The sequence below is a fragment of the Nicotiana tomentosiformis genome, chromosome 1, assembly GCF_000390325.3.
Source record: "Nicotiana tomentosiformis chromosome 1, ASM39032v3, whole genome shotgun sequence".
NCBI lineage: Eukaryota > Viridiplantae > Streptophyta > Magnoliopsida > Solanales > Solanaceae > Nicotiana > Nicotiana tomentosiformis.
This window is the reverse complement of record NC_090812.1, coordinates 14950264-15011211: the sequence shown is the minus strand read 5'-3', so window position 1 is coordinate 15011211 and position 60948 is coordinate 14950264. Positions and strand designations below refer to the sequence as shown.

General features: G+C 39.5%; 6 protein-coding genes across 6 annotated transcripts; 2 read left to right on the top strand and 4 right to left on the bottom strand.

Moving 5' to 3' along the window:
- Positions 1 to 5190: 5190 nt before the first annotated feature.
- LOC104106423 (probable protein phosphatase 2C 62) lies at positions 5191 to 11085 on the bottom strand. The gene is made up of 9 exons (XM_009614972.4): positions 10715 to 11085; positions 9325 to 10577; positions 8503 to 8630; positions 8041 to 8107; positions 7664 to 7751; positions 7297 to 7466; positions 6566 to 6709; positions 6316 to 6444; positions 5191 to 5584 (listed from the first exon to the last, which is right to left on the bottom strand). The coding sequence occupies exons 1-9, from the start codon at positions 10920 to 10922 to the stop codon at positions 5411 to 5413; spliced, it is 2361 nt and encodes a 786-aa protein (XP_009613267.1). The 5' UTR covers positions 10923 to 11085; the 3' UTR covers positions 5191 to 5410.
- A 750-nt stretch (positions 11086 to 11835) lies between these two features.
- On the top strand, positions 11836 to 13381 carry LOC104106425 (chlorophyll a-b binding protein CP24 10A, chloroplastic-like). Its single transcript, XM_009614973.4, has 2 exons — positions 11836 to 12445; positions 12659 to 13381. The coding sequence occupies exons 1-2, from the start codon at positions 12225 to 12227 to the stop codon at positions 13206 to 13208; spliced, it is 771 nt and encodes a 256-aa protein (XP_009613268.1). The 5' UTR covers positions 11836 to 12224; the 3' UTR covers positions 13209 to 13381.
- A 17444-nt stretch (positions 13382 to 30825) lies between these two features.
- LOC138901183 (uncharacterized) lies at positions 30826 to 31952 on the bottom strand. Its single transcript, XM_070188943.1, has 2 exons — positions 31791 to 31952; positions 30826 to 31329 (listed from the first exon to the last, which is right to left on the bottom strand). Exons 1-2 carry the CDS (start codon positions 31950 to 31952, stop codon positions 30826 to 30828), a joined length of 666 nt encoding a protein of 221 aa, XP_070045044.1.
- Positions 31953 to 39120: 7168 nt separating this feature from the next.
- Positions 39121 to 39642, bottom strand: LOC138901135 (uncharacterized). Its single transcript, XM_070188891.1, has 2 exons — positions 39571 to 39642; positions 39121 to 39474 (listed from the first exon to the last, which is right to left on the bottom strand). Exons 1-2 carry the CDS (start codon positions 39640 to 39642, stop codon positions 39121 to 39123), a joined length of 426 nt encoding a protein of 141 aa, XP_070044992.1.
- Positions 39643 to 51080: 11438 nt separating this feature from the next.
- On the top strand, positions 51081 to 52366 carry LOC104106426 (chlorophyll a-b binding protein CP24 10A, chloroplastic). Its single transcript, XM_009614974.4, has 2 exons — positions 51081 to 51487; positions 51690 to 52366. The coding sequence occupies exons 1-2, from the start codon at positions 51264 to 51266 to the stop codon at positions 52237 to 52239; spliced, it is 774 nt and encodes a 257-aa protein (XP_009613269.1). The 5' UTR covers positions 51081 to 51263; the 3' UTR covers positions 52240 to 52366.
- A 342-nt stretch (positions 52367 to 52708) lies between these two features.
- LOC104106427 (uncharacterized) lies at positions 52709 to 56317 on the bottom strand. The gene is made up of 4 exons (XM_009614975.4): positions 55952 to 56317; positions 55770 to 55830; positions 55401 to 55545; positions 52709 to 53159 (listed from the first exon to the last, which is right to left on the bottom strand). Exons 1-4 carry the CDS (start codon positions 56154 to 56156, stop codon positions 52908 to 52910), a joined length of 663 nt encoding a protein of 220 aa, XP_009613270.1. The 5' UTR covers positions 56157 to 56317; the 3' UTR covers positions 52709 to 52907.
- Positions 56318 to 60948: the final 4631 nt, after the last annotated feature.

The window sequence follows — 60948 nt, the reverse complement described above, 5'->3', positions numbered from 1 at the left end:
CCTCACAATCGATGTTTTAGTACATTTAAGCATCGGTCCCTGAGGGGTATCGAAGCCGCCGATGATCATGTGAATGACGTGCTGCGGTTCTTCTTGCTCGTTTTGCTTGTCGAAATCCCTATTTTTAAAATGGTTCTTCGCTCTATCACTCAGAAATTCCTGAAGGTGCCCTTTGTTAAATAAGCGGGCTACTTCCTCTCTTAGTTGCCTACAATCTTCCGTTCTGTGGCCATGGGTGCCATGATATTCGTACATTTGATTGGGATTCCTTTGGGCAGGATCGATCTGCATGGGTCGAGGCCATTTAGTGTCTTTGATGCGTCCGATAGCTGACACGATGGCGGATGCACCAACACTGAAGTTATATTCTGATAATCGAGGTGCTTCTATAGGATCGGCATATTTATCAAAGCCGCTCTTGCTCATAAGTCCCCGAGAATTTTGCCCTCGATCAATCCTTCGATTGTTCCGAATTGTATTGCGTGCTAAACAGTAGTTCATCTGATCTGCGACGTACGACTTATATCGGTTTCTGTTCGACCTTTGTTCTCTGTCGATCTCCCTTTGGTTTTTAGTAGCTGTCATATTCTGATGCACAGATTCATACGGAGCTCCCAATTGATCATCCTCGACCCTAATTTTCGATTGATATCGGTTGTGTATATCTGCCTAAGTTATTGCTGGATACTCGATCAAATTTTGTTTCAGCCGACGTGATGCTGTCGAACTTAACTCGTTCAACCCTTGGGTGAAAGCTTGTACGGCCCAATCGTCTGCGACCGGTGGAAATTCCATGCGTTCCATTTGAAATCGGGATACGAATTCCCTCAGCATTTCATTGCCTTTTTGCTTTACTTTGAAGAGGTCTGACTTTCTTGTTGCAATCTTTATGGCACCAGCATGTGCCTTTACGAACGAATCTGCTAACATGGCAAAAGAATCGATGGAATTTGGTGGTAAATTGTGATACCAGATCATTGCTCCCTTCGAGAGGATTTCCCCAAACTTTTTCAATAATACGGATTCGATCTCATCGTCCTCCAAATCGTTATCTTTGATGGCACATGTGTAAGAGGTGACATGTTCGTTAGGATCGGTCGTACCGTTATATTTGGGAATTTCGGGCATACGGAATTTTTTGGGGATTGGTTTTGGGGCCGCACTCGAGGGAAAAGGCTTTTGTATGAATTTTTTCGAATCAAGCCCTTTTATTATTGGTGGAGCCCCCGGGCTTTGATCGACCCTGGCATTGTATGTTTCCACTCTTTTGTCGTTGGCTTCGACTCGTTTTGTGAGTTCCTCGAGTAATTTAGTAATTTCGGGAGTAGTCCCCGATTCTTGCTCGTTTGATTTCACTATGGCGGGATCCATTATGGGGGTGATTTCTCGAAGCGGATTGGAATCCGGGCTGCTTTGTATATGAGTTTGGCTCTGTAACTGAGCTATCTCTACTTGTTGGGCTTGTAGCATCTCGAAGATCATACGCAAGCTAGCCTCGATTTCCCCCGCGTTATGGGTGTCTCGGGCTATGGATCGAGTACCGCCCTGAATGCTTCTTTCCGGTTCGGAACACTAATTTGCCTCCAGAGCTATTTGTGAATTGACTTCCAATGGTACTTCGGCTCGAATTTCGGGTACTTCGATTCGAGCCTCAGTGCCATTGTCAAGTGGCCTTCCGGCCCTGGGTGCCAAGTTGTTGGTTTCATCTTGAAGGCCGGCTTCGTGGTTGATAGGTAAAGCCATTGCTGATTTGAAGTTGTAAGCTGGTGTGTACTGTAGATTTATACCAAACAATCACTGTTATTCTTAGCCCCACGGTGGGCGCCAAACTATTTACCCGAAAAATCGGATAACGTTAAATTTATGTATGGTTCTAAGGATACGTAATATCCTTTGATACAAAGATAACAATACAAGTATTTTGGCTATGAGAATGAGAGTGATGAATAGAAAGAATGAATAAGATGAAGTAAAACAAGCACAAGGAGATATCTTTATATCTGAGAAAAGATCTTTTTTGTTCCAATCTATTCCGTGTCTTCTTCCATAACTTACAAGGATTCCCCCTTTTATAGTAGAGGGTCATTACAGAAAATAATAAAATAAAGCATATAGTGGAGGACCCATGATGATTTGTCTCTTCCTCAATTTCCGCCAAGATTCTCTCTCTTGGTGCGGTTGCAACGGTTCTTGTCTGTGAGCTAGATACTGGCTCGAACTCGTTACTGGGTTGAGCCCTTCGGTTTTGGCTCGAGTTCGACCTTCGGGATGGGCGTCGCGCATTTCCGACCTCGAAGCAATGCCCTGCGGATCGATTCGGTCACAGGCTCGATAAGGTTATTGAGCCGACTCCTCGAGCAGCCTTCGGACTCGAGGCTCGTTAGTATTGACTTCAGAGCTCACTTCCAAAATCCCACTCCGACTTCATACCACTTAAACTCGATCGAACGTGGGAAGGCCGAAATCTATTTCGACCGTATACAATTTTCATTTTCAAATTGGTCAGCCATGAGTATGGAGATTACTCTGAATCTTCAGAAAATGCCACACGTTAAATGTTCCATGCCAATCTTGCCTAGTGGCAGTCACTGTAATCCATACATCAGGTTTCATCTCTTTGTAAATTTAAAAGTTTGAATTTGAATGTAACATTCAAGTTTACCAAAAAATATGATATTAATAAATTTCAATCTTCATAACTTTTCAAAATCTCAAAAAGAAAAAAGAAAAACATATTGTTCGCCAAGTGTGTGTCATTTTGCTGTAGATTGTTGCTAAATCTATCAAGAATTTGCTCATATCCAGAACTGTATAGAAAAGATTAAGCCAGTTTTTGCATGTTCTTTTCTTGCGAGTCCATAAGATAAAGTGCAATAAGCACATTCGTTAGAAATAAAATGTTTTGGTTCCCCGTATGAAAATAAATAATAACAGCATTCCATTTCAAATTCTTTTTTGTCCTTTCAAACAGGGTGCTAACTTTGATTTTATTTTCAGAATTGTTAGAATAAGTATTTCTGAAGTCCACTACTCAAAATCATGAGCAATATTGCTTTTCTATCGACAGTGAGGGTTGTTTAATTGTATAACTTTTCATCTTTTTTAATTGTATATGGGAAGGCATGTGGCTCCGCCATGATTTTGATTCATTGAGCTCAGTGACTATTGCTTTGATTCAACCACCAAATAAGTAGTGCCGTGGAACCCCCAAACATATTACAGTAGATTAAATAACACCGATAATATTAGCAAGAATCTACAATTACAAATGCTAACTTAAATTTCAACACAAAGTTGAGGTGAGTTTGGAGAGAACATGAGGGGGGAACGCATTTTGAATGCAAGAACATGATTCCATGCTATGTGGTCATCGTTGTCGGGGAGCGCATCCAATGTTTAGGTAGCGGGTTCATCTCAACCCAATACTTTTGACACAGAATATAAATTTATATGTAAAATTTTATTAAAATTACTATAAACAGTAAATATGAATTAATAATTTAAAAATATAATGAATTCAATGCTAAAACTTTAAAGTTTAAAACTCTAGGCTAATTGGCATAGAATTTGTGTGTGTGTGGGGGGGAGGAGAAGTTAATATGGCGCCGAATATTGTATGATGGGGCATAAATACATCATTCCTTTGTATTGCTAAATCGCGTGATTGGTGATGGCTTCATTTGGTCCCCTCCCAAACATAAGAAAATCCAACTAAGTATGACGTTTCACTTTTGGTGGATTAATGGTCCAAATTATGTGCTTTCCACCTTTCTTCTATTCTTCATTTGGTCTTCCCTAACGAGATTCTTCTATTCTTCTTTATTTTGTTTTTGTTTTTTTAGCCTTCTTCTATTTTTTTATTTTTTTATTTTTTATCATACACCATTTCAGAATGATATTCTTCGGAGAAAATATGAACTCGTATCTAATTCTTACACCAAATTTCGATTATAAGAGTTACAAATTAAAGTGTGAATGCATATCTCTTGCGCAATATTTAGTGACAAAAATTTATAAACAAAACAAATGTTTAGAAAACACACATGTTTTAAAATTACATTCATTTACTTGTGTAAATACCGGATACATATATCTTTCTCATTTTCTTTTTTTCCCCTTCAAATTACAATTCATAACCATAATTTGAGGAGTACAAACTCAATCATGATCCCTCTAGGGTATTTGGATTGGCTTTTAAGCTGATCAAATCAGGTTTTAAGTGATTTTTAGCTTTTTTCAGTATTTAACAAAACTATAAAGTGTTTAAAATAAGTTAAAAACTGCTTAAAACGAGCCACAAGCAATAAGCTAAACCCAACTTACTTTTTGGCTTAAAAGCTAATTCTGCTGAAAAAATATATTTTTTAGCCAATCCATACGGGCTGTATGTCCTTCACAAGGAAAATGAAAATAGTAATGTTTTTTGGCCTGATCTTAGGCCCTGACTCACCCTAGAAACCTTGTTTTCATCCAATTTTTTTCCGAAGACATTGGAGAAATTGGAGTCTCACAAAGAAAAATTGGTTTCTTTTACATATATTTTTGGGTTTTGGGATTAGAGTGAAGCATAAACAAGAATTATTTTGCAGTCCCAGATAAAAGACTTCACAAGGGATCTAAAGCAGCACACTTTGTTTTGTAAGAACTTGCAAAAGCTTTTGGGGGATAGGAAATCATTTTTCAATTCCAAAAAGGATTTGGTCCACACATGTTTGGGAATAAACCAACCCCGTATACCATAGAAGATTTTCCAATATATATCAAAAGTGACTTTGAGGTTCTCGTGACCAATCCAACTCATATTCCAATCATATCACAAGCATGCTTCAGGCTTTGGCATGGCCTCTTTAATTGAGTGGTCTTTTACTAGAATTTCCAAATGCGTCTTTCAAAACCTGCAGCTTATAATCTTTGTGATGTAATTTTTGAACATGTAAACTTTACATTCATAAATGCATTTTATATGGTCGAATTAGTTTTGAAAATTAGCTAGATTGACTCTTAACGACCACACAAACACAACAACATTGAAAAAGGATGAACGTTAATCCGGAGAAGGGTAACTTCAACTAAGAAAGAATAAGAATAAGAAAGGGAAATCGAACACAACATAGAAGCACTAGGTGATTTCGGCAGTCCAATACATGTCTAGTCGTGTGCAAGCTGGCTGTGATACTAGAATTATAAATATAAACGGTAAGGGAAATCCTCGAGTGCATAGATGATTAAAATCAATCGGGAGCATTCATGGATGGTGTAGGCATAGCAATCAGATGTCATAAATGTACATTTCAAAGAAGCAAGTGAACCCCATCAAACATAGATGTTAGAGTCACTCACTTTCAGACATCAAAACTGCTTACAAAGATGAATGGTAGAATAGCGTGGAATCAGATTGCAATACAAGTTGTCATTTGACCTGATTACCTTTTTGAACTACTGATACAATGACAGCAACATCGTCGCGCTTGCCACCAGTATACCCAACATATCCGGCTGCCTGAGCTGCATCAGCAAATGGACTTCTCCCTGAAGCAGAACTACCCACTTCTTGTACCCTTATCGCCAAAACCTCCGCAATTTCCTGAAGAAGAAAAAAGAGACCAAATAAAGACAATTGCAATTACATACTAGAAATGTGGTTAAATTAGAGGGTAAATTTTGGAGTACTCCTCTGTGGCTAAGCTGAATCTGGAAGCTTGCAGGCCAGAGAGGAGCTGGGCTATTTGCACAACCTAGGTGAGGTTAGTGCTTCTCCATGTTGTGACACAAGTGTCCAAACTCGAAGCACCCGCTACACAATTTACGAGGAACTATTTCCTTGTGCTCGGCTATAGTGGGAACCCCCATATCTAGATCTTATGGTCTTAAGTTCCAACTCAAATCCAAGAATGCACTTCTTGGCCATCTAGCCAGCAAAAGAAGAGGGAGGATCTGGACAGCTTTATTATAAAATTATCGAAGCGGAACCCTCAAGCTCAGATATCCCTCGAACCTCTTAAATACCCCTTCCTATGGCACAGGAGGAAGAACCATACTCTCTCATTCACTTACGATAGGCCAAGGAGCATAGATTCATCTTACTTTTATAAATGGAAAAAGAGACACAAGTCATGCATTCGAGCTACAGCCTTGGCCTTTCTTCACTATGTAAATAGAGGGCCACTAACCAACTTTATTCTATTGATTCTGGAACTGCATGCATTATTTCTCTAGGAACAAGTTATCCCCTTTGTTTAACACCCAAAAAATAAGAAAACAACAATGCTTCACAGAAGGTAAGACAAGAAAATATAAGCAAAATAGCATAGGCACCTGAGGTCTTTTGTCAGCTGCCAATGACTTTGAGACGATTGACACTATTTCTTGATCATATAAGTTGTCAAATAGCGCATCTGTTGCAGTGACAATGATGTCACCCTCATCTAACTCGATCTTGTATTCCTGAAGAAAAGAGTGCAACACACAAGAAATGGAGTAATTTCTGAATGACGAGCTTGGACAAAAGGGGCTAAAGAAACATCTCTGAGATGAATGGCCTCATTAAACATATGCAAATACATACCTCCAGAAGTTGAGATGGATCATCACCTTTTTCAATTTGTATGGGCAAATTGAATTCATGAAGCATGGGCGATGACTTCCTATAAACACTGCCATTCCTTACTACGATAAATCCAGAGTCGCCAATATTAGCCACATGAAGATCCTGTTAACAATAAATTACATTTCGAAACAAGTTCATTTATGAGCACTCGTAAATACTTGTTAAGATTTGTGCCGACTTATAAGCACACTAACTGACCGGATGACAAGTCCAGTAACATGAAAGCAATCAATATCCTCAGCAAAGGCTTCTCACTGTATAGCACTAATAACTTCCCAGTACTCTTATCTTGCTAATAAGTGCATATATATGCAAATGATATCTTTCAGATCAAAACCATTAGGAAATTTTTGATTTAAGAGAAGAAAACCTATCAAAGTTAAAATGAGGCTGATTGTTACTGCAGAACATAAAACTGGAGTTTCCTATATGTTGTCTTCTTAAAAAGCTGGAGTTTTCTCTTTTTATGACCTATTGATGACGGAAACTAGAGATAGGAAATAACATGATACTATAAAGAGTTCAAATCAAGACTTCAGATTAATTCAGTCATATTTCAATCCATTATGAAGATACAAATACATAGGTGTGTGTGAGCTGTGGTGCATCTTTTCGTTTTCAGGAAGCTACCATAAATTGTCAGTCTTGTGTAGCAGAAGACATACAAATTAATTTCGCAATGAATATACCTTTCCATCAAAATGAGAAACCAAGGCTGTTGAAGATCCAGGGGAATCTGTTTTTGAGACGCTCAGATTAAGGACATGCTTCGGGTCATTTATTATATCCTTGTCGCACTGAGAAACAATGGACTCACTATTTTGCATGAGTTCCTTGGCATATACTCCTGGATCACTCCCTGAGAAATAAAAGGCACATTCTCTTAAAATCAACATATACTATACTAAAATGCTTCCGGAATTAATCATCATCGAGTTGGAAAATATACACTAAGTGCCTCTAAACTTTTAAAATTCCATGGAAGTTAATTCATGAATTCCAGACTGAACCTCAAGGCAATACAGTTACGGTAGAAAACAGTTAGAGAGCAATTACCTTCCAGTGACCAGGAACCAACTCCATCGGCTACACCTAGCCACTTTCCACAAGCAACAAAATATGCTTCATGTCCACCTGTCAATGCCTGGTTAATTTATTATTTTTCAAACTACTTACTCATAAAATCATGATGCTTATTGGCTAGAAAAAGAAGAATAACCAATATCTTCTGACATATATTCCAAATTCAACTTTAATGAATAAACATTAACTTCACTTGAAAATTAAAAGCTTTTTATATATTAAAAGCTGAACTACCTTTTTATGCATCTCAATAGCGTAAATACCATAAAACTAAATGCAACCTCATGACTAAATGGTCACTTTTAACTTCAAAAAGTGAAAATTTAAAGAAAGGCATATATCTGAAATACCTTGGATGGATATTCCAGTAAAGTAGCACCAGAGGACAGAATTAGTTCAGCTGGTATAGCTTCCTTTCTGTTGAAAATGAGAGATCATTGGACATTAGATGCATTACTACTCATTCAAAGTAAATGTAAGGAGATTACCTTGCTAATTTTTTATGATGTATTGACCTCTCAAGTATAAGATTCAAACGTATTAAGAGAAACGACATTTGTATTCAAAAGGGGGTTTGGGGACGGGGTGTTGCAATTTTGCCAAAATAAACTATTTGTTAGGGATTTAACATGTGAGTTCCTCTAGAAGAGCACAATAGCATAGTACTAAAGTGGCACTGGTAAAACGTACACAAAAATAAATCTCTCTCATCACCAATATTTAAAGAGTTTAGTCACATGCATACAGAGAATTTAGAATATGAATATATGTTATATCCAAGAAAAATAATATCCAATATATTGGCAAGATACCTGCTGCCTAAGACTTCTGAAGGTTTATCCTCAACCACTTCATGGCCAGACATTTCCCCGACCTCACTTTTTTCTGCATTTTCTTCTTTTTCTGCTTCCACGGATGAGTTAGGCAGATTTTCTTCCGGCTGAGAAAACCATATAATAGAATGAATAATAGCTGCAGTTTGCTGGAAGAACTAGTTCATTTTGCTCTCAAACAAAAGTGTCTAATTATATGATGAGTCGTGCAAGAAAACTTTCAAATATGAAATCTGTGTTAATCCAAATTATTGGACAGTGATCAATGTTAAAGTAGCATAAGCTTAAATCATCATTGCACTGAGGAAATTATAATTTGTGATACTTAAATCATCGTTGCACCGGGGAAATAATAAAGTTCTGAAGAGCACGTTTATTAAATGTTGCATGCCGACAAACCTGTAGTAGCATTTAAGTACAGGTTTACCATATCTAGTTGAGCTTAAACGTCAGTCTTATGGTAGTTAAAATCGGAAAGGAATCTCACAAAGGAGAATATCACATCCATAACTAGATAAACAAGAATATAAAGTATATGCTGCTTCAAATTTGGTAATAGTCACATATTGCACAATTGACAACTTTCTATAATGAATGCTTATTATCTAATAGACAATTACTACATCAGCCAAATAACATTTGATACACCTATTACTGACCATGAGTCCTAACTGATCAGTTTGGGCGATTTCATCAGATCCAAAATAAGATTACAAAGTACAGGAAGAAGGAGCAGGCATAGCACTATAATGCACACACAATTTACCACATCAAATCTTATGATAGGTGGATAGAACTCACCGGTAATGGACTTTCACCTTCATTGGACACCGATATGAGGTTGTGATTAACTTCCTCATCAAGAATTGATTCAGCCTCCAGCATAGGAGAATGAGGCATTACTTCAGTCACATTAGCATCATCACTATCTTTGAAGGTACCATTTTGGGAAGCCTGATCCTCAGTATCTGCAGAGAAAGTAGTCACCTCGGTTTGATCATCATTCTCCAAATTAAGGACTTGGGCACTCTGGTCTTCAGCATCCATAGACAAATGAATCTTTGGACTAATTTCGTCAATAACAGTTTCAGTATTCCCCAGATTAATTTCCTCACTAACACTCTCCGTGGGCTCTTCCATTATAGGATCAACATTTTCAGATATTTGTTCTATCTGTTGGACATTTTCACTATCAATGTCCACTGCCTGAACTTCAGTTGAAGCAGCGCCGTTTTCCATCAAGCCAATTGAATCAACACCGCGATCCTTGTCACCGCCATTCTCTGTCAATTGACTTGAAATTTCTCCGTCAGATTCTTTAATCTCCTCAGCGTTTACCGAGTCAGAATATTCAGGCATTACTGCAGCTGAACCTAAAAGAGGTGACACGTCATCATCCAATTCTTCAAATGATTGCTCCTCACTTGATTGAGCCTTCATTTCTTCCTCAACTTCCAAAGAAGGAAAGGAATTCTCTGGTGGTGGAATTGAAGCTTCACTATCATCTTTCTTTTGCAAAATCTCCTCAAATTCTTGAAATGATTCCTCAGTTGATTGACCCTTCATTTCTTCTTCAACTTCCAAAGAGGGAAAACTATTCTCTGTTGGTGGAATTGAAGCTTCAGTATCATCTTGCTTTTCCAAAATCTCTTCAACAAGTCCAGCATTCTCAATATGGACTTCAGCTACAGATTGATCTTGAATTCCTACAGGGGAAATTAAACCAATTTCATCCGTGGATTCTTCGACTAAATTTGTACTCAATCCAGTTTCTCTTTCTACAAAATCACTCCTTGGATTGTTAGATACTACTGATTCAGAAACTCCAGCATCAATAGCAGCAGTCACAGCCTGACTACTGGCTTCTCTCTCTACATTCTTGACAATGACTTCTCTCTCATTATCAGAATCCATAACTTTCACCACACTAAATTCCTCCTCCTCACTATCCCTTTCCACCTCTTCAACCCCCAAAAGGGGTTCCTCCAATTCATCCTCGTTTGCAAGCTCACTTGGGTCCCCGAACCGAAACAGTAGACTTCCATCCGAATGCTCTGCCAGAACAAAACATCAAAACCCCACAAGTTTGAAAAAGCAATAAACCTCAAATGTAACACAAAGAACTTATCTTTATCAAAAAATAATGTATAAGAATAAAAGGTTAGGAAGGATTATAGGTAAATAAACATACCATGGGTGGCGATGACATCAAGATTTGTAGAAGTGGGTATGGAGCAGAAAGCAATATGAAGAGGTTTTGTTCTTCTCCTTCTTCTGACTAGAGTTGGGTTGTGAAGGGAAACAAGTCGGAATGACTTTTGAGTAGAAAAGTAGGTGGCGAAGAATTGAGAACCTGTTATAGAGCGAGAGTCAAAGAACTTGCACAGAGGATCAGCCATAACTACGAGATCAAATGCTCTTACATCTAAGACTATTTTAGTTGAAGAGAGGAGTTGTTTTTTGTGGACAGAGGCTGATGTCTTTTCTTGGGACAGATGATGATCGTTATTTTCTGTTTCTGTTTTTACCCGGGAAATACCCTTGGGCTTCCTTAGAAACTCTCAAATAGATTCTCAGTTGCTATATGGGCCGCATACCCAAAGGAGACCTTTGCTATTGCTTTGTGCTAAATTGTAAAGTATCTCTTTCTTTTCTTTCATCCATTTTTGGTACAATCATCTTCATAGAATTTACTAGGAGTATATTTTAGTGAGTATGTTTAACTTACACACAGTGATAATATAAAGAATTTTTACATTATTCGGTCACTTGTAATCTGTCTTAATTTCAAGATTACAAATTCTCGTTTTATGAAGGATTACATGCCAATGTTTTTTTGGTGAAATTCTATGTTATATAAGTTAAGCTCTATTTTTGGGCGGATCCACATTTGATGTTACACATTTGATTAGTATTCACCGACATTCTTTCGGAAATATGAATATTAAGTCAAATTCAGCCAACTTGGGATTGAAGTGTTGTAGTTGTGAAATATTCTTTAAAGAAAATAATATACAAGTAAAAGTGAGGAGTATATAACCACATCCTTTTCTCTCAGAGTATTACTAGCACTTAATTGAGTTGCCCCAAGAGTTTCTAAGTGGTAAGTTCACGGGTTGCATTTTGTAAGTGTCGTCATGAGTAATGTTACTATGTGTAGAGACGCTAATTATGAAAACTATGGCTGTTATTCACAAATTTAAAGTACTAGCAATTAATAACCATATTCAACTTTCACATTAGCTAAAGAATTAAGTAGAAGCTGATGTTCAATATCTTATAATCAACACTAACTTCTGAACAACATTTGTCGCCACAAACAAGAAGGAGATTATATGTTGTCCAGGCATTTGAGAGGTTGGAAAGAGGGGCGTTGCAGACCATGTAGAGGCATATACAACAGGGAATAGCAACTAAGACAGAATCAAAACTAAAGGAGAAGAGGTGTCCACGTGGATGGTACAAAAAATGGACATAGAGATGTAACTCAAGACCTCATTGGTCAGAAATCTATCCACCAGAGATCTCTGATTTCATCTGCAGATTTCATCCATCCTACTTGGCTCCTTTCAACGTCCCCTTTTGATCTCATACTCTTATAACCAGGAATCTCACTTCTTTCTTCCAAAGTAGAAACAACCATCCACAACATTGCATTGTAGCTTACTACTGTCATTCTATTCTACACATATAAAATAAGCATGGCTACAACATCTGCTGCATTGCTGAATGGCTTGAGCTCCTCTTTCTTGACTGGTGGCAAGAAAAATCAGGCCTTGTTGGGTGCTCCAGTTGCCGCCAGAGTTGGTGGTGTTGCCACTCCCAAGAGGTTCATTGTGGTGGCTGCTGCTCCTAAGAAATCTTGGATTCCTGGTGTTAAAGGTGGTGGCAATTTCGTTGACCCCGAGTGGCTTGATGGCTCGTAAGTTCACCATATATCTCCGACCGTCAACCCCCATCCCCTAGAGACAGAATCTAGGATTTAAAATTAGTGCGTTCAGAACATGTATATATACTTTGAGTAGAAAGCTTGAACCCTGAATTTGCTCAGATTTCATCTCCGCTAATTCCTCACCCCCCCCCCCCCCTCTCCAGTTTCATTCTTTTGAAGGCTTAACCGTATTTGAACTTGCAGGCTCCCTGGTGACTATGGTTTTGACCCACTTGGTCTTGGAAAAGACCCTGCATTCTTGAAATGGTACAGAGAAGCAGAGCTCATTCACGGAAGATGGGCAATGGCTGCAGTATTGGGCATCTTTGTAGGTCAAGCCTGGAGTGGCATTCCGTGGTTCGAGGCTGGTGCTGACCCCGGTGCTATTGCACCTTTCTCTTTTGGCTCACTTCTTGGTACTCAGCTTCTCCTCATGGGGTGGGTTGAGAGCAAAAGGTGGGTGGACTTCTTCAACCCTGAGTCTCAGTCAGTAGAATGGGCCACTCCATGGTCCAAGACTGCCGAAAACTTTGCCAACTTCACTGGAGAACAGGGTTACCCTGGCGGCAAATTCTTCGATCCCTTGGGCTTAGCTGGTACACTTCAGGACGGTGTTTACATCCCTGACACAGAGAAGCTTGAGAGACTAAAGGTTGCTGAGATCAAGCATGCTAGACTTGCTATGTTAGCCATGTTAATTTTCTACTTTGAGGCCGGGCAAGGGAAGACACCCCTTGGAGCTCTTGGTTTGTAAGGGATTTCGTATTATTAAACATTTCATTGTAAAGAGTCACTGGATGTAGAAAGAAGAAACCAAAGCTTGGATTTGTCCCTCCAAGTTTTTCCCCTTAAGAAAGTTCAAATTCTTCCCTTGAAACAATTTATCATCTTACATAATTTATATACTTCAAGAAAACATTTAAGATTGCTCTGGCCCAAGTATTACAGTATAACAATTGTAACAATACAGAGGCAGAGACATGGTAGTAAAAATTCCAATCAAATGATTCAAGAATCCTGACTTAACATCTGAAGAACCTAGTTCAAGAATGAGCATAATCTGCAGTCTCAATTGGTAATTTGATCAAAATGCGGCAAAAACCTTCACAACAACATAATTCAACCAGGAAGGCAGCATTGTCAGTGAGTTGCTGCCTTCTGGGGTTACAAGAGCAATATCTCATACAACAAGAATTAGAATTGTCATAACAATGCACTGAAGGACAAAGAGACCTTTGCTCACAGATATAGGAAATTCGCATTCATCCTGAATGTAACAAACCATTTCGTTTAGCTTTGGCAAGGACAGAAACCAAAAGCTCATAGAACTACTCATCAGATGATCATTTTATTAGATTCCCTAGTTTAACATAAATGGGACAGATGGAGGGAGAAAACTGATCAAGGTGCCAGAAAGTTGCCTAGCAACGGACTTGTAGCTGCACAGCGTTACTCGCTGCTTGTAGCCATCAAGAACTCACCCTCACAAACCACATCCCCTGCTAGATATGCCTTTCCTTCCATCTTTATTATTCCAAACATTTTTGCAGCTTCATCAGTGTTATTCTCATTTTTTATAAGGTTAAGATTTTATTGCTAAGGTACCAAGATGGTACAAACTAGTACATCACTCAAACAGAAGCCAAAAAGAAGCAAACTACTACATCCTTCTTCCTAATAAATCCAGAAAATCCATATATTGATCAAGATTCACTAACAGACTGCTTTTACACCAAAAGTAAAGATTATGTAAACATCTATTTTTAGTCCTAGAAATATGTTTCTTTTCAAGATCAGTGTCATTCTCATTACCAAGCTATTTCCAGCCACCACTTATGTTGTTCGGACTCTCCGAAAATGTAGCCTGATGTGTGTCGAATCCTCCAAAAGTAGTACATTTTTGGAGGATCCGACACGGGTGCAGTAGCATATTGGAGAGTTCGCGCAACATAGGCCATCACTGGCTTCCAGAACCTTACTTTGTCTTTCCAGCTAAGAAGAAGTTCACTCTGGAGCCTGAACCTTCAGGTTACAATCATAACCGAGCCACCAGCTTGGGTAAGAGTAACTCGTGAAAATTAAGGACTTCACCTATCTGTTCGGTAACGACATGAAGCAACATGCTACATGAAAAAAGTTCAGAACTATCATCAGTTAAATTAGCATTGGCCTGAAAATCTGCAGTTGGTAATAAGACAACAAATTTATCCAATTACTTCGATTTTAAAAAGAGGAACTCTAAACATGCCACACTCAATAAGACAAGACCATTGAACCAACAGAAATGCACATTCAGTATCAGTCATGGAATGAAGAAACAAGTCATATACATACCTCAACCATGAGAACACCGTGCATGATAGCTCAGGGAAATGCCCAAGAAAGAAGTTATTATTGATAGTCATATTCATTATAGCCACAGGTGACACTCCCGGATTCTATTCAATCACTCTACCCACTAGAACAAGCAGGTAAACTGAAAATAATGCAGCCCTCATCAGTAAATCAATCACATTGCTGAAACAAATGAATCAACCAACTATGCCTTATGTCCATCTTTCCTTTTTAGTCTTGAAATATGTAGTTAGAAGAAAAAATCAACTACACCTCAATCACGAACTAGTTGGGGCAGGTATAGAAGTCCTACATATCCATTCCACTCTATTCGAGTCCATTTCATTCCAACATTAACTAATTTGTCATTTCAAGTCAATAATGAAACAAATTAAGCACATTTTTACAAACAGATAACAAATGCAAACGGATGGGGCAAAATCTCGGAATCTGATTACTTCCATCACACTAGGAAATGCTGGGTACCCTAATAAGCAAATCAAAATTCCAAACATTTGAAGGAGCTAGAGAGCATGCGTATGAAGGGGGAAAAAAGCAAATAAATGGATTAATACATTACTCAATTCAATTGGGGTTTCCGTTTTCGGCATCATATTCTTCCACTCAATTCAATTGGGGTTTCCGTTTTCGGCATCATATTCTTCCACTGGGCAAAGGAAGGGAGGCATTCTCAAAGCCCTTATGATAACTGCGAGTGGAGAAGATAGATGCGATACAGCCATAGAAGCCATTGGTGAAGGTGAATTGAGAGGTTTGTGACTTGTAAAAGGATTTGTTTAAAGAAAAAGGGTATTTGGAGAAGGAGAAGAATTGAGGTCAACAGAAACAACGTGGGTTTTAGGCTTTTAGGCGACCGTTCAAGTGGGAGTTGCGACTTGAAGAGAAGTATGGTGTGACACTTGAATAACTGAAGAAGTTGAACAATGAATATATTTCGCGGACCGTTTATTTATTTTATTTTAAATATAAACATTTTTAAGCTACATATCTTGAGATTAAGGCACAGTTATTCTTGCTACTTGTTACACATTGTTTTAAGCGAAGATACACAGATTAGAATGAGGATTACATACTCATTTCCTTTAAAGAAATACAGATGAAAATGAGGATTACATACTCCTTTCCTTTCGTTTTTCTTTTTGTTTTACGCGTTTCTGTTTCTCTCTTAGAATCAACTGTTTGCCTAAGTTAGCCCAAGACTTTTAGGTCATAAGTTCATGGGTCGCATTTTGCTACTGTTGCCATCATGAGTAATGTTTACTGCTAATTATGAAAATAGATGTTTACCCGTAATACGGTACAGTTGAATTTGTAACGTGATTTATAGATAAGCGAATCGATTTGATCCCAAAATGATAAATAAATTAAATAAAATGCAAGACTTCGCGTTGAATTCGAGATAAAAGGTAAATAGCCTGATTTCAGGAGTGGAGCTTCCGAAGGCACTAATAACAATATTAATAAGCAAGAAATGAAATGTTATTGAGCTTTTGAACAGTGTATAGCATAAGTTTGTCAGAAAATTCATGTCCTTACAATGGTTGTTGAAATCACTATTTATAGTTGCACCTAGAGAACAAGGTCCTAGGATCAAGCCCCTCTTAAATGATAATTATGGCCAGTGAAGAATGTGTAACGGCAGGCTATGAATGCCATAATTCTCTATAATGGACTATGTATTTAATATTGCAGAATATTCTTCATTGAACGCTACCGGGTGGCAAGCACTCGTTTGTCTTTATTAGCAATCTTCCCTTCGGGGGCTCTCCGGTGCTAACCGAAGTTGCTGCCCCCGGTCTTGGTTTCCACCTGTCTCACTTTCCGTCCATCCCTGGTTCCACATGTCGTTCTACTATATGAGTATTTAATATGAACCGATTTTACCCTATACAGATAGCCTCCTTGCTTTCCGGTGGCACATCCTTGCTTCATCGGGAAGTTGGTGAAGATACCTTTCTTGGCAGGAATTTTTCTGACCCCCTCTAAAAAGTTTCTGACACTTGATTAGACGCACGTCTCTCCGCATTTAATGCCCCCAACACGCGTCATCGTATGATTTAGCAATACTTTTGCCGGTTCTCGAGGTAATCATGCCACGATTTAAGCCGCCTATTCCTTTACTTATACGCTTCATCCATATTTTTTTACACTTCACAGTTTTTCAGAGCTTTCTCAACTTCTTTGCATCTAACTTTTCCTGGTTTTCACTCTTCTTTAATCTTCTTCTTCAAAGAACTCTTATTTTCATATACTAACCCTGGCCTCTTCTTCCATGAACTCAAGCTCTTCAAAGAATAAAGAAAGCATTGATGATGCTGCTCCTCCTGCAATGAGTGCCATTATCCCCAGAATGCTCAATACAACCAAGGATTTTGAGGAGAAACTTACTTCTGCAAACTCCTGCACATGGGCTGTTGGTGTATACCTTTCTTCTATCCGTCCTTCTAGTATTCATGTTGTGAAGGAAGACTGTAGTTGCCATGATTTGAACATCATCGCCCCCGATCTGGCGGAGTGAGTAACTTTCCCCAAGAAGGGTTTTACATACGTTTACATGTATCGCTTTACTTTGGGCCCATTCTCATTGAGTGGGGGACTTGACTCCGTAATCTTGGAATTTTGCTTCCGTTATCAGGTATCCTTGGCACAGGTGAGCCCTTCTGTGTGGCGGATGGTAGCTTGTCTTCGGCGTCTATGACAGGAGACGGGGGAAGAGCTCTCCCTGGCTCGAATGATGAACTTTTACTCCCCCAAGATTTTCCATGGGGGAATGATAAACTTCAGCAAACATGGTCACCATGCTTTGCTCACCAGCATGGATGATGACAGTGACTGTGGATGGATGGAGCGGTTCGTTGTAATTGCTACTAGGGATATGATCCTAGCCACAACTCCATCTTTTCCTGAATCATGGAATCGTACACGTATGTTCAATGTCCGTCTTTTTTTTTTTCTGATTAAAGGTTGTTCCATGTTATTACCGATCCTTCTCTTTTCATTATTTCAGCAACTCGGTAGACACCGCCAAGGATTGAAGGCTTGGACCAGTAGGTCTAGAAGATTTTGGACGTCACCACGCTTGAGACCTGCCGGTGGAAAGAAGTGGCCCTTAAATACGGGTGGAAGGCAAAAAATCATGGTAAGTTGATTCTCGAACTATTTTGTTTTTACCTCTCATATAAGAAAACTGGCCAACTTCTCTTTTTGTTGAATTCAAGTCTTCCACAGGGCTCTGTTACCGTCCTCGAGGAAGATGTTTTAGGTGATACTGCAGATGTGGCTGGTCCACGTCCAATCCGCACTCAATAATGAGTGGAAACGGTCGTTGGAAGAATAATACCCAACAAGAGTCGGGGTCGATTTCCATAGGGAGTTACAATGGGTGTTCGGAGTATACACTTGATGAGAGTGAATGGACTAACTAAATTTGCACTTCCACAAAAGGTTTTGATTACTAATTCTACTTTTCTACTTTTACCCTAACAATTATAACTAAGAAAAGACTAAGAAAATAAACTATAAGTGAATGATTGTTTTTGTCAAATAATTAAAAAGCCTAGGGATGTGACCATAACCTAGATATTCGCCTAATGAGTTAAATACGTTAATACTTATTTTGTTGATTGGGTGTATTATAGCTCTCAACTCTACGTTACCCACTCAATACCTCTCGGTCTGATTTTGTCCAATTTGGCTTTCTCAAGTCCAAATAGGTATCAAACAAAATAGTTGATATGAGCTCAAGTCGGGTTCTTACTATCTTTAGTTTGAACCCTTTAATTAGGCTAATCAAACTCTCAATTAATCCAATTCCTTGTTAGCCAAGTTATCCTAGACTAGGTCCCTCATTCTCAAGTAGAGACTAAGTAAAAAAGGCATGAATCAATGTTTGCAACCATTAATTCTAAAATTGAAGCATGAACTAAGCTAAATAATCAATGCCCAACCATAAACAAGCATTAAATTAAATACCCATAAGGTTTACACATTAGGGTTAGGTCACAACCATAGTAAGAATCTAGCTACTCATAATGGGAATTGAAGAAAATAAAGAAGAAGTGCTAATTAAACTCATAATCAAAGATTAAAATGATAAAATATAATGTTTAAACACTAAAATAATCACAAACTTCCTAAAATGGCAAAATGTAATGGCTACAATAGCTCAAACTTCGAAACTTGACCTAAAAATGTGAAACTCGTCTATTTATAGTGGCCCAAAATTTTCTGACAAAAATGCCCCTCGGGAGGTTCTGCGGCCGCACAATTCCATGTGCGGTCCGCAGATTTCTTCAGTTGGCAGGAGTTTGGATTCTGCAGCCGCACATTTCTGGATTGCACTGCGAAGCATCTTCTGCGGTCGCACAATTATTGTGCGGTCCGCATTTCAGCAAGGCTTTAGGTCTTGGTCTTTTGCACACTCTCTGAACTTTGAATCATTTGTCAGTGCAAACCTTGTTCTGCAGCCGCACAAATTCATGTGCAGTCCGCTCATTGACCAAAGTTCTACTGGGTCCTTTTGCTTGGTTTGCGGTCACAGATGGAATTCTGCGGTCCGCACTTTCTTCTGCGGCCGCAGAAATCCTTCTGCGGACCGCACTTCTGTGATTCTGCGCCCTTTATTGCCTTGTGATTCAGAACTCTCCTTTTTGAGTCGAATTTCATCATGTGAGACCAAACTTCTAATATTCCTGTAATTTGTACACTTTTATTAATTTTGAGAACATAAATCAATACTTTCAGACTAAAACAAAAGCAAAAAAGTGCTAATAAGTAGTCAAAATCCCCATTTATCAAGTCCTCCAAACTTAAGTCTTTCCTTGTCCTCAAGCAAATAAATTAGTTCCCACCTCCTATAGTTAATGGTCATTTCAGCGAGTCAAAAGTGATCCATCCACACATTAGTTGGGAAAAACAATTACCCACACTACTCATGAATTATTAACAAGGTGACAAGTCAAATATTCATGTACATATAATTCTAATGTGACATCTGAGCTCCAAGAATTTACTTTACTCATCAAGGACTCTTGTTCTGTCATGTAGTTCATGGTGGACTCCAACTCTTTCTCCTCTACTTTCCATTTGCCAAGCTCGCTTAAGAAATTAACATTCAATCTTAGGATTCTTGAAAGGTTCGCTCGTCTCTCACAAGAGAATGTCATAAGTACGCTTCAAGTACCATAGGCTTGCCCCTCATGTAGATCGCCACTAATGTAAGCTCACTCGGTTTGAAATCAAGTAGGACTTCTTTTGGGATGTAATGAAGGATTTTGGATTGGGGTAGGATACCATATGGGTAAGTAGTTACACCTTTTCTTAAGCACCTTCATTTCTAGGCTCACAATTGCCAATTCTTAGAGGTACTTTCTTTCCATTGGGGACTAGAGAAACTTAACATCACTCATTCTTGTTCATTTCATTCCTTTTCTTCCTTTTTTTTAATTTCAAGCTAGGGATCATTACCTCTTTTTGAATCCATTAACCCTTCCACTTATTCACGTTTTGTATTTTTCTTTTTGTTCTTTTTTTTTCTTGCTTTCTCTTTCATAGAGATCATTTCTTTTCTCTTTTTGTGCCTTGATACCTTTTTCGAATTCCTCATCTCTCCCCCAAACTTATATTTTAAGCCACTTATTTCACAAGAGTGTTAAAGAAGGTCCGTGTGCCAAGAGAGGGTCACGATAAAATGGGTAAAGGCTTATAACATGGTTGTCAAATAAGAAAGCTAGAGGCTCAAAGGGGTTGACTAGGGATAACGACATTGATTGGCAATAGAAAGCTCAAACGGGACAAGAAACGCCTACAATCACTTCTTAAATCAAGAAAAACTTAGGATTTCGCCTTGAAACACATTCGGGGCAAGTTCTAGACCATTCGCACGGGTACTTGGATTAACAATAATTCATCTCACCCTTCATGCAAATAGATTGTAAAAGAGGATAGAGTCGAGGGCCTACAACAACCACATTCAAGTTTAAAGATCACTATGGTCCAATTAAACCACTCGATGATTGCCAAAGTCAACTCAAGAGTCACAAAGTCACTAACTAGAGCAATTTCTTTCAAAATCCTTATTTCTAACCATAAGCACGTAGTTAAGTGTGTTGGTACCAATTAAAACATGGTTGACTCTTCGAGCAATGTCAGTGTCCTATGGATCTTTGGACATCTCAGTGTCCATAGCAATGTCATCGCCCTCAGGATCAGCCAACTGAATCTCATCATCATCAACTCTACGTATGGCTGGGTTGGCAAACATCTCACGCACTGCCTCAGTAGTGTTGGCAGCAAGGTCTGGCTCTTCAGACTAGCCATCTGGTGCTACCAGTGCCGATGGTGCTGAAGGATCTGAGGCAGACTGGTGCAGGTCAAGCAACATGTCAAAAGGAAGGTCGCCAGATGTAGCAAGTCTAGTCACCCCTCTGGAGCTGGTCCACTGATTTCTTGCTCATCTGGGACTTCCTCATCTTCTTTACTTCCTTTCCCAGCTCCTTAATCATTGACCCGTATTGTACCAAGGTATCCATGATTGTTTTCTGGTTCTCCAAAATCTTCTTCAATGTCCCATCAATGTCAGAAGGAGCCTGTGGTACCTGAGAGGTGGACTACAATGCAACAGTACTAGACAGGTCAAACAGCTTAGAAGTAGCCGTCTACATCCAGTTGTTGAGACTCGCCAATTCCTGGGAGACTCGCAATGCAGATAGTGGGGCAGTAGGCATGGACACTGGCTTTAGAGAAACTCTAGGGGCTGTGGATGATGGCGGAGGCATAGCTGCGACACTAGAGGAAGGCTCAACCGAGGTGGATAAAATATCAGTTGTCTCAGAGACTACCATTGTTGGCTCATCAGACTAGCCTATGGTGGTATGAGGCTGGACTTTCTTCTTTGGGTTGCTCGCATCCATCAGTGAATACTAATCAAAGGGTTTCTTCGGCTTCACTTTTGTGTCAAAATCCCTCAGCTCTACCTTTACATCCTTGAGATATTATGTAATAGTGTTGGGATAAGGTAGACCGAGCTATCCTGATGTACTATCAATGAGATGTTGACCGACATCACAACACCCACATTGATTGGCTACCCAGACATAATAGAAGCCATAAGAACTGCCCGAGGAATAGGAAGGTGAGTTTCGTTCTGGCACGGATCCAACCTGCTACAAACAAAGGTCTGCCATCCTTTTGCCTCAAAACTCAAAGTGTTTCGCTGAATGGAAACCCCAGTGGCAATCCATGGTGGTGCTAGAATCTCAGCTAACCAAGGTTGGACATCCTCCTGCAGTGCGCACTTCTCCAGATACTCCTTTGGCTCAAGATCCTCAAAGCCCAAATACGCATTTAGCGTATGCTGATCAAACCTCACCATGAGGTTGAGTACTTTGGTCACCTTTGTACCTTTATTTATATGAGCAACATTGGCATAGAATTCACGGACGAGATATTCTTTGGCATCCTATACCCTCTCAGTGAACTTCATCCACCCCTTTCGTGACCTGAACTGTCTCAGTATAGCTGGGTTATATTTGTCCAAGTCTTTCAACAGAAACTGTCGCTCAAGAGTTAGCGACCTCAATGGCCACCACATATAAAAACTGGTGAAGGCAGCTAGGCTAAGAAAAAGATCCTCCTAAACCTCTTTCTTCTTTGATCTTTCAAGTCCTGAAGCTGTAGCATCTCTCCCTCTGCCATTATCGGGGATATCATGTGTAACCTGTGCCTCAGGGATTGGTGTAGCCGATGGATGAGAATCCTAACTAGCACTCTCCGATCCGTCGGAAGTGCTGTGAGATGAAGACGACTCATCCCTGAGCTGGTATCTCCCCTGCGGCCTCAACTGTGTGGTCGACTTCTCCTCTTGAACAGAGGCTGAGTTGCCCTCTGACACTTCCCTAGACGGGACATATAAGCTAGATTCGGAGAGGTTTGCACCTATCCTTCTACCAGTTGTTGCTTTATTTCTTATTGTCTTTGGATGGCCAAGGGGCAAGGCACATTTGCCTCGACCCCCAGAAGATTCACCTCTCCCTTTATAAGTGTCTCCTCGTCCTCTTGATTGAACCATTGTCTGTATCAAGCAAATGAGATTGTTAGTTGCAATTCGATATTTAAACACATACAAGAGACATATAAGTAAAAGAGAAACCATATGACACAGTGGGTTGTACATTAAGTCATGCCTGCAGGGAAAAGGATCTGTGGTCCCCACAATTTCACTTGCGGTCGCAGATGGGGACTCGCGGTCCGCACATTTTTGTTGCGCGTCCACATAAGGGAAGTGCGGTCTGTATAATTTGACTTACGGCCACACCTCAGAGTCCCAAAAATGATAACTCTCTGATGATAGAGAAATGATCACTCTACAGCTACAAGGAAAAATTTGCGGTCCGCACAATTTCACTTGAGACCGCACTTCTGGGTCTCATAAATGAAGACTCTCTGATGACAGAGAATGTACTGATCTGCGTCCGCAAGGGGAAATCTGTCGCCTGCACAATTTGACTTGCGTTCATAGATTACTACTTCACTGATTTACCAAAAATGCGAATTTGCGGACCGCACAATTTCATGTGCGGCCGTAGATTTCAAAAGAATTACTAGCAGACAATATTTTCAACTTAGATTTTTCAATTTCTTGCACAGATAGACATGGAAACATTATAAAAATATGAAATTGTACGAACCCAAACCCACTAGAGCATGTATCATGGTTACCCAATCCAGATCTACACCATATGGACACATAATGGAATTCTAATAACAAATGTCCTAAAAAAACTAAAAATCTATAAATTAAACTAATTAAAAATATTATTATGAAATTGAAACATACTAGATAGAGTGAATGCACTGAGTGAGTAATCTAGGTGGCTGTGTGTGTGGATTGTGAAAATCTTCAAGAAAACTTAGCAGAGCAACAATGTTTATTCAAAGTGGGAAAAGAGTAAAATGAGCCCTACTGTTCAATTTATACCCTTCAAAATGACAAGTACTTAGAAACAAGTGTGACCGCACATTTTCATGTATGGTCCGTACTCTTTAACGTGGGAGTTCATTTTTGGGAACCAATCTATGGTCCGCATATTTTTGGGTGCGGCCACAGATTTCACGTGCGGTCGTAGATCGACCTCCGCACTGACAAGCTTAAACTTCAGAGAGTTGGTGTTTTTGACATTTCAATTCTGCGGTCCACAAGATAAATTTGCGGCCGCAATGCTCATCTGCTATGGCACCTAAAAATGTGCAGTTCACATAAATAAAGTGCGGTTCGTACTCTTTTGAACACTTAGCTATATTTTCGTCCACAATTCCTGTAAGTCACACTCATCCTTGTAGCACACTTCAAATCAAATTAGAATAAAAATAACACCTAACTACTAAAGAAAAAGGAAAAGAAACATAGGTTGCCTCCCAAGAAGCGCCTGATTTAGCGTCGCAACACACGCACAATACCCTCAAGTGAAATGAATGACCGCCACCACGTGGCTATCTCCAAACTTTCCCAAGTAGTGCTTCACCCAGCGACCATTGACTTGAAATTCTTCATTGTTTTTGTTCTTCACGTCTAATGCACCAAAAAGTGTCACACCCACAATTTCAAAAGGGCCACTCTATTTAGATTTTAGCTTCCCGGGAAACATACTCAACCTCGAGTTAAATAACAATACAAGAACGCCCACCTTGAACTCTTTGTTATAAATGTATTTGTCATGAAGATATTTTATCTTTTCTTTAAACAAGGACGAACTTTCATAAGCATGGTACCGGAACTCATCCAATTCATTCAAATGCTACATCCCAATCAAGATTCAACTTCTTTAAAGCCCACATGGCTTTATGCTCTAGCTCCACCGAAAGATGACAAGCTTTCCCGAACACCAACCGGTATGGCGACATTCCGATAGGTATTTTGTAAGCCGTCCAATAAGTCCATAATGCATGATCAAGTTTCTTAGACCAATCCGTCCGATTGGCATTCATCGTTTTGGACAAGATACTCTTTATCTCCCGGTTGGAGACTTTCACTTGTCCACTAGCTTGTGGGTGATAGGGAGTCGTGACTTTGTAAGTAACACCATACTTGCTAAGTAAAGTGTCGAAAATCTTGTTGCAAAAATGTGACCCCCCATCGCTTATAATTGCACGTGGAGTACCAAACCTTGTGAAAACATTCTTCTTCAAGAAAGCCACCACACTTCTCACCTCATTGTTGGGTAAAGCAACAACCTCAACCCATTTGGACACATAACCCACCGCGACCAAGATGTAGGTATTTCCACAAGAACTCACAAAAGGGCCCATGAAGTTAATAACCCACACATCAAAAATATCAATCTCCAAAATGGTTATGAGAGGCATTTCATTTTTCTTTGAGATTCCACCGGCCTGTTGACATTTTATCACATCTTTTCACTAACTCACTTGTATCCTTGTAAAGAGTGGGCCAATAGAAGCCACAAATAAGCACTTTGGTTGCCGTTCTCGCTCCACTATGATGACCACCATATGGCGAAGAATGACAAGCCCCAAGAATTTTACCTTGCTCATCTTCCAGTACACATCTTCTAATAACCCCATCCGAACAAATCCGTAAAAAGGTATAGTTCATCCCAATAAAAATCTTGACAATCTCGTTTGAGCTTTTTCCTTTGGATTGAAGAGAACTCGTCTGGAGTGATTCCACACATAAGAAAATTTGCTAGATCCGCGAACCATGGCACCTCGTTCATTGAAATTGCCAAGAGTTTCTCATCGAGGAAGGAGTCATTGATTTCTAGGCCATCATGCGGGCTGCCCTCCTCCTCCAAACGAGACAAGTGGTCCTCCCCTCGATATCAAACTCTTACAACAAGAGCACCCATCTCATCAACCGAGCTTGGGAGTCTTTTTTGCTCATAAGATAACGAAGTGCCGCATGATCCGTGTGGACAATGACTTTTTCACCCATCAAGTACGGACGGAACTTCTCAATTGCAAACACAATAGCAAAGAGCTCTTTCTCCATAATAATATAGTTGACTTGGGAACTATTCACGGTCTTACTAGCTGTGAGCATCTAATTTTTGCCCCACATAGGAAATTACTCCTAAAAATAATCCAAAAATAATTTTAATATAAATTTTAGAAGTTTTTGTTTATTTATTTTGCATTTATTCGCATTGTTTATGCATGTTAGGAATATCGTAAATCATAAAAATCATAAAAATGTTCAAATCTTAATTTCATAGCATTTTAGATTTTAAATTATATTTTAGGATTTAATTATATTGTTAAATGCATTATATAAATATCTAAAAACTAAAAAAATACATTCTTAGGTTAGTTAATTAGGTCATTGTCAATTAGTGAGTAAAATATATATAATAGTTTAGCCACACAAATTGGATTTAATTAAAATTTGAGTCCAAAGTGACTAATTTTGTAATTGTTTCAAGCACATCCCTTTAGAAGCCCAATCTACCCCATAGCCTGGTCCATACTCTTTTCTTTAAACACCCATCTCCCCCACTCTATTAGGGAAGACCCTAATTTCACCCTCTCTCTCTAAGAAGACAACCTAACCCTCCCCCCTCCCCCCCCCCCCCAAATTTGGAAAGAATCTTCTTGGCTCTCAAAAATTTAATACACACACACTCACAAATATAGAGAACACACACAGAGAGAGACGAATAGAGATGAAAGATTAGAGGAAAGGACTTTTAAACCTTTTGCTATTTTTGGTTTCATTCTAAGAAGATGAAAAGCCAAAAATAGATTTTTATCTTCTGATTTTAAGCTTTGTTAGCTTCAGATTCAACCAAAGAAAAAAAAAGGAATTCAAAAAAATCCTTAGTTCTCTTTTATTAGAGTTTATTTCAAGAGGAAGAAAAATCGAAACAAAACCGGAGTTGCAATGAGGTGCTCGTGTTTGGCCAAGAGGTTCCGATCCCGTTCGTAGTCCGATCCGCGATTCCGAGTTGATTGCTCGTCGTTTCTGTTGTTGCCGTTTCATTGATTTTCCAGTCAAGTTCTTATCATCGGTGCTCACTTGTACATCCGAACAAAGGCTAATATAAAGAAAGCTTCTTTTGAGGTCTATTTCTTCCTCCTTCTTTATGTTATTATTTTACTTATTTGTGAAGAATTGCCTTATACTTTCATGGAATATATCATGTTTACTTTGCTTTTTCGTGTTATTTGGGTTTAATTGCTCATGTTTGCTATGTCCTCACAATTTGATATTGAATTGCTTTTGGGTAACGTTGTTGGAATGATTCTGTTTGTTGGATATTTCTTGTTTGGACTGATAACAAGTTGAATGTGATAAAGCTTGATGACATAGGCCGTGAGGGGGTAATCTAATTTAGGCCTTAAAAGATTGAATTTGGAATTTTGGTTGGCAAGTACATGACTGACCAATTTAGTTCAACGCTTGTTGTTCAACATGTGGATAATTCTATAGGCACAATGTGTTTCCTCCACAAATGATCTCTTCCATAAACCTTATCTTACAAATAACCTCAAACTTAGATTAGAATATTAACTTGTGAACATTTGTAAAAATGCTTTCGGCACGATTAATAAATCATCGTGACTATAGGTACAGTTCCCGTGACATAGTCATGATGCGTAATCTCAATTCGGGTGTATATTTCATGTGACCCGACCATAACTTCAAACAATAATAAAAATTAATATGTTGTATATCGCGCGTGTGTTTCACGTGACACGATTTGTAATGTGTACAAAAACAACGAGTGCGCGACATCGCAACTTGTTCAAATAAATTTCATAAATACTAAAAGGCGATTAAATTAATTAAAAGCGGTTAGAAAGTAAAAAATACATAATAGGTTTTAAATATGTATTAAATCAGATAATTAGGCCAATTATTAATAGTTGAGCGACCGTGCTAAAACCACGGAACTCGGGAGTGCCTCACACCTTTTTCCGAGATAACAGAAATCCTTACCCAGTCTTCTGTATTCACAGACCATAAATAAGAGTTAATTTCCTCGATTTGGGATTTTAAGATAAACCGGTGACTTGGGACACCATAAATTATTCCAAGTGGCGACTCTGATTAAATAAATAATTCCATTTCGAATAATATCACTTTAATTGAAAAAACTCCCTATCCCATATCCCTCGGGAAAAAGGAGGTGTGGCAGCTCTGGCGACTCTGTTGGGGGATCTGTTGTTGCTTTCAAGGGAGCTTTACTTTCTGTATCAACCCTGATTGTTTTGCTTCCAATGCCATTTGTGTTTTGTGGCTCAATCAACCTTAAAGATTTCTTTTCTTGGATAATCTTTTTTGATATCTTGAATGGCTTTTACTTTTGGAGAAATTTGTTTGTCAAAGAGACTCCCTGATTAACCTTGAGGTTATCTTTGCTTGCTTTAGCTAAGTAGGCTGACAAGAGTTTTTTGGGGAAAGCCTTTGCATGAATCCCCAAGGCATGTTGACTGTAACACCTGAGTGTGCTGGCCAAATTTACTTTGTAACTGAAAAGCTGGTAGCAGATTTTGAAGTCTTTTCTTGCTTGTTTTGACAAGGACTGACTCAAAGCAAAGGACATCATGATGCGATGAAATAATATTAACAAGAGATGCCCTCATCAGGAAGGAAAGAAAGAAGAGGATTTTTTTTTTGACTGAGGTAACTAGCCTTATTGATCATGACATGCATTTTGGACTTAACGACCTGATCTATTAAACTAATCAAATCTTTCCTTTTACCATTCCTATGACCTTTTAAGTCGGGCTTATTCGTGCTAATTCTTTGCATCAACTTCATGACTCACTTTCGACTAGTGGTGCCCCGAGGGGTTTTCACTAACAAGTCTCTCTCATTTATTCATCTCTGCTTACCGTCGTCTTACAGTGCCCGCAAGGGCTTTCACTAGTAAAACTCTCATTTTTATCTTTTTCTTTTTCTTTCCTTTTTTTGGCTTTCTTTTGTGAGCAACTTGACAGCGTTCTATATCGTGTGACAACTGTTGCTCATTGCATGTGTTTCTTGAAATTGTTGAAGGTTGATCAAGAGGTCTTTATTTGGAAGGTTTTTGGATGGGGTTGGAAAGAAGGGACGTCATAAGGCTCAAAGTAGACTCAAAATGAGGGGGTTGTAGACTTACAACTCTTGGAATCGACTCTTTCAAAAGTGAAATAACATTTTTTGCCCCAGTTTCAGATACTGGGTATTTTTTAGATTTTTTTTTGAATTCTTATTTGGTTGGACCGAACAGTGTAAGGCTGCCTACGTATCCTTTTTTTAAAAGGAATCAGGTCAAACGTAGTTCAAATCTCTGACCTAACTATTTTTTTTTCATCTTTTTTTTTCAAAACAAGTTTTCCCGACTTTTATTTTCTGAGGGCATGGGTCTTTGACTGTTTTTTTCTTCTTTTATTTTTTACTTGAACTTTCAATGAGTTACACCAATTTGTACTCTGGGAGCATGGACTTTTCTTTTTATTTTTTTTCATTTTTTTTTTACTTTTGACTCTAAACTTGATTCCAAAAGAGGGTGGTCAAAGAAAATAATACAGGCTCAAAAGGGGTAACAAAGGGTATAAAGTGTTTGGGTAACAGAAAAAAGGGCCTCCCAGCCTCGAGAACGCCAAACATAGTATCCTTTCGTGATCACAACATTGATGAATATGTCTGCCTTCTTGGTGTGTCGTGGTCAAAAGACACTTTCCATCTATTAATGTCAAAATTTTCACCAAACTTCAATTAATTCTTCCTCAAACTCGATCTTCACAATGAGTTAAAGGTAAAGATTATTAACCTCCATGGGTATGACTATTCTAGTTCCACATGAATTTTGCTCAAGCTTAATTCCAAAGTGTTTTCGATTCTTTATTCATCCTCAAAAGTGTCTTGTTCTTAGTTATCCAATTCAAGACTAAATCAGTTTTCTAAGATCTGGCCAAAAACTCTGCATGCATGTCATGTCACTAGAACTAGCAGAAAAAGGATTAAGCACAGAATGACACAAAAGGACAAACTGTATTTCATTGAGTAAAGGATGGAAAGGTTTAACAACAAAACAAACAACCTAAAATCCGAGTTACGACCCTAAAATAACCCGGATAATAAAAATAGCAATAGAACAAATAGACAAGACTCACACAAACAAAATAAAGGGATAGAAAGGTTTGACTCAATAAAACAAATAAAATCTGGATCACAACCCTGAAATAACCCAGATAATAGAAAAAAAATCAAAACAAGCTGCCAAGATTCCTTCCTAGTGAGGGGGGAATGACTTTTCAATTGTTAAGCCTGACATTTAGCCACAAAATTGCTCATCAGAATCACCAGGGCCTTCTCCAATGTCCATATCATTAACTTCAATCAGCAAGTTCCCGAGAGGATACTTATGTTCCATGTCACCACATATCATCCCCACAAAGTGTGCATCATCATGTGCAGGTAAAGGATTGTGCGCGATATTTCGAGTGTCACTGTCTTGGATCACAATCAATTTTTCCTGGATCATCCTTTTAATTTCTCTTTTCAAATTCCGACAGCTTTCAACATTATGCCCCTGGGCATTGGTATGGTATTCACACTTTTTAGAAGGGTTAAAGCTTCTTGCATGTGGGTCCACATGATTTGGAGGAATATGTGCAATCATGTCATAATGCTTTAACTTCTCAAACATGCTTGCATAGGACTCTCCTATTGGTGTAAAATTATCTTTCAACCTTTGTTTCCCTCTATACCCCTGGCTTGGATGTGGGTTATAGGGCACTTGAAAATTTTTTGGAGGATGGTGGAGATTTTGCGGTGCTAGTGCTCGCCTTCTGGGGTGTCTTGGTGGCTGGACAACATATTGAGGTGAAACAACAAAGTATTGTGGGTTCTGGGGTAGGTAGTAGTGCTCAGGGGAATCATCGAAAACCAGAAGAGGCTGGTCATACCTTCGAGATGTTCTCCTAGGACCTCTTCTCGAACCTGTTATCATCATGGTTTCTTCACCCTTCTCATTCGTGTCACTAAAATTAACAGATTCAATCTGGACAGCCTAAGTTGCGGCTTTGAGAACTGCTTGACTTATAATTCTGCCTGTCTTAAGGCCATTCTGAACCATTTCCCCAATTTTGATTGCTTTCGAGAAGGATTTGCCAATTACGGACATCATGTTTTGAAAATAATCTGTCTCTTGAGCCTGAAGGAAGACAATGATTAGCTCGCGGTCATCCATGGCTGCTTGCTCTCTCCATTTAATGGCATATTCCCTTAAGCTTTCAGTCGGTTTCTTCTTCAGGTTGGAAAGGGAATTGCGGTCTGGGGCGATGTCGATGTTGTACTGGAACTGTCTGACAAAGGCCCAGGCCATGTCATCCCAGACATGCCAGTGAGAGGTATCTTGATCAATAAACCATTCAGAGGCTACCCCTGTCAGGCTTTCCCCAAAATAAGCCACTAGCAATTCTTCATTTCTTCCCGCACCTCTTAGCTGATTGCAATACCTTTTCAAGTGAGCTATGGGGTCACCGTGTCCATCATACTTTTCAAATTTGGGGATCTTGAAACCAAGTGGCAAACGAACATCAAGGAACAGACATAGATCCTTGAAGGCAATACTCTTCTAACCTGCCAACCCTTGCATGTTTTTCAACTGTTGTTCTAAGCTTTTCATTCTTTGGGTCATTTCTTCATGTGCCATCTTTCGGGCATGCTTCTCAATCTTTGCAGGAAGATCAAATAGGTACGAGCGGTACTCAGGAGAGTGGTATTATTCTTGCTGGGTAGTAAATTATGACTCATGACTTTTCTTTTGTACCACTGTCAATTGTGGGATGGTGAAGACAGGCATAACAGTAATAATTGTCTGATTGGTTGTCAATGACACACTTTGGGAGTGCGCAACAGAAGTTCCAGCCGTAGTCATATAGTTGGGATAAAGACTGAACCCATGTGGATAGGATTGATCATGCAATGAGACCGGAATGGTAGTAGTCGAAATGGATGTGAACTCTGGAAAACCATGAATAGAAAAAGGTGGTCCTTGGCATTGGCCCATGCTTGACACATTTCAGTCATTTGTTGCTTCAATACGCTATATTCCTCAACCACAGTAAACTCTTGTAAAACCCTCTGACCCTGAGCCTCTTGAGCACTCGTAACAACTTTGATGTCAGTTGTCATTTTTCCTTGGATCTTGTGTTGTCAGCTTACCACAAACCGACCACCTCAACCTTTCTTTACAATTCAAAACAAGAGACACGTTAGAATGGACTCAGTTGGTCCTTATTATTATCATCATTATTTTTTATTTTTTCACACTTTTTTTATGGTCGATCGAACCTGATGCGGGTTGCCTATGTATCATGTGAGAACATGAATCAGATCTTGCATAGTTCGAGAAGATCGAGAATAAAGAAAATAAACTAACTCTTTTTTTTGGATTTTGAATTTTTTTTTTTAAATTTCCGAAGGAAAGGCTTATAAAGAAGAAAGAAAATATTTTTGGATTTTGATTTGTTTGTTTTTTTTGTTTTAAGAATTTTGAAAAGAAAAACTTCTAAAGAAAAAAGAAAATATTTTTTTCCCAGGAATTTCGAAAGAAAAACTTCTAAAGAAGAAAGGAGGACTTTTATTTTGAATTTATGAAAGAAATCCTTCTAAAGAAAAAAAAATATTTTTGAATCTTGAATTTTATTTTCAATTTTCGAAAGAAGAATGAAAATATTTTTGGATTTTGAGAAGAAATTAAAAAGAAAATATTTTTGAATTTCTTTAAAAATTGGGGGGGTCTAAAAGAAAGACTTTCTAAAGAAGGAAATAAAGAAAAATATTTTTGAACTTTTTGAAAATTGTGGGCCGGAACTGATGAGGTTTGACTACGTATCTCACATCCAGTGAGAATCAGACCCGCATAGTTCGTCTAGTTTTTCAGGACCGGAGTAAAATGTCATTTTTTTTTGAAAATTTGGACTCATTTTGAAATGACTTTCCTATTTCTTCTTCTCTTTTTGTTTCAAAATTTTGGTAGAGTTTTAGGAGGTTTTTTTTTTGTTTTTGTTTTTTAAGTACCGGGATTTTCATGAACTAGGTCAATTATCTTTCTCCTACCTCACTCTTGTTTTTTTTTTTTTTGATTTTGTTTTACTCTAGAAACCGGTCAACATGCAAGCCGAAACAAACAACTGCGCAAGTAGCACGTACGAAGCATCGGGATGATCTTTTTAATTTAGGTACACCTGTCCTAGACGGACCCAACCCCTATGTTGAGTCCCCAAAATCAAAATGCATGTGATGCAAACAAACGTACCTACTTGGGATCCGGCATGAGGTTATGTTATTCTAGGTTTGAACCCTGGGGTGTATTGTTCTAGACCTGGCTTACTCGAGCGGAAAACTTGAACCCGGGGAAGGGGTGGGGAGCATACCGAGAATACAGAAGCTTCACTGGCTTTGCAACTTGTCTGATCCTTGTTCTAAAATTAGGGTACGACTCTAACAGAAAAGAAGTCACACGAAGCGTACGCTTCCCAGAAAATTTAGAAGACTCAGAGAGAAGAAGGTGTGTCGTAACAATTTTATATACAGCTCATTGCAATATCAAAGCGGTAAAGAGTGAAAATTAGCACATTAGGTCCAAACATGTAATATCATACAATCACAAGAAAGCCAAGCATAACAGTTATTCTAAGCTAGAATTCTGAACCCTGAACTAGAAGTTCTGGGTTCGATCCCCAACAGAGTCGCCAGAGTTGTCACACCTCCTTTTTCCCTAGGGATATAAGATAAGGAATTTTTTCAATTAAAGTGACATTATTTAAAATGGGATTAATGAGAGTCGCCACTAGGAATAATTTATGGTGTCCCAAGTCACCGGTTTATCTTAAAATTTCAAATCGAGGAAATTGACTCTTATTTATGGTCCACGAACATAGAAGACCGGGTAAGGAATTTCGTTAACCCGGGAGAAGGTGTGAGGCACTCCCGAGTTTCGTAGTTTTAGCACGATCGCTCAACTGTTAATAATTGGCCTAATTATCTGATTTAATACATATTTGAAACCTATTGTGCATTTTTACTTTCTAACCGCTTTCAATTAATTTAATCGCCTTTTACTGTTTATGGAATTTATTTGAACAAGTTGAGATGTCGCGCATTTGTTATTTTTGTACATATTGCAAATCGCATCACGTGAAACGCACCCGCGATCTACAACATGTTAATTTTTATTATTGTTTGAAGTTATGGTCGGGTCACATGAAATGCACACCTGAATTGGGATTATGCATCATGACTATGCCACGGGAACCGTGCCCATAGTCACGATGATTTATTAATCGCGCCTAAAGCATTTTTATGAATGTTCACAAGTTAATATTCTAAGCTAAGTTTGAGGTTGTTTGTAAGGTAGGATTTATGGAAGAGATTATTTGTGGAGGAAACACATTATGCCTATAGAATTATCCACATGTTGAACAACAAGCGTTGAACTAAATTGGTCAGTCATGTACTTGCCAACCAAAATTCTAAATTCAATCTTTTAAGGCCTAAATTAGATTATCTCCTCACGGCCTATGTCATCAAGCTTTATCACATTCAACTTGTTATCAGTCCAAACAAGAAATATCCAACAAACAGAATCATTCCAACAACGTTACCCAAAAGCAATTCAACATCAAATTGTGAGGAAATAGCAAACATGAGCAATTAAACCCAAATAACACGAAAAAGCAAAGTAAACATGATATATTCCATGAAAGTATAAAGCAGTTCTTCACAAATAATTAAAACAATTACATAAAGGAGGAGGAAGAAATAGACCTCAAAAGAAGATTTCTTTATGTTAGCCTTTGTTCGGATGTACAAGTGAGCACTGCTGATAAGAACTTGAATGGAAAATTAACGAAACGACAACAACAAAAACGGCGAGCAATCAACTCGGAATCGCGGATCGGACTACGAACGGGATCAGAACCTCTTGGCCAAACACGAGCACCTCATTGTAACTCTGGTTTTGTTTCGATTTTTCTTCCTCTTGAAATAAACTCTAATCAAAGAGAACTAAGGAGTTTTTTGAATTCCTTTTTTTTCTTTGGTTGAATCTGAAGCTAACAAAGCTTAAAATCAGAAGGTGAAAATCTATTTTTGACTTTTCATCTTTTTAGAATGAAACCTAAAACAGCAAAAGGTTTGAAAGGTCATTTTATCTAATCTTTACTCTCTATCCGTCTCTGTGTGTGTGTGTGTGTGTGTGTGTGTGTGTGTGTTCTCCATATTTGTGAGTGTGTCTGTATTTTTTAATTTTTGAGAGCCAAGAAGATTCTTTCCAAATCTGAAGGGGAGGCGTTAGGTTGTCTTCTTAGAGAGAGAGAGAGGTGAAATTAGGGTCTGACCTAAGAGAGTGGGGGAGATGAGTGTTTAAAGAGAAGAGTATGAGCGAGGCTATGGGGTGGATTGGGCTTCTAAAGGGATGGGCTTGAAATAATTATAAAATTAGTCACTTTGGACTCAAATTTTAATTAAATCCAATTTGTGTGACTAAACTATTATATATATTTTCCTCACTAATTGACTAATGGCCTAATTAACTAACCTAAGAATGTATTTTTTTGGTTTTTAGATATTTATATAATGCATTTAACAATGTAATTAAATCCTAAAATACAACTTAAAATATAAAAATGCTATGAAATTAAGATTTGAACATTTTTATGATTTTTATGATTTACGATATTCCTAACATGCATAAACAATGCGAATAAATATAAAATAAATAAAAAAATTCTAAAATTCATAAAAATAATTAAAATTATTTTTGGATTATTTTTAGGAGTAATTTCCTATGTGGGGCAAAAATTAGGTGTCACACTAGCGTAGTAGACCAGATGAAAATTTTTGTTGACGTGTTGCCCCAATATAGCCCCAACCACTATGTCACTTGCATAACACATGAGTTCAAAAGGTACACTCCAATTTGGAGCGGTGATGATAGGAGTAGTTGTCAACTTGAGCTTCAACAATTCAAAAGCTCTCATGCAATCATCATTGAAGTTAAACTTAATATCCTTCTCAAGAAGATTGCACAACGGGTTCCCCACCTTAGAGAAGTCGTTGATGAAGCGCCGGTAAAAACCCGCGTGGCCTAAGAAAGTTCGCACACCCTTCACCAAAGTTGGAGGCGAAAGTTTAGAAATCACCTCAATTTTTGCTTTATCAAATTCAATTCCATTTATTGAGATTTTGTGGCCAAGTACAATGCCTTCCTCGACCATGAAATGACATTTCTCCCAATTGAGCACCAAATTTGTTTCTTCACATCTGCCAACACTTTGTCCAAATTTGTAAGACAATCATCAAAAGAATCTCCAACCACCGAGAAGTCATCCATGAAAACTTCAAGGTAATCCTCCATCATGTCCCTGAAAATAACCACTATACACCTTTGAAAAGTCACTGGTGCATTGCACAACCCAAATGGTATCCGCTTGAAAGCGAAAATACTATAGGGACATGTAAAGGTTGTTTTCTCTTGATCTTCCAGAGCAATGAGAATTTGGTTGTAGCCCGAGTACCCATCAAGAAAGCAATAGAAAGCACGGCCGGCCAATTTATCGAGCATTTGATATATGAAAGGAAGTGGAAAGTGATCCTTCCTGGTGACTTTGTTGAGCTTGCGATAATCCATACATACCCTCCAACCGGTCACCATTCTTGTAGGAATAAACTTATTCTTGTCATTGATGACCACCGTCATGCCCCCCTTCTAGGATAAATTAAACCGGAGAAGTCCACGAACTATCGGAGATGGGGTAGACAATCCCGACATCCAACCACTTGATAATCTCCTTTTTGATAACTTTTTACATAGCCTCATTGAGTCTCCTTTGATGTTCAATGGATAGTTTTGCACCATCTTCCAACTTAATTTTATGCATGCAAAAGGTGGGCCTTATCTCCCGAATATCCGCCAAGGTCCAAGCAATAGCCTTTTTCCTCTTTTGTAGCACCGCCAATGTGGAATCTACCTGCATGTTAGTCAAACAAGAGGAAAGAATAACCGGTAAAGTAAAACAAGGACCAAGAAATTCATACCAAAGATATGGAGGCAATGGCTTCAACTCCAAGGTAGGAGGCTCTTCAATAGAAGGCTTTGTCGGAGAAGTTGTCCTATTTTCAAGATCCAAAGATAATTTTCGGGGTGCATAGTTGTACGACCTCATTTCTTGCAAAGAATTCATATTTTTCATGAAGCCATCCATCTCGTCGTCATCAAAGTTGAGCAAGACGACCTCTAACATATCACCAACATTGATTGTAGTACATGTTTCATTAACAATAATATCGGTTACTAATTCCACAAAAAAAAAATACCTCATTGCTATTTGGTTGCCTCATGGACTTACACACATGGAATATCACTTTTCATCATCAACCCGGAAAGTGAGTTCTCCGGCTTTAACATCACAAAGAGCCTTACCCGTAGCAAGGAAAGGTATCACAAAAATAATCGGTGCTTCATAATCAACTTCACAATCCAGAATGACAAAATCCGCTGGAAGAATGAATTTATCAACACGAACTAAAACAGCTTCAATTACACCCAAATGCCTCTTCATGGTACGATCGGTCATTTGCAATCTTATAGAGGTGGGTCTTGGTTTCCTGATTCCCAAAGTCTTGAAAACCGAATAGGGCATCAAATTGATACTTGCCCCAAGATCACAAAGAGATTTAGCAAACTCGACACTTTCAATTGTACAAGGAATCGTGAAAGCACCGGGATCCTCCAACTTAGGAGCCATTGAATGTACAATTGCACTCACTTGATGAGTGACTTTGATGGTCTCAAAATTCATTGACCTCTTCTTTGTTACAAGATCCTTCATAAATTATGCATAATCGGGCATTTGTTCCAAATCTTCAACTAACGGCACATTGATTGAGAGACTCTTCATCATGTGAATGAACTTCTTGAATTGATTCTCACCGTTTTTCTTGTCAATTCTTTGAGGGTATGGAGGTAGAGGTTTAGGCAATTGTGCCTTAGCCTTTTGCACTATCGGCTTCGGCATGTCAATAATATTTTCCCTAGACGGGTTCACCTCATCTTGAGTCTCTTCCATACTATCATCAATATCAATTCGAACTTCATCATTAGGTTGAACCACATTGTTCGGGATCTCCTCGTCGTGCAACACTTGATAATCATCAACAAGTTGCCTTTGACTTGAGGTGGGTGCATTTTCACCTATTCCACTTCTTATGATAACCTCCATGGCATGCCCCGTATTGTTTCCACCCTTTGGGTTTACCACGATGTCACTTGGTAGTGCCCCCTTAGGACGAGAATTTAAAGCTTGAGATATTTGCCCCATTTGAACTTTTAGGTTGCGGATTAATGTATTGTGTGAGGCAAGTTGGGCATCCGAATCGGCATTCTTTTTCATCATTTTCTTGAATAAATTCTCAATATTCCCTATCTCATTGTTTGAAGAACCCGAAGCATGGGAAGGATAAGAAGGTGGGTTGCTTGATTGTTGGTACTTTGGGGGCCTTTGAAAACCCGACCCTCGGTTTTCTTGATTGTTATTCCATTCGCCTTGATTATTACCTCCCCAATTTCCTTGATTGTTTCCACTCCAATTTTTTTGATTGTTGTTGTTATGCCAATTCCCTTGATTGTTGTCACCACTCCAATTTCCTTAATTGTTAGAATTTCAATTACCTTGATTGTTTTGAGGTCGCCATTGTTGTTGGCTTGGGCCTTGGAAATTATTTCTTTGCCCTTGAAAATTTTTCACATATTGCATTTCTTCTTCTTGTTCATTATAGGAATCATCTTTCTCAAAACTACCATATTCTTGCACATAGTTCTCCACTCGATTTTGCACTTGTGGACCCTTGGTCCTCCACTTGTTCATCATCATGTTCACTCCTTCCATAGCATTGACCTGCTTAGGATTTTGCACTTGATTTAGTTGGGCTTTTGCTATTTGAGTCATGGTAGTTGTCAGTTCGGCAATGGTTTGCCCATGGTCTTGTAATTCTTTATGAAGGTGGATCATATTGGGGTCAACTTGAGGAACATTGGCCGGGATTGCCAAGCCGACGACATTTCCTCCATCTCATCCAAAATCTCACACGCCTACGCATAAGGCGTAGTCATAAAGTTCCCACCGGCTAGTTGATTCACTACACATTGGTTGGTTGTGTTAATCCCACGATAGAAGATTTGTTGAATCATGTTTTCCGTCATATCGTTGTTGGGATATTCCTTAACCATTGTTCTATAGCACTCCCATATCTCGTGTAGTGGTTCATTCGGCTCTTGCTTGAATGCAAAAATCTCATCTCAAAGTATAGCCATGTGTCCAGGAGATAAGAGCTTAGCAATGAATTTTTCTGCCAACTCATCCCAAGTGTGAATGGAATGGTTCGGTAATCGTTCCAACCAATCTAAAGCTTTCCCCCGTAGAGTTAAGGGAAAAAGCCTTAGCCTCAGTGCATCCTCAGAGACATTTGTTTGCTTGCTCCCCCAACAGGTATCCACAAACCTCTTTAAATATTTGTAAGCATTTTGAGTTGGAGCACCAATGAAGAAACCACGTTGCTCAAGCAAGGTGAGCATCACATTGGTGATTTGGAAGTTGCCCACCCTAATACTAGGAGGGACTATTGCACTAACATATTCTTCATTGGGTAATATCTGGTGTGAAGCCGCTCGTGGTATTCGTGAGGGTGGAGCAGGCACATTGTCATGAGGCACCTAGCCTTTTCTATTGGCTTGAGGTTCAAGAGGTACCTCCTCAACTTGCTCATCCTCTCTGTCCACATCCCCCAAAGGTACATTTTTGAGATCATTGTTTGTCGCCATGGTTGTACCTAAAATTTCTCACACAAGTTAGTAACATGGAAGGAAAAGAAGATATTCCAAAAACAAATCCAAATATATAGCTAACACCATTTTAACTCTCCGGCAATAGTACCAAAAATTGGTCCACGTCCAATCCACACTCAATAGTGAGTGGAAACGGTCGTTGGAAGAATAGTATCCGGTCGATTTTCACAGGGAGTTACAATAGGTGTTAGGAGTATACACTTGATGGGAGTGAATGAACTAACTAAATTTGCACTTCCACAAAAGGTTTTGATTACTAATTCTACTTTTACTCTAACAATTATAACTAAGAAAATAGTAAGAAAAGAAACTAGAAGCGAATGATTATTTTTGGTGTTTTTCCAAATAATTAAAAAATGCTAGGGATGTGACCATAACCTAGGTGTTCACCTAATAGGTTATATACATTAATACTTGTTTTGTTGATTGGGATGTATTATAGCTCTCAACTCTACGTTAACCACTCAATACCTCACGGTCAAATAGTGATTTTGCCCAATTTGACTTTCTCAAGTCCAAATGGGTATCAAACAAAATAGTTTATATGAGCTCAAGTTGGGTTCTTACTATCTCTAGTTTGAACCCTTTAATTAGGCTAATCAAACTCTCAATTAGCCCAATTCCTAGTTAGCCAAGTTATCCTAGACTAGGTCTCTCTTTCTCAAGTAGAAACTAAGTAAAAAAAACATGAATCAATGTTTGCAACCATTAATTCTAAAATAGAAGCATGAACTAAGCTAAATAATCAACGCCCAACCATAAACAATCATTGAATTAAATACCCATAAGGTTTACCCACCAGGGTTGGGTCACAATCCTAGTAAGAATCTAGCTACTCATAATGCGAATTGAATAAAATAAAGAAGAAATGCTAATTAAACTCATAATCAAAGAATAAAATATAATGTTTAAACACTAAAATAATCACAAACTTCCTAAAATGGCAAAATATAACGGCTACAACAGCTCAAGCCTCGAAACTTGACCTAAAAATGTGAAACTCGTCTATTTATAATGGCAAAATTTGCTAATACAAATTCCCCTCAGGAGGTTCTGCGGTCTGCACAATTCCATGTGTGGTCCGCAGTTTTTTTAAGTTGGCAGGAGTTCGATTCTGCAGCTGCACGTTTCTGGATTGCGGCTGCGAAGCATCTTTTGCGGTCATACAATTATTGTGAGATCCACACTTTAGCAATGCTTTAGGTCTTGGTCTTTTGCACACTCTATAAACTTTGAATCATTTGTCAGTGCAAACCTTGTTCTGCAGCTGCACAAATTCATGTGCGGTCCGCACATTGGACAAAGTTTTGTTGGGTTCTTTTGCTTGGTCTGTGGATGCAGATGGAATTCTGTGGTCTGCACTTCCTTCTACGGACCATACTTCTTTGTTTCTGCGCCCTTTATTTCCCTGTGATTCAGAACACTCCTTTTTGAGTCGGATTTCATCATGTGAGACAAAACTTCCAACATTCATGCAATTTGCACACTTTTATTAGTTTCGGGAACATAAATCACTACTTTTAAACTAAAACAAAAGCAAAAATGTGCTAATAAGTAGTCAAAATCCCCACTTATCAACGGCAAGGTTGCTGCAGGAGGACTTTGCCTGAACGAGTATCATCGGACCTGCTTCCAGTGCAGGTGCTTCCTCTCAGAGTCCTCGACCTGAGAACAAGCAAAAAAAAAGGCGATGTTCCTCTACGGCCGAGGGTAAAAATAAAAGGGCGAAGAACGTCGTGCCCGAGCCTGCTGCAACCACTGTGGTGATCGATGATGATGGGGGAGCCAGTGATGAAGGGGATTCCCTACAGAGGAGACGATGATCTTCATCAGCTCAACAGTATGCTCAATCTGCTGAGCTAACAACACCAACCGATGACAACATCCAAGCGCTCTGGGGAGAGTGTGATATAGTGAAGGATTCCAATTCTCGCTTTCGAGCCCCAGTCGTAGTTCCCGGTACCGTGAGTCTAGGTACCGGATCTCTTCCATCTTTGATTGATGAGCAACTAACACCTAGCACTGCTTTTGCCGCAGTTGCTTCTCAACCCACAATTCCATAAGCTTCATCTTCTTCTTCGCCAATCATGCCTTCTCCGTCTTGTACCCGACCTTTGTTCCAGCTCGTTAGTACTTTCAACCTAAGGTTAGGTTTGTTACTTATTGAGTACATGTGGTCGGTTGTACTCATACTACACTTCTGCACATTGCGTATAGATGTTGGTTGCTGACATTGCTGAGACCGACAGGAGCTAGATTTGAAGATGTACCCGTGTTTCGGTTGTAGCTCCCTCTTGCTCATGGTAGCCTTAGATTACCAGCAACTGCTACATCATCTCTACCTGCCGTAGATACCCGAGAGGAGGATGTCCTTCTTCCTCATTCCCTAGTCCATGGGAATTTGGGGCATAACTATTCGCCTCTCTCCGAAGATCCTCATAGGAGGAGGATCGTTTCCCCCTCGGTCTCTATGGGTGCCATCTACTGTCTCAGCCGGTGGAACTTGTTAATTACCTAAAGCTTTTGGCTTTAGAGAAATATAAGAATAAAATACATTCTCTCTCGGGGGAGTGTATGCATAATGCAGCAGCGGTACAATGTTTGTTCCCTCTATACTGTTTCTTCTAGATTTGCTATGACAGAATTTTTGATTCAAACTTTTGCTATGCAGGCTAACTTTCTTGCTTTCGAGGGCCTTCAAAAGTTGATCCTTGATAAAGAGAAACTCACATCCGAGCGGGATCAACTGTTAGCCAAGTAGGATCAAACTGTTGCTCGCCTCCCGGTACTATAAATACAAGATGCTGAGGCCATTTAATTGGAGGCTCAGTTGCAGCAGAGAGAGCAAGAGGTAGTGACCCTTAGCCAAGAGGCCGCACTATTAAGGGTACAATTTAAAGAGGCCAAGGCAAAGTGGTCTGAGGTCCAAAATATTGTTCTTGCTGCTGCCGAGCGCGAGGCTGCCTCTACTAAAAGACTAAATAATTTGGAGGTAGCCTTGAACTCCAAAGCTGAAGAAGCTACTGTTGCTGAGGAGAAACATGCCCGGATGGAAGAGAATTATAGGAAGGTCATGAAGCACAATAAAGTTTATAACTCCACTATCCATGACCTTGACGTCAGCCTTCAGGCTGCTAGATCCGAGCAGAATAATATTTTGACCGAGGTTGACCAGCTTAAGGAAGAGCTTCAGCGCCGAGCGGCTTCCCTTATTGTTGAAAAAATATATTCCATGTATAGCATGGGAAGAAAAACCTTGGAAGAGGCCAAAGAGGACGTCAGTGACTTTGATGCCGAGATCAACAAGGCCTGTGAGCTGGAGTCAACTGTCGAAGAGGTCTCCCGGTCCAACCTAATACGACTGACTCTTCTGGTTCCAATTTCAAGTTCTCAAGAACTGAGGAAGAACTTTAAGGGGATGACGATGAAGTTCAAGATCCCGAACCGGCGGCAGATCCACCTACTTCTTTGGGGGCACAAATGCTTCTCTTCCTTCGGGTTCTGGGGATGCAGTAGTTTAGCTTTTTGCTTTCTTTCTTTTTTTGTTTTTCACTTCATACTTTGTACTTGTGCTGCTTGGCACTATGTAATATAAAAATGTTTTTTCGTTTAAGTATTGCGCAAATTTTTCTCTTTACGTCGAGTTATGCAAGGTTTCAGGTGTGTTTTTCCCCGATAGTATTTGGTTCTTGGGCATGAATTCTTCCAAAACCAACCCTTTACTATTAGGGTTTCATAAGGGAGGGCCATCTTACGTTTACGGTGCTCTTGAAGAGGACGTCTACTATTCATCCTGGCACTAGCATTTGAAGTACTCGATTAACTTTCAAATGATCAAATTAACTCATCGTTCGGACAAAAAACAAGATAAAACTAGAAGGACTTTACTTTATTCCTTCCATTTTCAAAAAGTACATAAGTATGCATTGTGTTGAAAAGAAATTCCATTACTTGTGGCTAACTTGTATAACTTGTTTCTACGCGGCTGGTCGCGCAGTCCCCGATCCCGATGATATATCTTTGTTCCCAGAATTTGTAGTCCCGGTTTATGTGGAAGTCATGTTGTCGTATTCTCATATCACTCCCCCCAGTGTTCGAATGCAAAGAATGTGAATTTGAACACTTGAAGTCTTGTTCTTTATTCTTTGAAGATCCCCTAGTGAATGGTTGGATAATCTTTGGTCCGATAGCTAGCTTCACTTCCCATTAGGAACTTTGATATAGAGCTAAATATTACCTAACCACCTCCGAGTGACTTGCACTCATGAACGGTTGGGTAACCTTTGGCCCGATAGCGAGCTTTATTTCCCCGTAAGAACTATGCTATCGAGAAAAAGACTATCTTACCGTAATGTAGTGGCTCATTGTTTTCATGCATTGTCATTTAAATGTCTTAATTGTACTAACGGTTCTTTCTCTGTAGTATGCTTTATGTTGTTGCCTCGTTCTAAACTTTGCCAGAAAAACCCAATTGGGACAAAAACTGGATGAAGAAAAAAAGAGTGCAGCGCATACTTTCAGTATAGGCGATGCTCATCAGCAATAGTATCTTTTGAGGTGTGCCACATTCCAGTTGCTAGGAAATTTTACTCCGTCTTTATTTTCCAATTCATATGATCCTCTCCCGGTGACAGCTGAAACCTAGTGGGGGCCTTTCCACGTCGGACCCAGCTTTCCTACGTTGAGATCTCAGGTATTTTTAGTCACTTTCCTTAAAACCAAGTCTTCCACTTTGAAATAACGGAGATTGGCTCTTCGATTGTAATATCTTTCCATTCTTTATTTTTGGGCCGCCATCCTTATATGCATCAAGTCCCTACGTTCGTCGAGCAACTCCAATCTGACCAATAATGCTTAGTTGTTTGCTTCTTCGTCTGCCTGGAAGTATCTCATGGTAGGTTCTCCTACTTCCACCGAGAACAGGGCTTCTACTCCGTATACGAGAGAGAAAGGTGTCTCCCCCCTGCTTGATTTGGCCGTTGTTAGGTACGCCCATAGCACTCCCGATAGCTCTTCGAGTATTTGCCTTTAGCTGCGTCCAATCTCTTTTTGTGATTTTTGAATAATCACTTTGTTTGTCAATTCCTCTTGGCCGTTTGCGCTCGGGTGGTATGGCGATGATGTGATTTGTTTTATTTCAAATCTTCAAGGAATATTGTGACCTTTGAGCCTATAAATTGTGGCTCGTTGTCGTATGCTATCTCTTTTGGTATCACGAACCTTCAAATTATTTTCTCCTACAGGAAATTGACTACTTCACGCTTGCTGATTTTTTGGTAAGGACCTACTTCAACCCACTTAGAAAAGTAGCCAGTTAAAATTAAAAGAAATCTTATCTTACCGGGAGACAGCGGCAGTGGGCCGACTATGTCCATCCCCCATTTCATGAATGGCCAGGGCGATAAAACCGAGTGTAATAGCTCTGCCGGTTGATGCACCAATAGTGCGTGGCATTGATACTTATCGCATTTCTGAACATAAGTCTTAGTGTCTTGTTCCATCTAGGGCCAATAGTATTCTGCCATAATTACCTTTAATACCAAGGATTCTGCGCCTGAGTGATTTCCACAGATTCCATTGTGAACTTCTCTCATGACGTAATTAGCTTCGGAGGCTCCTAAACATCGGGCCAGTGGGCCTTAGAAAGACTTTCTATACAATTGACCTCCCCTAAAGTAGTATCGGGCTTCTTTAGTGCGTAGCGCCCGGTATGCCTTGGGATCTTCGGGTAGTTTTCTGTGCTTGAGATTGTCAGTGATCGCATTCCTCAAGTCCCAGACCAAATTGGTCACGTTTACTTCGTAATAGCCATCCACATCTAATACCGAATGCATAAGCTGCACGACCGCACCGGAGTCTGATCCCTTCATTTTTGTGGACGATCCTAGATTGGCCAGCACGTCTGTTTCCGTGTTTTCCTCCCTCGAAATATGGGTTATTGACTATTCCCTGAACCGTGCAAGCAGAGCCTGGACTTTTACTATATATTGTTGCACGCGTTCCTCTTTGGCGTCGAAGATTCCATAGACCCGATTTATTACCAGTTGGGAATCACATTTGATTTCTATAACCACGGAGTCCAGTCCCCGGGCCAAATCAAGTCCTGTTACCAAGGCTTCATACTCAGCTTCATTGTTAGTTAAGAGAACAGTTTTTATGGCATGCCTCAGGATTTTTGCCGAGGGCGTGATTAACACTACACCTAGTCCGGACCCTTTCATATTGGAAGCATCGTTTGTGAACAAGGCCCAGACCCCCGATGTAGACTCCGACACTATCACCGCTTCTTTGGTGGACAAAGGCAGCATTCCAGGACTGAAATCAGCCACAAAGTCGGCCAAAACTTGTGACTTGATCGCAGTCCTATGTTTATAATCTATGTCAAATTCACTCATTTCGACTGCCCACTTGGCCAGTCAACCTAAAAGTTCAGGTTCGTGAAGGATATTCCGCACGTTAAAGGTTGTCACCACGACTATCAGGTGACATTGGAAATAAGGCCTAAGCTTTCGAGCGATGACTATGAGAGTTAGGGCTAGTTTTTCGAGGTGTGGGTAGCAATTCCGTTAAAATTTTACCAACATAATAAATAGGGTATTGCTTACCTTCATCTTCAAGGACTAAAACGCCACTTACTTCTACCTCCGAGACCATTAAGTAAATCAGCAATTGCTCGCCTTCCTCTGATTTCGATAATAAATGAGGGCTTGATTAATACCTTTTCAAATCTTTTAGAGCCTGCTGGCATTTCAGAGTCCATTCGAAGTTGTTCTTCTTTTTCAGAAGTGAGAAGAAGTGATGACACTTTTCTTAAGACCGGGAAATGAACCTGTTTAAAGTAGCCAGTCTTCCTGTTAACCTCTAAACCTCCTTCACATTTGACAACTGGTCGAGAATGTCTTCGATGGCTTTAATTTTACCGGGATTGACTTCGATTCCCCTTTATGACACCAGGAACTCTAAGAACTTACCGGAGCTGACTCTGAATGCATATTTTTCGGGGTTAAGCTTTATGTCGTACTTCCTTAGGATCTTAAAGGTTTCTTGTAGGTGTTTCAGATGATCACCTGCGTTCAAATACTTAACCAACATATCATCTATATAAACTTCCATTGTTTTCCCTATCATCTATATAAAATTCCATTGTTTTCTCAATTTTTTTTCAAACATTTTGTTCACAAGCCTCTAATAAGGGGCTCCGGCATTCTTAAGCCCGAATAGGAATCACATTATAGCAATATCTGCCAAAGTTTGTTTTGAACGAGGTTTTTTCCTGATCCTACGGGTTCATTTTGATTTGATTGTACCCAAAATAGACATCGAGGAAACTCATCAACTCATGCCCGGACATCGCATCAATCATTTGATCAATTTTTGGCAATGGGTACGTGTCTTTTGGGCACGCCTTATTCAGATCCTTATAATCTACACACATGTGAAATTTATTCTTCTTTTTTGGAACTACTACTACATTAGCTAGCCAGTCAGAATACTTTACCTTCCATATTGAACGGATATCAAGCAATCAAGTTACCCTTCTTTGACAAATATGTTTCTAACCTCAGCAACATGACGTTTCTTCTGCCTTACCGTAGGGATGTTAGGATCCGGGCTTAACTTATGCACGGCCACCTCTAGCGGGATACCTGTCATATTTGCATGCAACCATGTAAAATAGTCAACATTAAATTAAGAAATTCTATAAATCCTGACCCGAGCTCGGGATTTTACCTTGTCCCCAAGTGGAACATCCTCTCCAAGAATTTTTCGAACAATGCGACTTGCTCGAGTTCTTCTGCTGTGGATTTGGTTGTGCCCGTTTCTACTGGTACTTGGAAGTATCTTGGTACCTGATAGGATTCCGATGACTCTTCTCACTTGCTGTCTTCGTTCGGTTCTGGAGCAGGTGTCGGTTTCTGTAATTGCTATGATGCATGCTCCTTTCCTTTGCTACTGGAAAGTGAGATTGCTTTCATCTCCCTTGCCGCCAGTTGATCTCCTCTTATTTGCTTAATTCTCTCAGGAGTTGGGAATTTCAGAAATTGATGATATGTTTACGGCAAAACCTTCATCTCGTGTAGCCACAGTCTTCCAAGAATAATATTGTAGCCCATAACGCCGTCTACTACTTCAAAAATGGCCTCTTCATTACCCCTTCGGCATTTGTGGGAAGCTCCTCGGGTTGTCAGACTTGCTAAATTAAACCCGGCGAGGAGCTTTGTAGCCGGAGTAATACTTCTAGTTAGCTTGGCTTGTTCCAGCACTCTCCATTGGATAATATTGGCTGAACTTCCTGGGTCAACCAAAACATATTTAATTTTAAAATCTAAAATATTAAGAGAAATTACCAGGGCATCATTGTACGGTAGTAGGAGTCCATCTGCGTCCTCTTCCGTAAAGGTAATGTCGTCCCTGACGCTTCCCAGAGTGTCTTGCTATGGGTTACTGATACCTTAGTCTTTTTCACTACCGAAAAGGTTACACCATTAATCTTGTTCCCCCCAAAAATCACGTTGATTGTTGGACGAGGGGGATATTCTCATGCTTTTGAGGGTTTCACGTTATTTCGATTGCAGCCGTAGTGATTCTTAGCCTAGTCGCTTAAAAATTCTTTGATATGGCCGTTTTGCAGCAATGTCGCCACCTCCTCATGCAAATGATGACAATCCCATGTCCGATGGTCGTTAGTCCCATAATACTCGCACTATAGATTGGGATCCCTCTGATTAGGGTCGGATCTCATCGGCCTACGGAATCGAGCTTCTTTAATGTTTCTCATTGCCGATACTAGTTCCACCATGTTGATATTGAAATTGTATTCGGACAACCTGTGTAGGTGGAGTCCTGGGAGCCTGACACCTATTTGTCCTGCAACGATCTGTTATTATGGCTGCGATCAGCTCTCCTATCGGTAGCGAATCTATCCGCCGACCAGAAACCTTTGCCACGTCTTTAGTCCCTTTCGTAGGGCAAAAACCGACCTCTAGAAGATCGTCGATCTGCATTGAAATCAACCTTCAACTTCTCCTTATTCTTTTCTCGAGCCCGGCCCTTGGTTGATGCTGGAAAACCAAGCTGGTCATCCTCTATTCTTATCTTCGACTCGTAGCGGTTGTGGACATCCACCCATACTGTTGCCTGGAACTCGAGCAAACTTTATTTTAATTTTCGGGAAGCATCAAAACTCCTCGGATTCAGCCCTTTAGTAAATGCCTCAGGTGCCCATTCGTTCGGCACGGCCGGTAGCAATATCCATTCCTTCTGAAATCGTGTCACGAACCCCCGCAGCAATTCAGACTCTCCTTGCACAATTCTGAATATCTCGGCCTTTTGGGCATGTACCTTCCTAGCCCTGTCATAGGCCTTGATAAAAGAATCTGCAAGCATCTCGAGAGAATCTATTGAGTGCTCGGGCAAAAGTGAATACCGTGATAGGGCCCTTTTGTGAGGGTCTTCCCGAAGTTCTTCAACAACAGTGATTCAATCTCATGTTGAGCTAAGTCATTTCCTATCACCGCCATTGTATAGGTGGTGATGTGCTCCCGAGGATCCGAAGACCCATCATATTTTAGCACGTCTAGCATTTTGAACCTCTTTGGGATCAACTCCGATGCCGCGCTTGGTTTGAACGGCAACTGGGTGTACTTCTTTGAGTCTGGTTCTTTCAACATCGGCGGTGCGCCCGAGATTTGATCCATTCGAGAGTTTATCTCCCTTATAAACTGTATGAGTTTAAAGGTATCACTTTCGTTGTTATTATCGGATCCGCCGTCGTTCCCCCTGGCCCTGTCGAAATCGACCTCACCCCTCGGGGTGTTGTTATCAACCCTCTGTGTTGTTTGGTTTATGGGAGCACCGGGAGAAACTGGACCTCTACCATTCGCGTTGTTGGAGGCAACCGACAACGCTTGCTTCAACTCTGTCATGACCTGATCTTGTCGCAAGAGATGTCCCATAATAGCCTTTTATTGCTCCCTTAATATTCTCACCGTTTTCACAACGTGCTCGTCTTCAGCATCATCAAGAGTTGCCCCTCGAACGTGTTGTGGATATTTTCTGTCATGGACTGGAGTGGCTACACCCTCCTCGTTGTGGGTATCGCTGATCGAATCTTCATGCTAAGGCTGATTTCCTTGGACCTCAACAGTGTGCGTGATGTTGACAATGTCAATAGCCATTTTTAATGATTTTTTGCTAAGAAACAAAGAATTAAACAAGTTAGTAATAGATGCAATGATCAACCCAATTACGCAACTGTCTAACCCCACGGTGGGCGCCGAACTGTTTACCCGTAAAACAGTACAGTTGAATAGTTCGGCCGGTTATTTTATAAAATTTATACCACACCAAATTTTCGGTTATTCCATTTTGTATAACTAAAATTAGACTTTTCAAAGCCGTCCTAATCATCTAGTTTTTTTTTTGTATTTTCTAAAAATGTCACGCAAGAGTTGCTAGTTAAAGTTAGAATGCAATAATGTGTAATTGCATTACTTTGGCAAAACTCTCTAGATATTTTTACTATTTTAAAAGCGATGATCAAAGGAACATGAAAGATATCCAGAATAGAGATTCATCCCACTATTCTATGGTAGCGTAAAACAAATTAAGCAAAGACGTGAGAAATATAACTCATATGAGTGAAAAGATACTAATCGAGTTGGGACTCAAGAATAAAACTTATTAAAAGATTAGTATCTAGCAAGAGAAATCTAAATTATACGAGAGGAAAAATACCCAATGCCTTGTGGCTTGCCACTGAAGATTGCTGGATTACCTAGTGGCTTGCTAATCAATATGTTAGAACTAATTTAGTTTCGATATGAGTAGTAGAATAGGTTTTGAAGTTGGGACCTTGAATATTAATTTTTTGGTCACTTGTAGTCATTTTCATAATCCCAAGACTCAAGAAAAGGAGCTTCTTTGTTAGTTTTAAACTTAGTAGTATATAAAATATATTTTTCATATATAAATTTATTCGGTACGGTTTAGTATTTTTTCGATTTATTTTTATAAAATAAAAAATCTATCCGATTATTCGGTACAATTATAAGTTTGTATAAAAATCTATGATTTTATTAAGATAAACCTTGGTTCGATACGATTCGGTTGGATCAGTTTAATCGGTTTTTAAAGATCTATTAACCCTATTCACAAATTTCAAAGTAGTGGTACTACATAAACATTAGCAACCGCATGATAGCTTCAAAGAACTAAGTAGAAGCTATGTGATACACAAGAATTTCTTATCAAGAGAATCTGGTTGTTCAAGCATTTGAGAGGTTGGAGAGTGGGGCATTACAGACATGCAGAGGCATATACTATAGGGGAAGGAAGTGTACACGTGGATGGCACAAATTAAATAAGGGAGATAGAGATGGAGCTGAACATCTTATTGGTCCGAAATCTATCCACTAGAGATCATAGATTTCATCTGCAGATTTCATTTATCCTACTTGGCTCCTTACAATCTGCCCTTTTGATCTCATACCCCATATAACCAGGAACCTCACTTCTACCTTCAAACAAGAAACAACCATCCACAACTTTGCAGCTTATTCTACACATACAAACCCCATAAGTGTGTAGATAGAAACATGGCCACCACATCTGCCGCAGTGCTTAATGGCTTGAGCTCCTCTTTCTTGACTGGTGGCAAGAACAGTCAGGCCTTTTTGGGTGCTCCAGTTGCCGCCAGAGTTGGTGGTGTTGCCACTCCCAAGAGGTTCATTGTGGCGGCAGCGGCTGCTCCCAAGAAATCTTGGATTCCTGCTGTTAAAGGTGGTGGAAATTTGCTTGACCCTGAGTGGCTTGATGGCTCGTAAGTTCACTTTATATCTCCTACCCTCAACCTCCATCCCCCGGAGATGAATCTAGGATTTAAAATTAGTGTATTCAGAACATGTATATATGGTTCAAGCAGAAAGCTTGAACCCTGAACATGCTCTAGATTCGTCTCTGGTCCTCCCCCCTCTCCTCATGTTTCATTTTACGCAAAGGCTTAACTGCATTTGAACTTGCAGACTCCCTGGTGACTATGGTTTTGATCCACTTGGTCTTGGCAAGGACCCTGCATTCTTGAAATGGTACAGAGAAGCAGAGCTCATTCACGGCAGATGGGCAATGGCTGCAGTATTGGGCATCTTTGTTGGTCAAGCCTGGAGTGGCATTCCATGGTTCGAGGCTGGTGCTGACCCCGGTGCTATTGCACCTTTCTCTTTTGGCTCACTTCTTGGCACCCAACTTCTACTCATGGGGTGGGTTGAGAGCAAAAGGTGGGTGGACTTCTTCAACCCTGAATCTCAGTCAGTAGAGTGGGCAACTCCGTGGTCCAAGACTGCTGAGAACTTTGCCAACTTCACTGGCGAACAGGGTTACCCTGGCGGCAAGTTCTTTGATCCCTTGGCCTTGGCTGGTACACTTAACGATGGTGTATACATCCCTGACACAGAGAAGCTTGAGAGACTGAAGGTTGCTGAAATCAAGCATGCTAGACTTGCTATGTTAGCCATGTTAATTTTCTATTTTGAGGCCGGGCAAGGAAAGACACCCCTCGGAGCTCTTGGCTTGTAAGGAGTTTCATATTAAACATTTTCATTGTAAAGAGTCACTGGATGTAGAAAAGAAGAAACCAAAGCATGGACTAGTCACTTCATGCTTTTCCCCCTTGTGATAATTCAAATCCTTCCCCCTTGAGACAGTTTATCATCTTACAAACACTATAATTGAAGAACAGATTTATGTTTGCCTGGCCCAAGCAGGAGAATATAAATTGTAACAATACAAAGGCAGTGATACGGTAGTAAAATTTCCAAGTAAATGATTCAAGAATCACAAATTAATCTGATGACCCTAGTCCAAGAATGAACATAATTTGCAGTCACATATTAAAATTTGAACAAAATGCTGCACAAACCTTCACCAACCACATAATTCAGCCAGGATGGCTGTAATGTCTTGCTGCCTTCTTGGTTATAAGATCAAAATATCATACTATCAGAATCAGGATTGTCATATCAATGCACGCAAAGGCAAAGAACTCTCAGTCACAGACATAGAAACTTCGCATTCATCCTGACTGTAACATACCATTTGGTTTATCTTTGGCAAGGACAGAAACCAAAAGCTCATAGATTGCAACTACGCTTCAGATGAAAAAGAAATTTATGAGATTCCCTAGTTTAACATTAATGGGAGCAGATCAAGGTGCCAGAAAGTTTCCTAGTAATAGCTTCACACCATTACTCACTGCCTGTAGCCATCAAGAACTCACCCTCGCAGACCACATCCCCACCTACGTATGCCTTTCCTTCCATCTTTGCTATTCCAAACCGTTTCTGCAGCTTGATCAGTGTCATTCTCATTACTAAAGTATCTCCAGCGATCACTGGTTTCCTGAATCTTACTTTGTCTATTCCAGCAAAGAAGAAGTTCTCTCTGGAGCCTCCCACTTCAGGTTGTAGCATGACCAGGCCACCAACTTGGGCCATTGCCTGAATTGACAGAAATAGACACACATCAAAGTTTGATAAAATTAAAATCTTACAGCAAGAAAGGTAAGATAACCAAAGAAGTCAAAATTTAGACAACTCCAAATAAATAATTTAAAAGTAGATGAAAATAAGTGACAAGCTTTGCATTCAATGTTGCATGATCCTGCAACTACAACTCGTCCTACCTACACATACCATTAACTCTCCTCTCTTTCTTCGTGAGTTGTTATAATACTTTTTCATTTTAAACTGAATTCTAGAACTCCCTTTTAAAAAAGAAAGATTCACCTTGTAGTTCTGCTTGTATTTGGTATACTGAGTACTGATAGAACTCCCTTTTACAAAAGATATATTCACCTTGTAGTTCTGCCTGTATTTGGTATACTGAGTACTGATAAATCTAATACTCTAGGGTCTGGGATAGACTGATGTGTTAGGAACAAATCCGAAAGGGCTGGATATTTGGACTTCCCCAATGTCATAGAGAATAGGTGTATCTAAAACCCGGGTGATTGTCTGATAAAAAAAACGCGGGTGATTACAGCCCTAGCAGTAACTAATGTCATTTAGTATTCTCAGAGGACATCAAGGTGTGGTCCTCCATGCTTTTTGTACTATAACAATGGAGTCCGGCTATCACCTTTTCACTGAAAAGTAACTTCACTTCCACTTATATTATAAAAAACTATAAAGAAGATAATTAAAATTATCACCAGGAGCTGCTGTATTACCGCTGAAAGCATTTTGACGAGAGGAAAAAATTGCTAAAATTTCAAAACAGCCTATATATAGTAAGTTATCACACATAATCTTCCATGTTATAATGACATTAGGTCCAGGAAGCTCCACTGGAGAAGGTTTCCAAGAAGGATACATCATAATAGTTCTCTCTCTGTGTGTGTGTGCGCGCGCGCGCGCGCGCGTGTTTAAATGTGTCATATCCTCAGCTCTAAAGCAGTAAAGCCCAATGTCATGGGGACGACAAGTGACAAAGAGTTCAGCCTAAGACTGAGAACCTGAAAGTGATAATCAATCAGAGCTCATGGCTCTTTAGCACTCTGTCATAGATATTGCAAATACCTTGTCGCCTCCAAATGTTCTCCAAAGATTGGTGTGGTACACTACCATATGATCTAATGCTGAACTGTGGTATGAGTATGACGATTTTTAATATTGCATAACCATCTTCCTGGAGTGAGTACCAAGAAAAAAGGAGGAGACTTTGTTTCTGAACCAGAAGACTCAAATGCTGATGTGTGATGGATGATCAAACATTTGCTGGAGCTAGCTCTACATGTTCATAATCGAAAGAAGAGAAAGAAAAAAGGGAAATGACCAAAAGGCTAAGGTGAAGGACATAGTAAGTGATACGGTTTTTTTTTAATGAGTACATAATATGCATTGCTTTAAAAGCTTCCCCAATAAATCTACTATTGTAAATAGCATTTCACTTGAGTTCCAATTTCACAAAAATGGCAGGAGATTCTTCTTAACTGAACTATTTGGTCTCAGTGGAAAGATCAGTAAGAGATTCATTATTTTATAAGAAAACAGTTCACTCAGCAGAGCAGCAAATCCTATTGGCTTTCTATGTTCTTTTAAATTGTGGATTAACTTCAGTTATCTTCTTGATCTCACAATTTCACTTGGACAAATAACCAAGGTGAGAAAAAAGCTAACTACTTCAAGTAGAAGAAAATTTTGAAATGATAAACAAGCTTTAAGTGGATACCTAAGAGGTAAAAGAACATTCCTTTTAAATGAATATGTTAAAAACTCTCGAGTCCAATTCAGCCAGTCAGCCCCACTTTCTGAATAGATTTACCCAAAGATTTATTTTTTCTGAACCGTGGAACACTCGTAACGATTGTTGAAGAAATCTCCCATACAAGTCAATTATCTCATGTACTTTCATAACCGAAGAATAGAAGCACTCCTCCGAGAAATATTGTTAACCAAGCCACAATAAGAGTAACTCTTGAAAAGTAAGGACTTCACATATCATTTCAATTACAAAATAAATCAACATGCTATATGGAAAAGGTCAGAACCATCGTCAGTTACATTAGCATCGACATGAAAATCTGAAATAGGTGATAAGAAACTAAATTTATCCAATTTCATTGCTTTGAAAAGAGGATCTCTAATCTATGCCACAATCAATAAGACAAAACCAAAAAGGTGGAACCTTTAACTAATGCAAATGAACTTTCAATCTGTTTCATGGAATCATAAACATACCTCAACCATGAGGACACCAGGCATGATTGGCCTCTCAGGGAAATGCCCAGGAAAGAAGTTATCATTGATCGTCACATTCTTTATTGCCACAGCTGACACTCCTGGATTGTATTCAATCACTCTATCCACTAAAAGAAACGGAAAACTGACAAAATGCAGCCCTAATCAGCAATCCCATATCACATTACTGAAACATATGAATCAATCAACTATGCCTCAAATATCCCAAACTAGTTGGTTTCAGGCATACCAGTCCTACATACCAATGTCCAATCTATTCGAGTTCATTCGAGCACTAAATAATTTGTCTTTTTAAGTCATTAATGAAACAAATAAACACATTTTTACAAAGAGATAAGAAATGCATACCGATGGGGCAAAATCTCGCGAATCTGATTGATATCCATCACAGTAGGAAATGCTGGATACCCTATAAGCAAATCAAAATTTAAACTTCTTTTTTTATAAGGTAAGGTAAAAATCAAGATTTCAAACATTTGAAGGAGCTAAAACAAACAATTATGGAAACAAAGAAGCAAATAAATGCATACTCAATTCAATTGGGGTATCATTTTCTGGAGAAGTACAGTTGGTGATAAACCTAGTATTGCGGGTCTTGTTGAAATGGGTGGACAGTGAATTGACAACAAGAGAGTGTTTGAGCATTGAACTGGGCAAAGGTAAAGACGCATTCTCAAAGCCTCTTTGAGAAGTGAGAGTGGAGAAGATAGATTGTGATACAGCCATAGAAGCCATTGGTGAATATTCGATTGTAGAGTTGAGATTTGAAGGACAGAGTATGGAGTGGAGGCGGAGCTAACAACGTTGCTGACACTGTATGAAGTATGAACTGAAGAATTTTGTTGAACAACCTTATTAGTGTGGAAGGCTCATCCAATGCAACTACCACACTTGTTTGACTACTGTTCTGTTTCAAATTAATGATCCTTTTTTCATAATTAATTAGTACTCCTACTATTTAATTGGGAGTTAAAAGCAGATTTAGGTTAGACTCAGAACTCACAATCTTGGTCGGAGGTGGAGGTTACTCGCCGCCAGATTAACTCACTCTTGTTAGTTAAAGCATATTTATACTCATGATATTGTAATTTAGATTATAACTAGTAACTACACTGCTCCTTTAGAGTTTAGAGAGATAAACTAATGATTTGATTATTTTATTTCATGTTATTTTCAATTTTCACATAGTGAATGTCTATTTAATTACTCCAAGTCTTTTTTTACTTCCCGATTTATTTGATTTCCTTTATAGTTTCTAAGTCTATAGATTGAATAAAATTCTACTACTACTACTTGTATAGGCTAAAATCGATTTATATTAAATGTTTGTCTCATATGTCACACTTGGAACCGGAGGCAGATGGAAGATGAAGCAAGTGAAAATCAAGACCTAGGACAACGACTTCGGTTGGCACCGGGTAGATCCCGAAGGGAATATTATCAACGGGAACAAACGAATGTTTGTCGCCATATGACATTCAATGAAGAATATTCCTCAGTATTAAATACGTATCCGTTATAGAGAATTTTGGCATTCATGACTTGTCGTTACATATTCATTAATTGCCCCTATTATTGTCATTTAAGAGGGGTTTGATCCTAGGACCTTGTTTCCTAGGTATAACTATAAATAATAGCTTTAACAACCACTGTAAGACACGAAAATCTCTCACAAACTTATGCTACACACTATTCCAAGCTAAATAATACTTTATTTTCTTTCTAAACGCTATTCTTATTGCTGCCTTCGGAAGCCTGACTGTAGGCTAGAAACCCGTGTTTAAGTCATAGTTTGTACTATAATTACTGCATTTTACTTGTGTTTGAACTTATATGTTAGTGTATTTCACTTATTATGTGTTTTATGCCTTGGGAAGTGATCCCGAGTTAAGAAGATAATCGGGAGCTAAATCGAACAAGTTGGAGCTTTGAAGTCTGAGTAAAAGCCTAAGAAATTAAACCGAAATCGCGTTCTGGGGTCGGGAGCCAAGTCTGGTTGTCAAAAAGTAAAGAAAAAGAAATACTCTATAAAAAGCCTATTACCGCGCCGCACGGGGCAGCGTAGCAGTGTAAAATGTTGTCGTGTGTCAGAAACCACTCTCTGAACTTTCCCACTAGCGCCCAGCGTGGGGCGCGGCGTGCCTGTACAATTTTCTCAAAGTATTTTCCTACTTCGTCTTGAAACGGATAGTTTCGTCCGGGCCCATTTTTATATGATATAAATACACTAAAAATATGAGTTTTAGAGGACTTTTGACCTTGGAAGCTTTTGGAGAGCATTGAAGGCTACAAGACACAAGATTTCATCATCTTTTCATCAATTCAATACTGGGGTTTGGATTGTAACGTTAGATTGATGTTTTCTTACTCTTTAATTCTATTTGTGATGACTTTCTCCGTATCTGTGGAGTAGTCTACCTTAGGGTTTGACATGATTTGGTGACTTGGTTGTTGTTTATATATTTGACTACGGTTTAATTACTTGAATTTATTGGAGGGGCTTTAATATTAGTTGTGATTGTATTCTTTATAGTGTTTAATCGAAAGAGGAATATCGTATTGAACATTATTACAGTATATACCTTAGTTTATTTTGGTGATTCTTTGAAGTAATCGAGAGAGATTTTTGAGTTACCGTTTAAATTAAGATTGAGAAATATTCGCGTGAAGTTTCTCTTAGATCAATCCTACCAATAGATTCTTATATGTTTCACCTTACTTCACATTAGTTTATTTGAAAGATTTAGATTTAATCGAGAGAGAAGTCTGAATCGAAAGTATAAGCTAATCACCTATTGAATTTGTGAGAATCTATAGAACCTCAAGAGTAAAATATAATAACGTCATATCCAGAGTAGCAGTCTCCCACATATTATGTCAAACCCTTATTCTTCATCTTGATAATAACCCATGGCTTTACTCTCTAGTTTTCTGTGATAAATTATTTCTTGCTTTAATTTTAGTAGTTAATTTTAGTTCATAAATACCCCAATTAAAGTGTTAATCATCTTGAATAGTGTTACACTAGAAATTACTTGAACAGTATTTAAATCCAATCCCTGTGGAGACGATAATTAAATTATACTATCTTTGGCTAGCGAACATCAATTTTGTATTGGGTTTTGCGCTCGTCAAAACCTTACTCCCGGGACCAAGTTATCTTCTATTTTATCTCGATTTCAACGCTAAGTCACGCATTTTATTTAATTCATTTATCATTTTTGGGATCAAATCGATTCGCTTGTCTATAAACCACGCTATAAATTCAACTGTACCATTTTACAGGTAAACAGTTTGGCGCCCACCGTGGGGCTTAGACAGTTGTGCCATTGAGTTGATCCTTGTATCTATTACTAACCTGTTTGATTCTTTGTTTATTAGCAAAAATCATAAAAAATAGCAGTTAACGATATCAACATCGCACACAACGTTGAGGCACAAGAAAATCTGCCTCAGCATGAGGATTCGATCAATGACACCCGCAACGAAGAGGACGTAGCAACGCCGGTTCATGACGGGCGATATTCCCGACACTTACGGGAGCCGACTCCTGATGATGCTGAAGACGAGCAAGTTGCGAAAACGGGGAGGATCTTGAGAGAACGACAAAAGGCCTTCATAGGCCATCTCTCACGGTAAGACCATACCATGACAGAACTAAGGCAAGCGTTGTCAGGTGCTTCAACAACGCGGATGGAAGAGGCCTTATTCCTCCTAGTGCTCCCCACAAATCAAATTGCGCAAAGGGTTGATAACAACATACTGAGGGGTGAGGTCGGCTTCGACGGAGACGGTAGGATCGACAATGGATCCAGTAACGACAGCATCAATGATCCCTTCAAAATCGAGCTCATGCGATTTATAAAGGAAATGAACGAGTGGATGGACCAGAATGCGAAGGAATTCATCCCTCGAATGGACCAAATTTTGGGCGCACCACCAATGCTGAAGGGCTCGGACTCAAAGAAGTACACCCAGTTGTTGTTCAAACCGAATGCACCAGAGTTGATTCCAAAGCGGTTCAAAATGCCAGACGTACCAAAAAATAATGGGACTTTATACCCTCAGGAGCACATCACCACCTACACAACTGCGGTGAAAGGAAATGACTTGGCTCAACATGAGATTGAGTTGGTCGTGCTGAAAAAGTTTGGAGAAACCCTTACGAAGGGAGCTTTGACATGGTACTCACTATTACCCGAACACTCAACATATTCTTTTGAGATGTTCGTAGATTCTTTCATCAAGGCCCATGCCGGCCCAGGAAGTTCCAGGCCCGGAAAGCGGACATATTCAGTATTTCGCAAGGAGAGTCTGAGTTGCTGCGTGAGTTCGTGATCAGGTTTCAGAAAGAAATGATGTTATTATCGGTTGTGACAGACGAATGGGCAGCTGCGACATTTACTAAAGGGTTGAACTCGAGGAGTTATGATGCCTCCCGGAAGTTGAAAGAAAGCTTACTCGAGTTCCAAGCAACCATATGGGCAGATATTCATAATCACTACGAATCAAAGATAGGGATAGAAGATGATTAGCTCGGGTTCCCGGCATCAACCAAAGGTCAGGATCAAGAAAAGAACAGAGATAAATCAAAAGATGATTTTGATGCAGATCGAAGGTCTTCTAAGGGTCGTTTCTTGCCCTACGAGAGGTCCGAAAGATGCAACAACAAAGAATTCAGGTCGGTGGATCGGTTCATCCCCGATAGAAGGGTTGACCTCGGCCGGAACAATAGGTAATTGCAGGACAAGGAGGTATCGAGTTCTTGGGATTCCACTTATTCTAGGTTGTCCAAATATAATTTCAATGTCAGCATAGTGGAGCTAGTGTCGGCAATGAGGAACATCAAGGAAGCGCGATTCCCGAGGCCGATGAGATCCAATCCCTACCAGAGAGATCCTAATTTATGGTGCGAATATCATGGAACTAATAGCCATCGAACTGGAAACTGCCGACATCTGCGTGAGGAGGTGACAACACTGCTAAAAATGGCCATCTCACGGTAAGCAACCAGGCTAAAAATAATTATGGCCTCAACCGAGACAACATAAATCCCTAGATGATAGGGGAAGACCCTCATCGACTAACTATCAACATGATTTTCGGGGGGAACGACATCAATGGTGTAACCTTATTGGCAGCAAAAAAGACAAAGGTGTCGGTGACTCATAGCAAGAGACTCCGGAAAGTCGCCGAAGACAACATCACCTTCATAGAAGAAGACGCCGATGGACTCCTTCTGCCACATAACGATGCCCTGGTAATATCTCTTAACGTTCTAGATTTTAAAATTAAACGTATTTTGGTGGACCTAGGAAGTTCAACCAACATCATTCAGTGGAGGGTGATGGAACAAGCCAAGCTCACCGGAAGCATCATTCCGGCAACAAAACTCCTCGCGGGATTCAACTTAGCAAGTGTAATAACCCGGGGGAAGATCTTGCTACCCACGAACTCTGAAGGGGTCGTGAAGACTACCTTAATTGAAGTGGTGGACGGCGACATGTGCTACAACATCATCCTCGGT

Excerpts from the sequence above, each read along its gene's own strand:
- LOC104106423 (XM_009614972.4), bottom strand. The coding sequence starts at position 10,922 with ATGGCTGATCCTCTGTGCAAGTTCTTTGACTCTCGCTCTATAACAGGT. Across the intron at positions 6,445-6,565 it reads ATCCATCTCAACTTCTGGAG|GAATACAAGATCGAGTTAGA; the intron begins GTATGTATTTGC and ends TCTTTTCTTCAG. Across the intron at positions 5,585-6,315 it reads CAGCTGACAAAAGACCTCAG|GAAATTGCGGAGGTTTTGGC; the intron begins GTGCCTATGCTA and ends TTTCTTCTTCAG.
- LOC104106425 (XM_009614973.4), top strand. The coding sequence starts at position 12,225 with ATGGCTACAACATCTGCTGCATTGCTGAATGGCTTGAGCTCCTCTTTC. Across the intron at positions 12,446-12,658 it reads CCCGAGTGGCTTGATGGCTC|GCTCCCTGGTGACTATGGTT; the intron begins GTAAGTTCACCA and ends TTGAACTTGCAG.
- LOC138901183 (XM_070188943.1), bottom strand. The coding sequence starts at position 31,952 with ATGACAACTGACATCAAAGTTGTTACGAGTGCTCAAGAGGCTCAGGGT. Across the intron at positions 31,330-31,790 it reads ACCACCTTTTTCTATTCATG|ATCCCCAAATTTGAAAAGTA; the intron begins GTTTTCCAGAGT and ends CTTGGTTTCAAG.
- LOC138901135 (XM_070188891.1), bottom strand. The coding sequence starts at position 39,642 with ATGGCGACAAACAATGATCTCAAAAATGTACCTTTGGGGGATGTGGAC. Across the intron at positions 39,475-39,570 it reads AGGATGAGCAAGTTGAGGAG|ATATTACCCAATGAAGAATA; the intron begins GTACCTCTTGAA and ends GCTTCACACCAG.
- LOC104106426 (XM_009614974.4), top strand. The coding sequence starts at position 51,264 with ATGGCCACCACATCTGCCGCAGTGCTTAATGGCTTGAGCTCCTCTTTC. Across the intron at positions 51,488-51,689 it reads CCTGAGTGGCTTGATGGCTC|ACTCCCTGGTGACTATGGTT; the intron begins GTAAGTTCACTT and ends TTGAACTTGCAG.
- LOC104106427 (XM_009614975.4), bottom strand. The coding sequence starts at position 56,156 with ATGGCTTCTATGGCTGTATCACAATCTATCTTCTCCACTCTCACTTCT. Across the intron at positions 55,831-55,951 it reads TGATACCCCAATTGAATTGA|GGTATCCAGCATTTCCTACT; the intron begins GTATGCATTTAT and ends ATTTGCTTATAG. Across the intron at positions 53,160-55,400 it reads CTGGTGTCCTCATGGTTGAG|GCAATGGCCCAAGTTGGTGG; the intron begins GTATGTTTATGA and ends CTGTCAATTCAG.